A 72,089-nucleotide genomic window follows, 5' to 3' on the forward strand; every position below is an offset into this window, starting at 1 on the left:
TTGCCTCCTCGAGGTTCCTGTCGGACAGCAAGCATAGGGTAGCTTTCCTGCATCACTCTTTCATCCCATTATTCTAGTTTTCGTCGTGGCGCTTCCAGACAAGAAGACAACCGAGACAGGTACGCACCAGCCAACATTAAACCTTGTCAGATTGAGATGTCTGTCACCCAATCCCTACCACATGGAAGCTATCCAGCAACTTCGTGATGAACTCAGAGTGCCGCACCAAGAAGTAGCCTCCTTCAAACAAGCAAACCAAGCATTAAAAGAAACCATAGTCCAGAATACTGTGACCTATTTACTGAAAGGGCCATAGCGCATTGAGGACCGTTGAAATATGATGGCAATCCTGGTACTATAACCGAGTTTTGTAACCATTGTAGCATACAGTTCTTGTTTCGCCCCATTCTTTTTTCGAATGACCGAGCCAAGATCGAATATATTTTGAATAACCTGGTAGGAAACGCTTTCGCCTGGGCAACACCCTACATCTCTGTTAGGAGTCCTATATTGGACAATTTTGCTGACTTGGAAAAAAGGCCTTTTCTGAGTTTTCTTTATCCCCTAACACTGGTAAAAAGCCCAGAATCGACTCCTGGATATTAAACAAGGCTCACAAGACATTGTATTATATACAAGTTGATTCCATCAATTAGCCAGTGAATCCAGATGGCCAGAGGAAACACAAAAAATGTTGTTTGGATGTGGATTAAGGGAAGAGTTTAAGGATGAATTAGTCCATGTTCCAGAACCAGAAACCATACAAGCATTGATGGATTTAGTGGTCAGGATTCACCATCGGCTTAAGGAAAGAAGTTCTGAGAAACAATGTTAAGATCCTATCCAGTTTGCCCAATCTTCTGCTCATACTTCATGGGTTCCAACCCCTATAGGGGAGTGTGAGGCAGAACCTATGCAGCTGGCTGCAGTTCAGGGTCTGTCATTGGAAGCTGAAAAGAGAAGACGTTGGACCAATAAATTGTGTTTGTATTGCGGTAATAGCACACATTTCTTGTCTAACTAGCCCATTCAACCAGTGAAGACTGGGGGAAACTAGTAGGCTCATTGTCAGACAGGGAGGAAACATTGCACCCAGTTCATTCACCTCCCCTTCCTAAAAATGTGATCAAGCAATGCCACCCGATGCTTTATTCGTCTTACAAGGTGGTCAAATCCTGGAATGGAAGAACCAGTCATTACGTGTATTGGTGCTAGTGGATTCAGGAGCTTCGGGAAACTACATAGACGTCCAGTTCTGTGAAAAGAATGTCATCCCCATCTGGCAAAATAAGCAAAATGCTCTAGTGGAAGGAATCAACGGTACCCTGTTGGCTTCAGGTCCCATAACCCAGGAAACAGAATCCCTTACCTTTTCTATCAATCAACATCAAGAGAACCTAGAATTTTATATTGTTCAGTCTCCCTCCTATCCTCTCGTGTTGGGACTACTGTGGTTGATTTTTCACAACCCGTTCATCAACTGGGCTACACAAACCTTGATCTTTGGATCCGACAGGTGTACCACTGAGTGTTCTGTTTCATCTAGTCCATCCATTGTGCTGTTCATTATTTTCTGGGACAGATTCCATTCAACAAACATGTTGTTGTCATACTCGTCCTTCTATATGTGCTTCCTTTGACAAAGTATTGTCAGCTCCTGAGGATATACCACTCCCTCCACAGAGGCCCTTTGATTGGGAAATCATGTTACGACCGGATCAGCCCATTCCTCATGGGAAAGTGTATTACCTCACCAATCAGGAACGTGGAGTTACGGAAATACATCCAGGATTGCCTTGCTAAAGGATACATTCAACCATCCAAAACACTGGTGGGGCACTGTTATATTTCGTTCCTAAGAAGAAGGCACATTGAGACCCTGTGTGGACTATCGACTAATCAATGAGAAAACTATCAAGGACAGATATCCCAGGCTTCTTATTCGTGATATCTTGTAATCATTGCATGATGCTCAAGTGTTTACAAAGATTGATCCACGCTGGGCCTACCATTTGGTGCATATCAAGGCAGGAGATGAGTGGAAGACCACTTTTAAATCACCTCAGGGGCATTACAAATATATGGTCATGCCTTTCGGGCTATGTAATGCCCCAGCAGTCTTCCAACGATTCATGGATTCAATCTTTTAAGACCTATTGGGAATCAACTCATGGATATATCTGGATGAAATCTTAATATTTTCAACATCTTTGGAGGAAAATGTAGCTCATGTCTCCAAAGTCCTCAGGCGTTTCCTTAAAAATCATCTGTACGCTCAAGAGACAAAATGCAAATTCCACAAAGAAAGGATTGAGTTCCTAGGCTATGTCATTAGCCCTTAAGGCATTCATATGGATCCTAGTAAAATCAGGGCCATACAAGAATGGTGTAGTCCACATGACATAAACACAGTTCAACCCTTGTTAGGTTTATCAAATTTTTGTTGTCGGTTTAACACCAACTTTGCCCGACACACCGATGAATCACACAACTTCTACACAAAGGCCAGTCCTTTCTTTGGACTGCTCAAGCCAAAAAGGCTTTTGTCGACATCAAGAACGAATTCCTGAAAGCACAGATAGTGCAACACCCTATTGAAGACCATCCTTTCATTGTGGAAGCCGATGCCTCGCTTTTGCTGTCAGTTTGGTGCTGCTGCAACACAATCCAACTACCGGTCATGAACATCCCGTTGCCTAATTCTCCAGACAACTCACTCCTAGTGAGCAGAATTATGCTGTCATCGACAAGGAACTACTAGCTATCAGAGACAGTTTTCTCGAATGGAGACATCATTTAGTGGGGGGCCGGTTTCCTGTGGAAGTTCATATGGATCATAGAAATCTGCAATTTCATCGCACTTTGGCATGCACCAACAATCGTCAAGCTCGATGGGCACTGTTCTTTTCTCAATTAAGCTTTTAAATCACAAACATACCAGGAACTCGGAACATCAAAGCCGATGCCTTGCCACGTTTTATGGATGGCGGCTCCTTTTGTACCACTACACAGTCCTTGCTACATCCCTCTGAACATTTCCTGTTAACTACTCAATCATTCCTTGAGATGGTCCAGGAAGCACAATCCACTGACCCTTCCATGGCTATGTTCCGAAGAAGCAATAATTTCAGCATACATGAAGGTCTTGGTTTCCCTGGTGGTAAGCTATATCTACCCACGACCAGCCCACGGAAACTCATCCTGCAGGGATTTCAAGATTAACATTCAGCAGGGCACTGAGGTCAGTCATCCACTCTTAACTTAATCTCTCGGCACTTTTGGTGGCCAAATGTGAAATGCAGGGTGTCTTCTTAAACTTCTACTTGCCCTACTTGCAAATATGCAGAAACCAACTCATCACAACCCTGAGGGTCTTCTCCATTCCTTGGACATACCTCCATATCCATGGCATACAATAGCTATGGATTTTGTAGTTGGCCAAAATGTTTCCAGAAGGTACACCTGTATTGTGGTAGTCGTTGACTGCTTTAGCAAGTTGTCCCACTTTATCCCATTCGTGAGTCTTCCCACAGCTTCTCAAACATCAGCAGAATTTGTTCATGAGATATACCGACTTCATGGTCTTCCAGAGAAAATCATTACTGATCATGGCCAACAGTTTGTGTCTCATTTCTGGCCAGTCATACACCAGGTTCTGGGGATTCACAAAGCCCTTAGCTCAGGATATCACCCACAAACCAATGGGAAAACTGAAAGAAATAAACAAGCGCTAAAGACCTATATACACTGTTTTACCAGAGCCATTCAAAATGACTAGCTGACTACCTGGACACTGTGGAAGTAGCATTTAATAAGGCCAAACATTCAGACACCACACCTCATTCTCAGGTTGCCAGGCAACCTGCTATCAACAGCCTTGTTTCTGTTTCCTGGGGATGAAGCCCAGAATACACTTCGCTCTCTGCCTCTCAACGTTCTTGTTGCTTCGCCCCGGAGCACTGCTGTTTCATCTGTTCTTCGTTCACCTACTCTGAGTGATTATGTTTTTCTCCTTTGTTCTGAGTCCTTGTTCCTTTTGTAACCTAGCTCGCGGCCTCTCTATTGCCTTGCTCTCTCTTGCTCTTGGTTTCTCATGACTTTTACCAGCGACTAGCTATTGGTGGTGCCCCAGTACAGTGCCTTGCACTGTCCTTGTACCATGTTAATCCTGGGTGCCAGTCCATGATACAGGGAGAACTGCCCTAGTTTTTGCCTCCTTGAGTTTCCTATTCAATGGCAAGCATAGGATAGATTTCCTGTATTACTCTTTCATCCCATTATCCTGGTTCTCGCTGTGGCATTTCCAGACAAGGAGACCACCAGGACAGGTACGCGCAAGCGCTCATTGATCCTTGACACTTCAGGTACGGGAAAATAGATTTATGAGTTAGAGAGAATGACATCAGGAATCGTGTTAGCAATAGGTGACATAAAAGGCCTGTTGGCAGCCATTCTAGGGCAGCGAGCTGATGACATTTGGAACTGAGCAGGGTATGCAGGTTTGACTGCACAAAACAGGACACACGATGGAGCGCCATTTAATAATTGCAGAGAATATGCATGGCGGGTGTTCAGAGTACAATATCCCGATACATCAAATGGGTGTGATTATGTCTAGGAAAATGGGTGAGGATGAAGATCCTGTTGCCTTTATTCAAGATATTCAAGAGCAATGGTGTCTCGAGATGAGAGAACGTGGGATAAAACGTAGCATTATTTTACCACATTTTATGTCAGGGACTGCCTGACCAAGTGCAACAGCAGGTGAAAAAACAGTTAGGGATGGAAGCAAAGCCATGGCCAGAAATACAGCTGACTATCGTACATCATTGTCGACTGTTATAGAAGAAGAATAGTAAGAAAACCGAGAGTAGAAAGAAGGAGGAAGCAAAGTTATCTCTGGAACAAATTGTCAAAATTAGCCGAAGAGGGAGCAGTATTGACAAGTGGTGAAGGTGAGATGACACAAGAGATATGACCAGTGCAGCAAAGCAATATAGTGTACCTTATAGATCAGAGTGGGTACTGTTTGTGTCCACGAGGGAGAGGGAACGGACCTAGAGGAAGACAAGATGGAATTCAAAACCATCAGAGGAGGATTTAATGGCGGACAGCGCAACAATGTTGGAATTGTGGGAGAACGGGGCATATCCCCAGACCATGTAGAAGTAGAGGGGGAATGCAGCGAAATTGGCAGATCCAAGAAGGGGGCTGGGATAGGTTCTATAATACAATACAGAACCACAGGAGTATTATGCCCAAGATCAAATGCAGAATTAGACACGTGCTCCACAAACACAGCAAACACAGCAAGCGCCATTACAAATGCAACCGCCACAAGGTCAACCACAGCAAGTGCCTATGCCAACACAACAGATACAAACAAAGCAAGCGCAGACACAACAGGCCCTGGTACCACAATGGAATAATTCCCGCAAGAACCCACACCTAGAATAGGGAGTGTGACCATGGTAGAAGGAAATCCTTTCACATGTACATGGATGCATTCATTTTCACAATAGGACAACCCACGGAATTACCTGATGTGTTCAGTACCATCAGTGGCACCGGACCCCCAAGAGGAGCCAAAGGTCAAGGTAACATAGGAGGCAAGATATTTTTGTTTCTGGTAGCCACTGGGGCAACTTGTTCCTGTGTCTGTGAGGGAAAATACCCAATGTCAGGCATTGCCATGAATGTGCAGGGATTCTCTGGGGCAATGCACTTAGTTCCTTTACAGATGAATTACCAATCTCTATAGGAGAACACGGCATGTATATGCCATTATTGCCATTATTATATTCTCGGCAGACACCCGTTAACATATTAGGGTGTGACTTGATGAGAACACTTAACATTACAATATCTTTTACTGATGAATGATAGTGTGCTCTACTCCAGGGATACATTATATGAATGCAAAAGAGTTTATATTAGCCTTTTCAGACCAGACGGCATTACGAGGAGTCCCTTTAGATCCAGAAGTATTTTTGTATGAAGTGACTGTTTTATTAACATGGTTACCCAGGTTGGTAGGTAAAATATTGATAATAACTGGAGAGTTTCTGTTTAGACCAGAAATACCTATGAAAGATGAAGGAGGACAGGTTATCCTTTTAGAGCTGGAAGTAGTAGTCATCAGAGAAGAAAGGGTGGCTGTCCATGGGACAGATGATGAGGGAAGAGGATGGAGAGCAGTGATAGCCCTCGGAGAAGGAGATAGGTTGACAGACGAGGAGCTTTTCAGGGATGATTACTCAGATGATGAATTATTATTTTTCATGAGTCTCACTTATTGGATTAAAGTGGAGAATAGAGAAATAACGCAGAGAATGGCAATGCAATGGTAACAAAGAAACCCTCATTTTTACAGGAAAATTTAGAAAAGGTTGCAAGATTTGATGGACTAACACTCCATATGATGTGGGTCTATTGAAAGGAGTAAGAGCCGTTAATATCAAGCTTAAACCAGGAGCAATATTGCCATGAGCAAAGCAATATCCTATGTCCAGTGAAGCGGATGAAGGCATATTTGAGATCATTTCTGCTTTGATGAAGCAGGGAATGTTGGTGCCATCTGAGTCCCCATGTAACACGGCTGTGTACCCAGTGAAGAAATGAACTGTGGGGTCCTGGAGATTTATTGAGGATATCATTCCTTAAACAATAGTGTTGAAGCAGAGTTTCCTTTAGTTCCAAATCCAGCTACAATATTATGCAACACCCCATGTAAGGCCAAATATTTTACAGTTATAGATTTGAAAAAATGTGTTCTTCTCAATTCCCCTTCATGAGGACTCACAAGATTTGACTTCATTTTCATACAGAAATACGTGCCTGAAACACTACTGTACTGTGAGTCCCCCTCAATCTTTAACAGGGTCCTCCAGTTGGACCAAGATAATGTACAGTTTGAGGGTGCAATAATTCAGTACGTAGATGACATATTAGTATGCAATAAAACAGAAGAAGGATGCATAGAAAACTGAGTTCGACTCATGACCACAATAGCAAGGTAGACAAGGAGAAGCTACAATATTGTCTGGAAGAGATCCTGTATATAGGACAGATGATCTCTCAAGAAAGGAGAAAAGTGACACCCGAAAGAGCAGAAGCAGTTATGAAGACTTCAGAACCTAAGATGTGAGGCAAATTAAACCATTTTTAGGCCTGTGTAACTACTGCAGAGACTGGGTTTTCGATTACAGTACATATATTTGACCACTTTTAAAAGGACTTAAGGAAGCACAGGTAGTCAAAAGTAAGAAAACCTGGACTGATGAAATGACTGAAGGATTTGAAGAATGAAAAATGGCAATCAGTGCAGCCCTGTGCTAGGAATTCTAGACTATAACGGTAATGGTAATGTTTATTTATAAAGCGCCTATACACAGGCAAGTGTTTCAAAGCACTCAATGAGGGTCGGAACATGGGGAAATACAAACTGTCGTTCAGAGCCCTTGAAATTCAGAGACAAGAGTAGTCTGCACAGGCAGAGTAAGTGCATATAGTACATTTAACAGTTGAGACACAGCAAATAGCCCTAAACAGTAATTCTGCAGTTTTACCAAGTGCATTTTGGGGTGAAGATAAGGGAGAACAGACACAACGATATTCAGGCGCAGTGCATTCGGATCGTGCACAGACGGTCACAGGGAGGGAGGTCCAAGTGCACCCAGTCGGTGGAGACTGGGTAAGTGGAGAGAGAGCCTCTCTCTAGGGTAATTTCTCAAGTGCAGTAAGTGTGGGTGGGGCGTAGGGCCCTGAGGCAAGTGTGAGAGAGGACTGCCGAGGTGCCCAGGACCTGTGAGACTCTGAGGTACACCAGGCAGCCAGGCAGCAAGCTGTAGCAAAAAGGACAGAGAGTGGAGAAGAGCAGGGAGCTCGGTTAGCAGGGTAGCAGGAGAGAGAAGGAAGAGGATAAGAGGAAGATCTTGAGGAGTTTCTGGAACTTAAGAAGATCAGGCTCAAGACAGAGGGTGGTAGGGAGGATGTTCCAGACAGAGGCACCTGCTCAGGATAAGGATCTCTCTCCAAATCTCTGCTTGGAGAACCGGCTCACTCACAGAAGGTCGGAGGTAGATTAGTGGAGGGCTCCTGAGGGACAGTATTTAGGGAGGCAGTGTTGCAGGTCCCAGGCCCCAGAAAGCCTTGTGGACAATGCAGAGGGTCTTGAACTTGATCCTTGCAGCCACAGTGAGCCAGTAGAGGGATTTCAGTGCCGCAGAGATGTCCCTGGGCTTGAGGCCATGGATAGGTCTTGTGGTTCTGTTCTGGATGAGTTGCAGAGGAAGCATGGTAGAACCAGGGAGGTTGAGGAAGAGGCTGTTGCAGTAGTTCAGGCTTGAGAGAACCACCAGCGCTCTGGAGACAGTGAGCCGCTGGGGGGAGGTGAGAAAAGGTAGAGTACCTCTGAGGAGGTGTAGCTGATAGTTAGACTTTTTCGAGATGTCTGAAATGTGAGAGGAGAAGGAGAGAGTGAAGTTGAAGATGACCCTAAGGTTTTTAGCCTCGCAGGTGGGTGCAGGTGCAGGGCCAAGGGAGGCCAGCCAGAGTGAGAGTGGCAAAGCAGGAGCAGCGATCCCAAAGCAAATGATTTCAGTCTTACTGGCATTGAGGCAGAGGTTGTTTGCAGCACACCATGACTGAATAGTGGACAGTCAGAAATGTGCGTGGAGGAGGAGACGGCTGAGGGCAGCCTGAAAGATAGTTGCGTGTCATCCACATAGCACTGGAGGTTAGAGGTGAAAGTTGCAATCACACGTGCCAAGGCAGCCATATAGACATTGAAGAACCAGGGGGATAGGTTAGATCCCTGGGGAACGGCACAATTTGAGAGAGCGATAGTCGAGAGAAAGGCTCAGAGTTCCATTTGGGATGGGCGGTCAGAGAGAAAGAAGGTTTACCATGTCAAAGATATCCAGGGTGTCACGGACACGTGCAATCATGATGTTGTGGTTAACCATGAAGAATTGTACCTATTTTCCCATTCAAATGGAAAGGTTATGACAGCAGTTCTCACACAGAAAATGACATTAGGACATGGACATAAACCAATAGTTTCCTATAGTGGGATTTTAGATTGATTCAGTAATGTAAAGGGAACAACCCTTGCAAACAAGTATAAGCTACTGCTGTGCTGTATTTGCTACTGAGCTTCAAGTATTACAATGGGGTTTTCAGTGACATTATTTGTTGAGCACGCATGATTTACTATTGTAGAGAAACCAAAAAGTACATTAACTGCACAAAGAAAATCATGATATGAGGTAATGATTTTGAACCCTGTGATTAAAATGGTTTAATGCAGAATAGTCAACCCAGCAACATTTATAGCAGAGCTAATAGGAAAGGATGATTATGTGCATGATTCTACAACGTATAATGAGTTTTATGACATTCCCCGTGTTAGAGAAAATGCTCTTGGAGGGGGGAAATTCTCTTAATTGGCGGTTCTTCAAAAATTAACCAAATAACTGTTGAAAGGCATACTGGATCAGCAGTGGTAAAGCTGAAGCCTGAGGGTAAATTTGAAGTAGTGACAAGTGCAAGACTGCCTTTGCATTGCTCAGCACATGCTGCAGAATTAGTGTCACTTATTGCCGCACTCCACAGGTATGAAGATGAGGAGGTGACACTGTACTCTGACTCTGCCTATGTGACGTCAACTGGACACGCAGGTTTGTCACTCTAGAAAAGGAGGGGCTTCCTCCGCACAGACGGCACACCAGTGCAACATGCATCCCTATTGGGTAAGCTTATTGAGGCACTTTGACTCCCATTGGTTATCGCAGTCGTGAAATGTCCAGCCCACACTAAAAGAACAGACATGATTTCTCACAGTAACCAAGCTGCAGATTTAGAAGCCAAAAGGGCAGCATATTTCCCAAACATTTCTGGTTTTGAAGAAGAAAGTGTTAAACAGGTGTCAGAATGGTGTATGATGGTAAAGGAGGGTTTCAGTATGTTGTCTATTGTTCAGTTAATTGAGTTGCAAGGTCGAGCCCCATAACAGGAGTAAGATTTGTAGAGAAAGCGGGGTGTTCTTTATCCCCCACTGAGGCAATATGGAGACAAGGCAGTACTGAAAAGTCAGTTATGCCTCTAGCATTACTGTGGGTAGCGCTGTAGCAGCTTCACTATCCCATGCATGTGACTCAAGAGAGTCTTGCTGCTATAATTGTAGAAAGATGGTTTTCACCAAATTTCTTAGAACATGTGGCACAGTTTATTATACACAGCATTGTGTGCCAGAAATTTACAGCAGGGCACATTTTTTCCGAAAAGTGAGAGGAGCATTTCCTAGACCCAATGGCCTGTATCAGCATCTACATATTGATTATGTGACTATGTTGCAGACATGCATTGGCCCTAGGTACATGCTGGTAGTAGTATGTCCCTTTTACAGATGGATTGAGGCAGGTCCATATACACACCCCAATGCCACATGTGCTGCCAAGTTCCTTGTGCGTGAGGTGTTTCCAAGATGGGGCGTGTGTGAAGCCTTATGGTCTGATAATGAACCTCATTTTGTAATTGAATTATTTGACCAGGTTACCCTTTTATTAGGTATAAAGCATATGTTTTATTCTGCCTATCACCCACAGGCGAATGGAGTTTGTGAACGTTTAAATGGACTCCTTAACGAGAGGGTAGCTAAAATTAACATTACTTTAAGAAGAGGTGGGTACATTGCCTACCCCTTGCATTAGAGGCACTGTGAAATCATCATGGCTCAGATTACCACCTAACTCTCCATGAGCTGGGGACTGGACACCATATAAGAATACCTCTTTCTGCTCCTGCTAGGTTAGGAACTGATGCCCACAGTGTAGCAAAGACATTAGGTGGTAAGATGCATGATTATTTGGCAACTATGGCCGCTAGGGTCTCTTTTATTTCTCAACAGTCAGGAACCTGAGGGAGGGGTCAAAGAGGATTGACGAAGACAGCCAACCAATTGATCCCAACTGTTTATTGAAGCAACCTAGTTAATATACAGGGGACCAGGTGCTGGTACAAAAGCTTGTTCACACTTGGAATAAACTCTTTTTTGAGGGACCATGCGAAGTTACTCTCACAGCTAGCAAGTTACAAGGAAGACGAGCCACACTGCACCTCTACAACATCAAACCGTATAAAGGAAAGACCTTCACCCTTCCTGCATCTGCTGACAGTGAAGCAAGAGAAGACGTTCCGCGCATGCAGACCAGATCGGATAGCAACTTGCAACTATACTAGAACTATTTTAGATAGGAACATGAAACATTGTATTGACATACTGGATCCACAGAAAAGGAGCACACTGCATCTTTTATGCTGCCAATCACAATAACATTGCACACATACTTGTATGCTGTTTTAACTATATATTGCAGCCTTACCCATCCCTGATAAGATGACACATTGACATTGTGAAACATTTTGGCAATCCTGAAAACAGTCATATTATTTTCAGAATCATTATTGCTATTATCCTGCAGTTTCTGATATAAAAGTGTGATTTACAAAAAATAACAAATTACATATTGAATGAAAACAAAATGGGAAGGTTCAAAAATATAAGAGGCTCACTACCATCAGGAAAATCAATGTTTTTTAAAAAAAATAGTAATTGTGATTTCATTCTGCCTTATGATTTGTCTTTTCTTCCTTATTATTATGGTATTTAGACACATAATGGGCCTTATTACATGTGTGCCGGTCCTGACACAACGGTGCTGGTAAGCCTACCGGCACCGTTGTTTCTGGACCGGCACACTACAGGTTTTCCTGCCAGAGCTGCTGTGCCCGACAGGGCAGACCCTGCCTGACACAGTGGCCACAGTAAGCAATCCATAACGAAAGCACCAACACCATTATTAACGGTTCGCGGTGCTTCAGTGTTCCCCTTTCCCATTGAGTCCTGTAGGTCTCCAGGGTAAGGGGGAATTCCAATTTACCGGCGCCTGACTTTCCAGAACGCCAGGGTTGTCATCCCTGGTGTTACCAGAAAGCCAGGCGGCAGTAAGTCTTACAAGTCCGGCAGCAAACCACCGGTAGCACCGGCAGGGTTACCACCAGACTTGTAATGAGGCCCACTGATTAGAAATGCAGGCACCTTGGTTGACAATGAAACATTTCTTATGACCCCTAACAAAAGCACAAGTAGCATCTTCCCTGATTTTACTAAACAAGTTGTTCGACTTAAAAGGGATGCTGGTGTAGATGATGAAAATATAAATACATATCTTGATAATTCGGCCCATTGAAATAATAACATGGTATCAGCACATGAAGGAGGTGGGTGAGTGAATGATAGATGAAAGGTGCTATGTATGTTCTCTCATCCCCTATGCCATGAAGGCAGCCAAAACATGTATTGCAAAAGAAATACCTGCACACGATGCGAGTGCCTCAGCCATCTAGTAGTGTGCACAACCAGAGGACAATTCGAAGAAAGATGTGTAGAAAAGATGGAAAAAGAGATAGGCGGGATGAGCAAGATGCTTATATATTCATCCCTGGTTGGAGAACAATTAAAGGTTGTTGAAATTAAGAGGCTGGGATGTTCAGGCATACTAGAAAAATCATGAGTACCATGATGCTGGGAGAGACCACAGGTATTTGTGTATGGACGAGTTGCCACCATTACAGGATCGGAAGATTGGAATGTGATCTTGCACTGCACACTTATTGAAGAAGGAACCACTAAGCATAGTGCAAATAGTAAATAACATATGCCTAAAATCATGGGCCAAGTATTTTAAGGTACTAATGTAGAGGAGGTGCTAGACCCCCACCCCCTCAAACTGAATGCAGATAACTTGTCAGGATGATCAATAGTTCCAGTATTGAGAAAATCAGAATTGTGGTGCTTTTTTAGCCAAAAAGCACATTTTAGGGCAACATATATTTTTTAGGGTCAGTGCAGTTGAGGGTATCTCAGGTATTACACATATATCATGAATATCAAAAATCTAGTCTATAAACTGAACAGGAAAAAAGTTATGCATAAAAGTAGAAATAATAAACTCATCATTTGGTAGCTGCAGAGAGTATTCAGGCCAAGGCTCAATTTTTTTTTTTAAATGGATGCCGTAAAACAAGATGGTGGCCAAAACCCCTAGTCATGCAGTATGATGAGTAATTATTTGGTAGCAGTTCAGCTCAGTTCACGGCAGCTGATATATATATTTACACTTTCTTGACAGGAAAGCACGGTATAGCCTGCCAAAAAGACTCCGGGGATCTGCCAAGGGATGCTCTATTCCAGACAGTTTTCAGTTGAGTCTCACGCAAGCTATCAGATTGAGTGTCCATCAAACCATGTGAGCCAAAATATGTCACGTCAACTTGGTGAGTGGCAGTCAAAACAGCCAAGCCAAGCACAAGTCGGGTGGGGGGTTGTTTTTAGTTGTAGGAACCAATCAGAATGTATTGTGCAATAAAATGTAATGTTGCACCAGCCGTAAAAAAGCATAAAAGTCAGTGATTTCGGGAGCTCATTGCTGTTGGTTGCCTGGTGTCCTGTGATGCATTAAATATGATTTTGAAGCACAGTCCGGGTCGTCCGTCTCCCTGTGGCTGGTCTCCAGTACCTCAGTTCACTAATGCCAAAGGTTATGGAGGATGCAGCGCCTCCTCTTCACTAACATGGGTTGACACTGAAGCAGGGCCGGTGTCCATAATACCAATAAATAATGCAACAACATGCTTGAGGAACAAATACCTGGTTCTAGTTGGAGAAAATAAAGGATGCAAGCAGATGCTCAAAGTACCAGGAATGAATGGAGCAACTGCCATGCTGATGGAATAATAGTGGACTTGTGGATCCAGAGTTAATATGCAGTTGCCCCATTATTGGGGAGGAATATGTTCTTTCGTGGTCATACATGTTCCTGCATTAGTGATTCCCCAAAGTGACCTTCATATTGAGAGTTCCCAAAAATGTATGAATACCAGAGAAAGACGAGGTCGCTCAACCTCTGTCAGCTCATGAGGGAGAACTATTTCTCATCAAAATCAATAGACGCCTATGATGATATTCCAGTGGAGCATAAATTATTCAGCAAGACAGCAATTATATTTACATCTATATTTATGCCAGGACTTCAGACTGCAGTGAATGCCAAGTAGTTACAAATCACCGGATGGGAGCTGTTACAAACAATTAACGTGACAATAAAATGATCTAATGCTATCAAGGAAGAACTGACGGCAATCAGGCTCATGACCCTCCAGAACAGTGATGTCCTGAACTTAATTATAGCAATTGAAAAAGGCGTGGACGCTAAGATTGGGCCTTCTTGCTGTACATTCCACCTGCACAAGATGGAGAAAATGGAACCCTGACAGAAGCAATATATATGCAGACGATTCTGCATACGAAGATGGAGGACAAAGCTGATGGGATGGATGGAATTTTTTTTCACTGTTTTCATGGATTACAACTTGGCTGGCAAATGCGTTCAAGCTACATGGAATAATACTAGAGTTGGTATTGCTAGGAATCTATCTTATAAGGATCATTATAGGACAATGCAAGAAGACAGTTAAGAAAGCCATTGGGATGAAGATAATGATTGTTATAGATGCTGAAACTGCTGAGCACATGCAAAATGAAAGCAGCACCCATGTGAATATAAAAGGAAGTCCCCTGCCATCCCCAGGAACAAAGTTCTATTACCCTAAGGATCACAAGAAATATGTAGAGCATTGGGTATGTTGTCCACCATCTGGAGAGTGTTGCTATATGACTTGTGTGTGGATCAACATATAAAGAATGCAGGTCACCTAAGAGGGATGACAAAGATATGGATCCCAAAGAAGCCACATTGTGAAGAAACAATAAAGAGGATTGAAGAGGATGAGGTGGTCGAGGACTCAACTAGAGGGGGAATGTATAGGAGCGGGTGGACACGTCATCCCTAGCTCCCACCCCTCATCCCCATCATATTGGAAGAGCAGGAGAAGAGACCTATGTGGGACACCAGGTATTGTCCCAATACCGCATTGAGTGTATGAGAGACGATATGCACTCAGACAACTGTATTGAATATGCCCTTCCACTAAAAAGGATAGAAGGATGTCTGCACACACGGCTGGACATCGAAGAGCTATGAGTGAAAGTGAACAAGGGCAGAGTGACATCCTGAAGGAAAGACATGAGGATGCACTGAAAAAATATGCAAATACTTAAGGGATAAAGATGTCACTGGAGTGATAAGAGAAACATATAATCACGTACAAAGACATCATGTGTGCCAAAGAAATTAGTGAGTAGAGATGAAGTGAATATACATTTGCAGAAACTCAAAGTAGTTGAGACATATAGAAGCTTGCTGCAGAAGAAAACATACCGTGGATAAGGCAGCCATGAGAATAATATGGACGCTGGGCTCATGTTTATTACCAATCAAGCTACCTAAGAGACAGACCAGGGCTGTAGGGACGGGAGATGCTGGAAAAACAGCTTTGTGTGAGAAATAAATAGGAGTTTATTGGCCTGGGATCAAGGAAACAACATCACAGAATAATTGCAGGGCACAAAGGGAATCAGAGGATAAGCTATGTACATAAGACATATTTCTCTTAGATTTATTAAGTAAAGAAGAAAACATCTCCATTTGCCAAGTATTGGACAAAGATGTGAAAAGCTTCTGTGAGGAAGAGCAACCAAGTCTTCAGAGTCAAGAGGAGTAATGTTACCCAGCTTAATTGAATCAAATCGCATTAAATAAAAGATTGATATTGACGACATTGGGGTCTCCTCACAAGCGATTCAGAAGTCAAAAACAAGGACTATTCATTAAGCTCCAAACAAAGATAAAGATGTACCTACACTCCCATGAAAGTCCCAGATTGACTATTTGGGCAAGTGTTTAGTATTCTGACGTTCCTCTCTGGCCCCGAGTTCTGTTTTGCTTACGTGCTGCTAACAAGCTCAAAGTGCAAGGATGGGAGAGAATGCCAATCAATCAGGTCTATGTAGCAACATGCTATCCAATGTTGCACAGGCTAATCTGCTTCTGTTATTCTGCTGTATTATACGTATTTAGAAGTGTTCTAGGCATGCCCACTAGATAAGGAGAATCCAGTGATATTACTAATACTTATATGATATGTAGGTACATAGGCTCCCTTAAACAATCCCTCCCTCGCATAGGTTTTACAGTTTGCCACGTAGGATGGTGACATAGATGACGCATGTCGAGGTATAATGCCTTTGTATAATCGAAACCTACGGGTGAGTGTGTGCATTGTGTGCATGTTGTTTGCCAGGTTGCCCTACTTTATTCTGAGCTGATTCTCAAGTTATTCTTTGAGTCTGTCCAGTTATTTGGGTCTGAGATCATTATTGGTAATTCCATTGAGCACATGAGACACTTCAAGGTGCTAGAGCACAAACATATAAGCAACGCTGAGGAAATGAGCAGCAGACTCTCGCCCAACAAAAAGGAAAAACAAGGAAAATTGAAACTCAGTGTATCAAAGTATTTCTTTATTAAATCAATATATAAATAAATATTGTTAAATATAAAAACTGCAGGTCCTAGTTGTAACAAAAGCAGCCTCTCACACTAGAAAGGCTGCATAAATAGGTCACATTTGATCAGGTATTATACATGTCACAGCTTACGCTGCAAAAAAACAAGTCAGAATTTCCTAAGTGGTTCGAAAATATTAAACAAATGACACTATAGAAAGAGAAAAATAAATAAGGCACTCTGGTAGCAGGCAGAAGACTCGATGAATATAATAATGCTACTTGTAAACTGAACGTTTTTTGCTGATCGCTGGGGATCAGGATGGCTGAACCCCAATTCGCCAAGTGAGGATTTGTGTGCAATCAGAGAAATGCACAGGGCAGATATTGTACATTGTAGGCGAAACGTTGTTTTCCCTCTGAAAAAAACAAGAGGAGGCCGCGGGCACAGCGGGCACAGCCTCAACGTGGTCTCACAAAACCGAAGTCGTGGGTCACTTATTTCTAATTTCTGGTCTGATGGTTCCCTGCTGATCAACTTCAGAACTGCCTTCTCGAAGAAGTGCTCAGGCTGGTGAGAGAGCAGACAGGTGCATTTAAAGTCAAACAGAAATGGATAACATCAGCACATGGAAACCAATAGAACTTGCAACCCAGGAAGGTATATGGTCAGTGCAAATGCGTACTTCAGTTGGAAATTGTTTGATATTTCTGAAGATCAATATCGGTCCAGGTCTAACACCAGACCTTGGGCAATATTTCGTATCACTCTTACTCTGACGCCACCATGCTATGTCTATATATGCCTGGTTCCCTGTGTTCACCGAGTGTAAATGTACTTCATAAGATTGCATCACCAGAGTCTTGGAATGTAATTGTAATGGGTTATTTAGAATGCGCTTAATACCCAGAGGTACCTAAGTGCGGACCAGGGGATCGAACCTGTGTTGCTCAGCGTCGTCTTGCTTACAAGACGAGCACGTTGCCCCTAAGCTATCCTCCCTTATGCTTCAGAGCATTAAGCCAACGGCATCATCCTCCGTGACTCATGGTATAGAATAATGATCTATTATCAAGGTATATGTGATGGCAGGTTGCATGCTGCTTTTCCAATCGTCGCTACCTACAAGACTGCAGAGAGGATCATCATTCCTACCAGAGAGGAAGCCTCCGAACCTTATAACCTTCACAAGGAATTGCGTGAAGGCTTAGCCCTGCTGATCACTTTCTCATAGACTTTTCACATGACTGTGTCTTCAACGAATCATGACACTAACGCCTTCCCCACCTCCACATTCAATATTTTTCACACTTTAGATAACACTTTTCCTCAGCTTTCGAGATCTCCCACAGCTCTGCGAGCCAGATGAGCATCCACTTGGCCTCCCCCTGGTGCCTGCTCTTATGTGAATCTTGGTGGTGTCTGAACTGTGGCGAAGTGGGGCTTCAATGTCCTTATACTGTGCCACTTTGGGCCTGAGTGTTGCATTCATTAGCCTAGTTGAAGACCCAGCTTCTAAGTGCTCTGTAGGTACATACGTGCTAGTGAGAGCGCATTTAGCATCACTGCTTTGGCTAGTTCGGGAAATACGCCTTACTTTAGACACACATCCGTTGTGCAAATCTCCATAGAGATATGTGGTTTTTGTTCCACTAGGCACAACGAGTGCTTGCTTCAGCTGGTGCTCTATTTCCTTCTGAACGAGATTGGAACGTCTAGAACGTCTTGCTCCACATCTCTTCTTGGATGGAGGCAATTGCTCTTCTTAAGCCGGGCCGGCCCACGGGCAATGTGCCTCCTTGGATGGGAGATTCCATTTTACCATCAACGATGTTTATGATATTTCTAGTTTTGCCGCCGTGATGTTGGATGGCCTCGGTACAGGTCTTCCATGGGGGTGGGAGGTAATCCCCATTGCCTGCACTAGAACTATCCAACGTGGCGGGTGTGGCCCTGTCCACAGCCCTCAGACAGAAGTCCTTTGCACATGGCTGATGGTAACTCGGCGGGCCCGTCCCTCGTTATCGGTCCACAAACTGCAAGTTGATTTCCTTTTCAGGCACCAAGAGTGTCCTCGTCATGGGCTTTACGATGCTGTCTTCCTGTTCAGGTTTGACTTCAAAATGCATGAGAATCTGAAACAAAGCATGAGATTTGGTTGTGAATTCTGACAGAAAGAATGAGGCACATTCAATGTTGAGTTCCAAGATTTACAAAGTTGCTCTTGTTATTTTGTGACCCTTTACATGAAACATCAAGGTCCACATGAACCCTTCACAGTCCCGGTCCTCACCGACCCACAACAGTAATTGGCCAACAGGCTTTACAGGTGACTTCCATCATTTTGACCAGAGCTATATCAAGAAACGGACAATGGAGTTGCAGTTGCTCTCCAGATTGCATAACCAGCAGGGTATAATAGGTTCAGTTATCAAAACTGGCACACCAGGCAGTTTGTCAAAAAGGAGTGCAAATATAAAAAGGGGAAAGGAGGTGATTTTGTTTTTATATTTGCGATTGCTTGAGAAATGCACAGGTCACCTTGTTCTCAAAGGGGAGTTGCACATTTCAAGGGGGCTGTGCAGCAGTGCAAATGATGTCCTGGCCAGTCCCCTTGTACACATTAGTGGTGGAAGCACACTCCTGACACTAATGTATGACTCACTCCCATCTGCCACGTGGACGATAGGAACACATCTTACAGTGACAACGCCCTCAGGGAAGCAGCCACTGTTAAACACACATGGCAACACATGCGTTCAGATCCCTGCTTGAGGGATATATATGCCAGAGGGACAGTTCATGCAGGATGCGCTTTGATATCCTCAGAAATGGCAACTCAATTGCACAAATGAACAAATAGGGCAAAAGAGCATTTAAAAGTGCACATCAATGAGGTGCGCATTCAAATGGCCCCTGTCAATGGAGCGCATCTTTTTGGCGAAAATGATGAGATGCACAAGTGAGTCTCATCACATGTGCCCCAAAAAGGTTTTGACAACTTGGCCCATCTTGATTTATGTTGAATTTTGCTCCCCGGCAAGATGTGCCTGGATCAGAGATGACAAGGAGCAGGAACCAGGCTCACCTAGGTAAGTACAAACAGATAGCATGCTTTATTCACTTAGTTACATAGATGCAGTTCATAAAGGTGGGAGAGAAGGTTTACAGCATCTGCCCTGGTCCCTATCCATACTCCAAGTCCCCAACCGTCACTTTCAGAACCCCCAAGCCTTCCAGCACTCCAGATTCCACATAACATTCTATGAGGCTCAGCTTGCACACACACAGTCATTCTGATTCATACAAGATACAACAATTTACCCACTGACTTCTTTGAGGTGTTACGCAAATGCCACCTTCGGCACTCGTATGCGACATCAGCCTCACTCATGCTCACTCCAATAACGTAGTGTTTACCTCATAGGTCTGTAGTAAATCATTTGTGTCTACAATAGCACCCCAATATTTAAATAAGGTATCCAATACATGTTACCAAAGCACCTACACTCTAGATCTCATGTGGCCTACATGTGTAATGTTCAGGCTATCATTTACCTTAATTGTAATTTGCAATTGTAATTGGTTATTTATAAAGCACTTAATACCCACAGGTTTCTACGTGCGTACCCGGGGATCAAACCAGTGTTGTTCTGTGTCGTCTTGCTTCCAAGTCGAGCGCGTTGCCCCTGAGCTATCCTACCGGCCATAGGCACCACATATTTTGCATTCGATTTTTCCAAAGAATTGCCATATTCTCCATCTCCTTCATCGACATTTCGTACCCTACATCTTTTCCCCAGGCTTTACATCTCTGTTGCCTGCTACCTCTCATTCTCTAAATCTCCTCTCCTTTGTACTTCCCTTATTCAGCATCTCACTTCCCTTATGCTTACTATATTCGACAACCCATTTCATGTAGACATCCACAATCCAACACGAAATGCTCCTTACATCGTTTCCGACATTTTGTTTCCTCTACACTTCCAACGTCTACCCCTAATGTCCCTTTGACATCCCATATTCTGGACATCATGTTTGCCACCATTTCCCCCACACGTCCTCTCCTTTCCAAACAAACTTCCGATTTTGCAGGGCATTTGCCCTGGCGTTCACATGTTCTGCACCTCATTCCCTCAGGCATCGCCTAATGGGCCTCTCACTCTGGTTATCCTCCCCGTATCCTGCACCTCATTCCCCTCATACTACCAAGTTCTGCATTTCATTTGCCTTGGCCTTCTTGTCTGGTGTTCCATTTCACCTCCACGTCCCATGTTGGGTGTGAATAAGATGCTCTTTGCAGAGGATGGCCTTCATGTATTGTCCGATTACCAATGAAGGTTGGGGGGCCTGATTTTGATCCAAGTCTTGGGGCGTAGATTGAAAAATCTTGTTTCCCGGCTCTTCTTTGTCTTTCTGCTGCTCTATTCTGGCTACTTCTGGGTGATGCCCCTACTGCCAGAGATGGTGACTTTTGTCTTCTAGGTGGGGGGGGGGGTCTGTGCACCGTGACAGCTTTGTGTACGATGGCGCAGGCTTTGAGGGTGATGTGTGCATGCAGGGTAGCCAGTGATGAGTGTGGGAATTATGCGGTCGTATTTACTTCTGGCTACTTCTGGGTGATGCCCTGACTGCCAGAGATGGTGACTTTTGTCTTCTAGGTGGGGGGGGGGGTCTGTGCACCGTGACAGCTTTGTGTACGATGGCGCAGGCTTTGAGGGTGATGTGTGCATGTTGGGTAGCCAGTGATGAGTGTGGGAATTATGCGGTCGTATTTGGGGAACATTTGATGAGGCGAGCAGCGACGTGCAAATATGTCTCACAACTTGTATTCATTAGATCTCTGACACATTGATGATAATAATAATGTATGTAAATATGTGCCATGTAAAGCACTTTGGATCAAAGCGCTATATAAATATCGAATTATTATTAAATTATTCCTAGTTAACCCAGCATTCCATATCTGCTATTTACCTCAGATTTTACCTCATGTATGTCCGCATTCAATACCACGCACCACACTTTATTCATCTAAATGGCTCTAAATGCGCTTTCAACTACACCACAGCCTACTGATATCACCCGCAAGCACACTTGGCCAACGTCCAAGGCCTTGCCTAGAAATCCTGCTAATTTAACCTACACCCAATTCATCTTTCAAATGCTGCTGTTGGCCCAACCTGAAACTCACCACCTCAGCCTGTTCTGATGCGTCCGCTTCACTGACGGTCCCACCCAATATGTTATCATATGCCTCATGTATTCCTCTGTCCTCCACTCTGACTGTCCTATGGTTTCAGTCAAATAACATGTCCTTTGATTGTGCAGCTGCTTAGACTGAAGCCTTGACGTTGGCATTGCGGCTCACAAATCATATCTTTGTGCCAAATCAACCTTTGTAATATGTTGTCGATTTCCCAGCAAATGCATTTCAGATTTCCATGTCAAACTGATAGAATAAAATTCATTCTGTCCCATGCAATTCCCTGTAATTCTGATAAACTGGCCCAGGACCATAGCAGTCACTGAGCCTCATCACGAGGTGGGCGGTATCTTGGCTGTAATACTTCTCAACTGTAATAGCGTTAGCGCCAACCGGTCCGGCGGTATTACAGCAGGATCACGGGTTGGGCGTTAACAGTAAATCCCCATTCCACATTGGCTTATGGGGAATTTTTGGCACTAACACTGCGCGCTAATACAGCCGGTGGTAATAGCGCCGGAAAAAGGGTCCTAAATGGGATTTTCACCTCCAGAGGTAAAACAACTCATTTAGCACCAGCCCTTAAATGTGGCGGCAATACCGTAATCGCTGCATTTAAGGGCTACAGCCCAACTCGTGATGAGGCTCAATGTGTTAGGACTGGAACTCTTGAAATGGCAACTTTTAGGTTTAAAACCTGCACTTTGTACACCTAACTGGAATTTTGAAAGGCTACATTTTGGAATGATCACTTTTTGATGATTTAACATGCTGAGTGTTCCATTCTTTTGGGAGTTAAACCCCTCCCCCTCTCCTGCATGCCGGTTCTTCTTAGTTTCCAGGTGCTCGGCCAGCCTGAGCCAGCAGGGTAAATGCCATTGATTAATGCAGAGATGGCTTCCTTTGCATTTTCTGCAAATATATTGGAGCTCTTTTAAATATTCAACATCATTTTATTTCAAACTCCCCTATCGACAATTTTCTCTGCAGCTCTGCTTAAAGCCTTTTTGTTGGCGTTGAAGCCCACAAATCATACATCTGTTATGCCTATTCAAACTTTATAATCTATTTTCGGGTTAAAAAAGTTATGGGCCACCCACACACCAACAGTGCACTCTTTTCATATATGTATGGCTCACTGATCAGATCCGAAGCAACATGAGCATCGATGAAGAAATTCCCTTTTACATCAGCAGCCACACAGACATTCATGGAGTCGCCTCCAAAACTACAGACGTGTCCCCCAAGACTAGCTCAATAGTCTCAGGAATTCAAACCGTGGTATTGAGCCCTGTATTATTCATATTGCTCATCTCAGGACACCCCTTTTTTTGCAAAATTCACGATTTCATTGTGAACAGAGGGTAGCACAGGGGCCACGCTGGTCTTGGAAGCAAGACCACGCAGAGCAACAGAGGTTTGAATCCCGGATCTGCGCTTAGAAACCAAACTCAGGTACGGCATTAGGCTCGTTAGAAAAAAAATTAAATAAATAAAATAAAAAGACTGATGTCAAAGGCTTCACTGAAGGCTCTACTTCATTAAAGCCATTTATCCCATTCAGTACAATTGTGACCTAGTTCTCCACAACAATAGAGAAATAGATGTTACTGCATGGAGTTCCGGTCAAAGTCCTAAACCTAGGAGTCCCTTACCTTACAAGTAAACTGAGGACAACCCTTGCGGACAAATCATCACGGCTCATTTGTTAACCTTAGTGCTTATTGAAATACGTGGTCTACTTATAAGTCAATAGCGCTTCCTTATCACACTACTATTCAGTGCAATCGCCCTTGGTGTCCCATTCTGATTGCAACACCCAGCTGTAGCATTTGAATTAGTATCATCAACTTGGTCCCTTTGTCCTTCAAAGGAAGACTGTGCTCCCACGTGGGCCGCTTTGGTCACAGCACAGGTATTGCTTGCTGGCTCTGCCATCTGCAGCGAGCATCTATGAGAGTTCCAGAGCTGCACTCACCCTAGACAGAGCCAGGTAGACCTCCAGCTCTGCAATCCGCTTCCCGATGCAGCTCCTCTTGCCAAAGCCAAAGGGGATAGAGGCGTAGGGGTGAAAGGAGGCATCCTTTTCCATCCAGCGCTCTGGCTGGAACTGGTTGGGGTTCTGGAAGGTCTTCTCGTCCCGGGAGGTGGCGTAGTGACACAGTGTGATCAGCGTCTATGAAGAAGAGCACTTTGTGAGATAACAGGCCTGTATAACAACACAATAGCATGCATGATGCGTGTGTCTGGGTGTGTGTGTGCGCGCGGGCTGGTATTATTATACTTTTAAGGACCTTCCTTTTAACACTCAGAGTTGGGTGCTGCAAAGTGACTGCGCTCACAGTGTGGAGCTTTACAAAACAACAATAAGTAGATACATGTGTAAATAAATAATAGTAAAAACATTCTCCAGAAGCCCCTGTGTTTGGGTACATATCAATTATTAGTGACATGTGTTCGTGTAAATCCTCAGAATTCATGCCGCAAATAGCAGAGCACAGTGGGTTAGACTGCATCATGATGCACACACATGCTGTGTTTTCTTCAGTGAAGAGCTACTTTGGGTCCTCACTAGTAGGTTGGGTATCAGCCAGGTCCCCACAGGTATAGTAAAGGAATGAACACGTCTTTGCTTTGCACTTTGGGTCCTCACTAGTAGGTTGGGTATCGGCCAGGTCCCCACAGGTATAGGAAAGGAATGAACACGTCTTTGCTTTGCACTTTGGGTCCTCACTAGTAGGTTGGGTATCGGCCAGGTCCCCACAGGTATAGGAAAGGAATGAACACGTCTTTGCTTTGCACTTTGGGTCCTCACTAGTAGGTTGGGTATCGGCCAGGTCCCCACAGGTATAGGAAAGGAATGAACACGTCTTTGCTTTGCACTTTGGGTCCTCACTAGTAGGTTGGGTATCGGCCAGGTCCCCACAGGTATAGTAAAGGAATGAACACGTCTTTGCTTTGCACTTTGGGTCCTCACTAGTAGGTTGGGTATCGGCCAGGTCCCCACAGGTATAGGAAAGGAATGAACACGTCTTTGCTTTGCACTTTGGGTCCTCACTAGTAGGTTGGGTATCGGCCAGGTCCCCACAGGTATAGTAAAGGAATGAACACGTCTTTGCTTTGCACTTTGGGTCCTCACTAGTAGGTTGGGTATCGGCCAGGTCCCCACAGGTATAGTAAAGGAATGAACACGTCTTTGCTTTGCACTTTGGGTCCTCACTAGTAGGTTGGGTATCAGCCAGGTCCCCACAGGTATAGTAAAGGAATTAACGCGTCTTTGCTTTGCACTTTGGGTCCTCACTAGTAGGTTGGGTATCAGCCAGGTCCCCACAGGTATAGTAAAGGAATGAACACGTCTTTGGTTTGCACTTTGGGTCCTCACTAGTAGGTTGGGTATCAGCCAGGTCCCCACAGGTATAGTAAAGGAATGAACGCGTCTTTGCTTTGCACTTTGGGTCCTCACTAGTAGGTTGGGTATCAGCCAGGTCCCCACAGGTATAGGAAAGGAATGAACGCGTCTTTGCTTTGCACTTTGGGTCCTCACTAGTAGGTTGGGTATCAGCCAGGTCCCCACAGGTATAGTAAAGGAATGAACACGTCTTTGCTTTGCACTTTGGGTCCTCACTAGTAGGTTGGGTATCAGCCAGGTCCCCACAGGTATAGTAAAGGAATGAACGCGTCTTTGCTTTGCACTTTGGGTCCTCACTAGTAGGTTGGGTATCAGCCAGGTCCCCACAGGTATAGGAAAGGAATGAACACGTCTTTGCTTTGCACTTTGGGTCCTCACTAGTAGGTTGGGTATCAGCCAGGTCCCCACAGGCATAGTAAAGGAATGAACACGTCTTTGCTTTGCACTTTGGGTCCTCACTAGTAGGTTGGGTATCAGCCAGGTCCCCACAGGTATAGGAAAGGAATGAACACGTCTTTGCTTTGCACTTTGGATCCTCAGTTGTAAAACAGGTCTTCACTAGTATCCTTGTGATGTGATGGCAAGTGCACGTGTGCTCATGCGTGGGCAGTGGTGGGCCTCTACCCCGCGTGCCTCAGTTGTGTGGGTATCCTGGTTTTCTGCTCCTCTTACCCTCTCTTAGTCACCAAACTCCTTTCCTTCTTTCTTGGGCAGAGAACTCCCAAGCCCTGCGTAGTGGGGTTGGGCTTTTTAGCACAGTGTAATCCGGGGCCATTTTGAAAACTATTTCCATGGCCACGTTTGGTTCCGAGTCCACCCCTGTGCCTAGGTTTGTGAATGCATACACAAATTCCATTCCTTCTTCTGTACGTGCATACGAAGGTACCGGACGTGTCGGTGCTTGATCTTTGAAGGCCCTGTAATGGCCCCTCCAACAGGCGGCACATGAAGGCCTCTGAGTCACACTATATGACTCTCCATCCTCATTCCCTCCCACTAGACCCCCAGTCTCACCACTCCTGCCTCAGGCTCTTCATCGTGTATGTGAATGGTGAGCCCTGCAGAGTAGGGGGGATAGTGTCCTGTATTTTTAGTTTGTTAAGCACTTGAACAACCTGGGACCTTACTGTGTACTTATTTATTGGGTGGTGTGTGTGGCACAAAGTACAAGTACTGACGCTTCGTAGTGTCTCTACCGCAAGGGTAAAGAGAAACGGGTCTATCACAGGGTTTTCAGACCAGTGACATGCATGGGGCCCACAGCGGGCAAGTGCAGCTCATACAGACACATGTTGGCAAGAGAAGTGCAAAGGAAAGAGAACACGTGCAATACCGGATACACGTAGAGCAAAGTAAGGTAAGGGGCAGGGCAGAGGATAGGGGCAATGGCGCAAATCAATGATCCAATGACAGCACATTAGGTGCAGGTAGGACTAGCACATTAAAGCTGATCAACAAAGATTGCAATACAGAGGTCAGAAGAGCGATCAATCTCCTAAGGAACAGTATTGCTTAGAAAGGAAAGGTTTCAATTTTTTACCGGAAATGAAGGTGGTTCTTGACAGATCTAACGCCTTGGGGGAGGCCTTTCCAGAGAGAGGCCCCTGGAGTGTCTAGGGCTCTGACGCCTCATTTAATTATCTTGCAGATGAAACCGGTGATAGTCTAAGAACTTGTGGATCTCCGAATCCTTAGAGGGGCATATTTCTTGATCTTTTGCCAGAGGCGCATAGGGACAGTGCGCGAGAGGGCCTTATCAGTGAGGCCGAGGGCTCTGAAATCAATGTGTGCGCCATTGGACAGCCTGTGATGAGCGAGCAGGGCAGGAGTGATGGGACCATGTGGATTCATGCCAAGAATTAGTCTGGCTGCTTTGCTTTGGAGGACTCACTGTGTGTGATAACCGCTTTTTAGGGTGTAAGAGACTTTAACAAGAGTCAAGCAGGGAGAGCACTGCAGAGGAGGTTACTTATTAACATAAAGGAGGAGGAGAAAAAGAATTCTGTGCAATCTTCTACAAATCTCTGACCCTCCTGTAGCCCTATGACTTCCCCTAACGCTGTCCCATTGTGATGAACCACCAAAATGACATCTTATGCTACGTTTGTTGCACCATAATGGTGTTTCCGTGCAGAGGGGACCTGGCCTTGCAGTTCGGACAGGGCTGCTCCCATTGGTGGCAGTAAGTGACTGATTTGCATATGGCTGCACCCCTTTTTCAATTGGCGCAGACGGGCAATGAATCGGTGGTGTGGAAGGTTGCCCAGAGCGGTGCCAGATTCAGATTCATTCAAAAGCTTCCACCCACCACTTATTTGGTTATAGTGCCATAGTGGTGATGCCGTGTTGAAGCGTACATACCTTTTTTGGGATCACGTACTCTCCCACTTGGATGTCTCTGTCAGAAACCACTCGAGCATTGCCAGGGATTACTGGATACAACCTGAGGAGAGCAAGTAGCCACCATTGTCATTCCTGGGTTCAATTACACTTGTGCCATACAAACGCAAAGAGTGACAAACACACTAGCTAGAATTTCAGAGGAGAATGAAAAGGAATGGACGTGCTTGCAATGGCCGAAGATGGGTTTTGTAGCGTAGATTAAAAGTAGTGCAGAAATCGATAACGATAGGGAGAGCTTTGCAATTAATTTAATGCAACGCCCTGTGTTGGATTCCCAACTTAGGCCCTTACCCATGCAGGCTGTGCACCGATCTGCAGCAGTGGTGAAAGCACACTGGTCTTCCTGCAAGCAACGTCTTACTATTGATGTGACCCAAAGGCTAACAGGAGTTTTGGCCGCAACCAGATTCCATCCAAGTAGATTCCATTGAATTTATTTAATTAAATGAATTATTCCGTAAATACATGTGGGGGGTGGGTTTAGGCTAATAATTAATTAATTCATGCAGCCGTGTTAAGAGGGAGCTGCAGGGGGTCTCCCCCACATACCGCAGCATATATTTGCAGCAAAATCAACCAGTAAAAAAGAAATTCAACGAAATGTACTTCGATGAAATCTGTTGGCCAAATCACATAGAACCACCCCAAAGATCATTTTCATCTTCTTTCTATAGGGGACAACAATGTTCTTCAGTAAAGCAGTGCTTTGATACTCATGATCCTCTTGTGCACATCTGTCCCTATGTCACTCAAGCAGTGACAGCCCCCTCATTGCATCCAAGACATATTTTACAAAATGGCAACTGCCTGTTGACTGCAGGCTGGTTCCTTCATGTTTGATACACTACTAATCATCACAATCTCCAGCTGATCTCTGAGCACAGAAGGGGCAAGGTCCCTACCTTAAGACTTCCTTCACAACAGCTTTCATCAATGGCATCGCAGCGACATCTGCAGCAGAAGGGATTGGTCGTCCTTGGAGGACATCCCTGACTTCATGGTATAGTGCTGTCTGGACTTCGGGGTGCCGCGACAGTTCATAGAGACTCCAGGATAAAGTGCTTGAAATCTGCAAGAGGCACAAAAAATGGAATGTTGGCGAGGGAGCATTGGGGGTAATGCCAGGGAGGTGAACATTCCACAGCGATTATTCATTTCATTGGTGCTGGTGTTATTTTTTTAATATATCCGTCTGTTCACTCCACTTTGTGAAGAGTGGTCATACGGTCATACGGTTTGTTGCTATGACCCGACTTTGAAACTGGTTGGGCCTATTCACGCTCTTTGTCCCTCTACAATCCACAGCTCCTGGGATGTCTGCGGGAAGTGATGGTTCTGAGACACAAGTCTTTTCTTAGACCACTCTATCAGCCACCCACTGTTAAAGAAGCAGACTGGTTCCTGGAGCGATGCAGAAGTCTCCCGGGTACTGTAGACATACGAGGGATGCTTCTGCAAATATTTTCCCATCTTGATATCGACATCTCAATTGTGAACGGCTCAACCATTTGTCTAAGAGCTGAGTATTCCATTCTTGTGTTCCCCTCAAAAGCTTGTCTACAGGCAAAGCCTTGTGCTCTTGTTCACCCAGGCAACTGAAATAACCACTTACGACATCCTCGGACTCAATGGTATAGCAGACTTAAAGGACCTGGATTTCCCATGAATGCAGTCTCGGAGGTCAAATTTAGATCAATGATTGTGGAAGGGGAGCCACGACCCACCATGGAACTGGCTGCCAATCTGGCAAGCCCTTCCCAGATACCCCCTCAGCCAAAAAAACGACTTGTTCTTGATCTTAATAGAGGGATTTAGCCAAATTGATGCATTACTCGCAAGCAGTGCTTTCATTTTTAGCAATTTAGATACCTCTCGCCAACTCTAACGCAAAAATCAAGTTGCCTGATGACCACTGCCAACTTGGACCTCTGATGCCTTCTCCTTTGCTTGTTTTATATTGTTTTGTTCTGTCTGAGTGCTCTGAGGCCTGTGGGTTAGTTGGCGCTATATAAAAAAATTAGAATAGAATAGAATGCCTCTCCTCTTGTCATTTTTAGAAGTCAACAAGGCAAATGGTTCTAATGGACGCATCACACTTGCCTCCGCCACCGTCCACTCATCAAAAGTAACATTGGTTGGAGAGCACAGCAAGTCAAGATTCTAAAGCGGGCTTTCTGGACACCTGAACAGATGTTCAAGTAAGGCCTAAGTATATCGGAGACCTGGTGGGGCTGCAAAGAAACAACACATTCTTTGGAACATATGCTATGGGACTGTTGTAAGGTGAGCTCACTTTGGAGTGAAATCTTAGACATCATGATTGCAGTTCTTGGTGTGGATAAGGAATATGACTTTATGACTTTGATTTTGGGAGACAATCCCAATTTGGGTGACCTATCCTACTCACAGGTGTCCTGGCTCTTCAGGGCCATGATGGTGGCCAAAAATATTATACTACGCAATTGGAAATCAACTGTCTTCCCTACCAAAAATATGTGGCTTCGGGAAATGTGCTCCCTTTCGAATATTCAAAGAGTTGTCCTGTGGAACCAGAAGAAGAGCAATGCATTTGAGGCTATATGGAGCAGATTTGAGTTGGAATTGAGGTGCCTCATTAAGTACCTACAGAGGAGATTCAGATTTGGTGTTTTTTTTGTTTTTTTTCTCACGTTTCTCTTTCATCTTGTCTAATTATGCTACTATGTAATATTGATATATGATATTGGTGGGTGAAGACTAAACATCAACATGAAAAATAAATAAATAAATAAGCACTGTATCTGGAATAAGTACCATCAATGAATAATTCAGTGTGGCTGCTGACTCACACAGCAAAGTCAGGCACTTCATTGAACCCCCTCTGAGAAAGGTCATCCCCCGCTACATGCTCAGACAGTTGCATCCGGAGTTCACCAGGCCACTCTCCTCCACTATTGTGGGTGTGCTCCCACTTAAGGTACAGGAAGACATCACAGTGGCCCAATGGCTGAGTGCTGGTGGCCAGCCCCAAATGCTACAGCCCAGCCCTCACAACCAGCCCTCACAAACACTCAGGGAATGAACTAGGGCCCCAGCGCTTATGCCAGACCCACTGGGGTGAGCAGCTGGTACTCCCATTTACATAAGCCTGTTTCCTGTGTCAATCTTTCAGATATAGCTGTCTCTGTGCTAATGTTTGCTGCTTGTCGGAGGGGGGGGCGGGTGATATTCTTTTTAGCAGTGAAGCTACTGAGAGGAAGGTGTTGCTATAGCATGGCCCACATGGGAGAGAATGGCTGCCCCGGTTTCGGCCCTGCAGGAGTGGAAGAGACTTACTGTGTCGACACCAGCCAACAGAAGTTCTGTGACATTTCCATAGATCGTCTTCATGGAGAGCTTCTCCTGGGCCAGGTAAAAGGTGAGGTATTTGCCTTCAACAGTTTCACCCCGAGACACCTTCTCTGCCACGTCTGCCATTCTTTTGTCAATGTGTCCCTTGGCTGCAAAACAGACATGACATTCCATAAGAAGAATGCAGGGATCCGGGTTTCCTTATCCCAGAGAATATATTGCTCACGGACAGAGCTATCACAAGACAACACAAGCCCCTGGCCCCATGCTCATGGCAGGGTTCATGTGGATCATGAGTTCAGGAATGACAAATGAGGAGTGTCTGAAACGTACATATTGTGGCTTTGTAATCATCATGGCGGCGCGTAAATGCAGTCTGATTACTGAGTTCCGAGTATTGCAGAGAGAAGAGTTGGCCTTGAGTTCAAGGAACTGAGTATTATGTATTGCGGTTTTGGGCACCACGTCTGACATCTCTAGAAGGAATGTAATTGCTGTAATGTAATCTTAAAGCATCTCTCTGCCATTTTGGTGGCTTGCTGCACTTGGAGAAGCCAAAGGGATGCAGAACGCACACGAGGGGAATTGGTGAAATTGTGGCGGGAAATAGAAAGTGTAAAGCAAGTAAAGATTCCAGTGCATTTCTGGGATATGTGGGCGTGAGCACTGGAATTGCAGGACGCGACGGAGGAGGGGTGGGAGAAAAGGTCTGGCTAAAGATGTACATTGTCGAAGTCACTGGTGGTGAGTCACAAAGCTGTATTGGGTCGCACCGCCAGAGTAAGGAGGTGTGGGGGGTAAACGTCTGGCTGGAGATGCATCACGGATATACTGACTTCAAGCACCAGAACAGCCGTGGTGGGGAGGGGTGTAAGGCTAAGTTCTGGGAGCAAGCTATCCTATGTTGCAGGAATGAATAGAAGACCATACTCTTGAAAGCATAGGTTCTCCATCGCTGACCACCCGCAATGCCCTCTTCTGCTCCTCCTCCCTGGCGGATTTACCTGACTCCTCCCCAGGGGTGTTGCTAGGCATGGAAAAGATCAGGGGCTAAGCTAATGTCGGGACTGGCGGGATTCGGGGCTAGCTATATCCTTTTGGTTGTAGCCCCTGAGCTTATATCCGGGGCTACAACCAAAAGACCCGGGGCTATAGCACCCTTAGCCCCCCCCTAGCAACGCCTCTGCTCTTCCCATTCTGCCCCGCCTCCTCCCCTTCACTCTATTGACTGCTCCCATCTGTTCAGCAGCTTAATAAACAATGTTTGCTTTGGCTCCTTTGTGTACAGTGCCCCATTCTTTTTCAGCTACAGTAGGTTCACACTACCTACATCCCCTATAAATATACATATACAGTATTAATGACTGGAGTAGCTGCCAGTGACTGTCAGATAACAGATGCATTGCCAAAGATGCCCTGATAGTCTTGCTGGGAATGGTATGGGTGGGGATAAAGGTGCATATTATAAACAGATTGCATTGCCCTTCAGAGCAAGACACCAGAGGTGCAGAGAAGGGGAGATATAGGTGCATTCCTGCATGTGCTATCATTTTCAGACTGATTCTTGGAGGAGGAACATAGAAGGTGCATTGGAGATCTTATAATAGATATACGACAACGATGTGTGCAGTAGCGTCTGGTCCCTAAAAGCAGGGCAAAGAGTTGCCTGAAGGTTTAGGGTTCGAACAACAGGATGTTTCAGGGCCAGGGGATATATCGGAAGAGCCATGCAGAATGGCTTGGATAGGAGAGGGATATGCCAACCAGAACTGTGGTGTAAGAACAGAGTTTTGGGGGTGGGGGTCCACCTTTCCACACAATCCGCCTTGACTTTATTGATGCCTACAAATGGCGATTCCAATAAGAAGACATCCGATTGACGGCAATTATTTCAGCCTGACTTACTCACCAAATGCAAACATGTAGTCCCACGACTCGCAGAACTTCTGCCACGGCCTCGGGAAGATCTTGTGCAGGAACTTGGGCATCGCCATAGTGAGCAGCGTCATCACAAACATGGTGTTGATCGACTGGATAAACTTCTCCGTCTCTGGCGGCACGGCCAGGTCAAGGCAGCCAATCCGAGACTCAAAGAGCACAGAAGAGATGCCTGGGGATGGACAACAACACCACCTGATGTCAACACAGTGGTTGGGGAAGCAGCACATGCAAGTGGCTCAACAATAGAGAGGAGGTGCCAGATGGGATAACAGCGAGGAGCGGCTTCAGCAGTACGAGGTAGCCGCAATAGGACAGAACGTTTAAGATTAACATTCACGCTGTGGTGTTGGTCAATTGGGGACACAGTTGATAGACCCACCATAGCAACCAAACCAAAAGGCTCTAGAATTACAGGGCTAGAATGGGGACCTGAGCACTGGCCAGAGGAAAGTTGAAAGCAAATATGACCCTGCTACTCACAGTGCAGAGCATTGTTACAAGCATTGCCCCAACACAGGGATGGGGTTGGCTCCAGTCAGGGCCTTGATGCAAAGCCTTAAACTCAGGGAGCAGAGCCCTCAACACACTTTACCTTGTTGCGTTATGCATCCGACGGTTCCACATGTTTTCGGCGCGGCCAGTTTCCCAGTTAGCACTTTAACCGTGGAGTTTTCACCCCAGTTTTTTGCCAGAATGTTTGTTTTCAACGGGGGACCCCCACCAACTCCACCTTTAACTCAGCCCCACCACCTCACCTTGCCACTCTCTACCCCCAATCCCATACCTCCAACACACAACACATATATATTTTAAAAAAGAATCGGTCCAAAACGACCACGGTGAAAACTGCACGTTTAAAGTGCAAATGCGGAAACTGGCGGTGGCGAAAACATTGCATATAGCATCAGACACGTGGTTCACTAGGTTTGGGTGTGTTTGGGCGAATTTTTTTTGATCGCAGCAAACTGACCGCAATTAATTTGCTCGGAGCCCAATTTAAGCGCACATTTTTTTTCCGCCTCCAATTTTAAGGAAACAGGGGGCAAAATATCAAACATGGGGAGCGGGGGACAACGCCACAACCCCTGCTTTCTAGGGTTGGTAGTTTGCAATATATGCAACCAAATTGCCCCGAAGTCCAACTCGCCCATGCAAAATTCGATCAAATTGGCCACTCACATGTTTTTATAAGTGTTTTCTTTGCTTTTAAGACTCTTTATATTTCCCTAAATAATGATTGCTTTAAATTGTTTCGATATTCACGATAACTTACTAAGGTGGTCTCCTTTCTGCAACAACCCCGACTCGCACTGGTGCAGAGGGGCAAGGCCTGTGCCCACATTGCCAGCCCGCGGGTTGTGCGGGCTCCAGAGTGGGCAGGAAGAAGCTCAAAGTTTAAACAAGAACCTCCTTCGCTTTCAGGCGAGGAGGGTGGCGGGGGGTGGGGGGGCAGGCGATACAGGTGGATGGAAACTCGAGGCTCTGAGGCAAGCTAGGTGAAGGTTCTCTCAAGAGGGGTGCACGCAATATTTCGTAGCAAGAATGCAAACATGCAAATCCAGGCAGAGAACCATGGCCTTACATCTCGCCGCTGCGGGTTGCGGTCGGTTGCCTTCAGGGAAACTGACACTGTGTGGACTCGAGTGACTGTGTACATTCAGTAGTGCTCAAGGGCCGAGGGCACATGTTGTAAAGAACACAAACACGAACAAGGGGTTTCCCAAAGACTCTGGCCCGGCCAAGAGGGGGCCATTGCAATCTTTACACACAGGAAGGTGTGGGTGAGTCCATTGGCCACATTACTGTCTGGGGAAGCTGGACACCAGAAATGTAAGCCCAGCTCCCTCCCACATTTGCGCACACTCTGTGATCCTGAGCACTTTATGCAGCACCCTCTGCTTTATTTCCCTTGTCCAATTAGAAGCACGTCGAAAAGGGCTACTATTAAGGAATATGCGATTAAAAAAAATGAAGATTATATACAGAGATATCATTATTTTTTGTGCTTTATAGAACACTTCAAGGCAGACTCGTGTAGCTTCTAAGCACTCGACGAGGACCAAACTCATGTTGCATGCCATTGCCCTCTTTCCAAGGCCGGGTATTGCCCTTAAGCCGCCCTCCCCAGTAGGTTTGCCTCTCCGGGTCGACTCGTTGTGAAGGCGGGAAGCCTGCACACCATGGCAAACGACTTTGCATGTGTACTGCATTCCCTTCCCAGGCATGCCGCGGGTGCCATTGCGCAGGTAGCACAGAACGCTTCATGAGTATGGCAAACAATGGTAGCCCCCAAGCCCTTTCCACCCAGGCACTGCTGCAGCAAGTGCTTTAAGTGGGCCGGGCTGTGCCCGGCAGACACCTAAAAGTGGGGTTGAAACAGGGCACTGTCGGCCACCCCCGTCCCACCACAACATTGGGGGGATGCATTATCCTGTCGCGGCCGCAGCCACAACGGGAGATGCGCCCACCATTAGGTCAGGTTAGCTGACAGAAGTGTCAGCCAGCCACAGCGTCGCCGTAGTCAGTCAATGTAACATCCTCTGGTGCCCCTCGCGTGAGGGGTCACCAGAGGAAGCAACTGTTCTTTTGTTTCCTCAGGTCTCGGAGTCGCGGAGGTGTCTTTAACCCTCAGCGAACCTGGGGACTCCTCGACATATTTCGAGGTTTATAAAAGAGGGCTTGAAAAGTGCACAATTCAAGGCATCTTTTATAAAGCTTTGACCTGGCTTTGTCCGTCGGGAAAGCTTTATACAAGATGGATTGAATTGTGCACTTTTCAAGACATCTCTTATAAACATAGAAATGGTTAACAAAGATGGCTTGGAAAGTACACAAACCATAAGGTATGCACACAAATATATCAATGCTATATATCTGTGTGCGTACCTTACTATGGTTTATGTACTTTTCAAGCCATCTTGAAGTACACAGACCAAAGAAATTCACGTAAACAAATATGAAAATGTAAGCATTTACATATTTATCTGGGTACCTTACTATGGTTTATGTAGTATGCAAGCCATCTTTTATAAACATAGAAATAAGTTACATATTTCTATGTTTATAAAAGATGGCTTACATACTATATAAACCATAGTAAGGTACCCATACAAATATATAAAATGTTTGCGTACCTTACTATGATTTGTGTACGTTTTTAAGGCCACGCCCATCCCACAAGCCACGCCCCCAAATGAGCCCCCCACCCTCGATTTTTTTACCCCACTTAAAGCCCTGGCTGCAGCCATCCATCCGGCTCACCTTCCAATCCGAACTTGTAGAACTCGCTGGAGATGTCCTTGACCACGTTGTGGGGGCTTTTGCGGCGCTGGTGCTGCAGCTTCTCGACCAGGTCGCCCACCACGTCGTTCAGGACGCCGCTGTAGGACTCTACCTCCTTGGGCTTCAGCATGTGCTTTCCCAGCAGGCTGCGCAGCTTCTGCCACTCTTCCCCCTCCCTAGGACAGTGAACGAAGAACACTGCACATCAGACATGCACTTACCAACGCTTCATCCCATGATTGACACTTGGATGCTGTCTCTCAATGCTGGAGGACACATGTCAAGTTGCAACCTACTAGCCAGCCATAAAGAGTCACTTGCCACCTCATTCCACACATACTGCACGCCATTTCATACTCGCCAAGAGTCAGTTATCACTAACCAATGGCTAGTGCACATTTTGCGCAATGTAAATGTTATGTGCATTGCCCTCGTTCTACGTATCCTTTACATTTCTGGACTTCGACGCCATCATATCCGGCTACTTGTAGCACGGGATGTAGCCTGCAATGGCAGAGTACCGGTGAGACCTGACGTCACCGCGCCTGCTGCCTCAGCCCCCTCAAAGCCTGGCAAGCATCTCCTTGACAAAAAGAGCAGCTCATCTTTTAACACAACGGAGGCCTGGCGTGTCCAAGTCCTTCCATTGGCAGTTTCTCTGACAGGGCCCAGCCAGACCTGCTGCTGCATGAACGCCATGGCAATATTCAAGGTTTGACACCATGCAATTATTAGCCACCACCAAAGACCCTTGCCCTTAGCTATCCTCTCTGTATCTGGCGCTAGAGCAGTGGTCTTCAAACTGTGGGGAAGTACCCGAGGGGAGCTCAAAGGATGGCCGGGGGTGGCGCGAGGCTGTTCAAATATGGAGTATGGTGACTGCTTTAAGCAGAAAATATATGCAGGTATGGAATCTGGGGGGCCTGGCAAGATGGGGCTCCCAACAATATTTTTACCCATGGGGGTGGGGGAGCTCAGCATAAAAAAGTTGGAATACCACTGCCCTAACGCAAGGGGGGGGGGGGCAGGAGGGAAATGGAGGGCCGGGATCTAGACAAAAAAGAGGCAATAATGCAGCCTGCTGCACGCTGGGGGTCACTCCAAGCCAAGGAGACAGTCACTACCACTCGTCCCCAGTAATTATTTCCAGAGCCTCTTTTAGTTCCCAGTCCACTACTGCTCCCCTAGGACCAGCACCAGTGGGATTTCCACAAACTCCGCTCATGGGAGGCAGACTCGCCGCGCCCTTCCCTTCTAGACTAGTTCTTTGCTATTATAGAAAAAACAGAAGTGTGTGGACTCCTCACAAGGAAGACGGGACACCTCGACATCAGTGTGCCCCCGTTCCTTTCCTGTGCCCTGAATTACTCACATCCTTATTGTCTCGTCCATTGACGGAACGGGCAGGCACACCCATCAGCTGAGTCATGTGTTGCACGACTTCCCTTTGCAGCGGCTTTCTTTGTCAGGGCAAGTCTCGACACGGGTGTTTCCCCTATACCAGACCTGCTATGCGAGAGACAGACAGCACACTGGCAGCATGGACCGGAAGGGGAGTGTCCGGAAGTGGTGTCAGTGACGTCCTGTAGCCCCACACTCAACACCTGACGTTTGACAGGTACAGTGCGCACCCGCTGTGTGTTCGACGGATGGAGTTTATGCTGACCAGGCATGACCTCCTGGAAGTGAATCATTATTAACACCCGGAACGCCCCGGTCTCGCAAATGACTTCACATCAAGTGTTTTTTTTTCTTCATTTACATTACTGGGCGTTGCGCTATTTTTTCCCTCTCATGTTAGATGTTTTGTAGCCACGTGTGATACTTCCCTTTGTTATCGCACTTGCACAGCAATAATCTATTATCTTATTGTTAGACTGAGATATTTTCCAATAGACTTGAATGGAGAGAGCTCCAATTTTATAATAGAAAGTTCATTGTCTCTAACAATTAGGTCAGGCTTACCTTTTGAACAGCGAGCCCACGGTAGCCTGCACTTTGCAGAGATAAGTTATCATGTACAGGGTCTATTCAGAAAATACAACATGCATACCCTTTTCCTCTATTGCTATGTAAAATAACTTCTAGACAGCTGCCTTTGGGGGTGCCGGGTCAAGATTCATGACCCGGCACCCCCTCCACCTCTAGCAGAGGAAACCTAAACAAGCACCGGCAAAGCCAACAGTTTGGGCTTTGTATAGGAATGGGATAGGCAATGGCCAGGTGCGGCCATTATAGTACTACCTGGGCTTAAAATGGCAATGGCTGGAAAATGGTTCAAGTGCCTGGACCTGTGATGTCAGTGCCGGAGCCAGTGCCTAATGCCTATGCCAAAACTGTTGGCTTTTCTAATTCTTGTTTTAACTAACAGTCCACCAGGGCAAAGAACAAATGTGAGGACACACATATTGCTCATGGATTAAGTGCTTTTGTAAAGAATACCCTAATTGCACTCGATGGGGGTGCTCTTTGGGAAAACCCTTGCAACCCAGACAGCCAAGCATCTGCAAATGAAAATAAGTCCGATATTCAGTGCAATACATTATTGTCATAGAAAGCAGCGAGCTTGAACCTTGACCAGCCTGAACTGGGCCTTGCAATGTATTTAGATAAAGGTCACTGTTGGGTCGGCTAAGGTTGGGGGTTTTGCGTGGGGGTCCTTTACAGGATCCTGGAATAACATGGGCAATGGAGAACGCCCCCCCCCTGTGTGGGGCAGAGAATGAAAGCGCACATCACTTTTTCCTGGCAGGTTCTGTGACCATTCCCTGAGAAGATGCTATTTAAGGCTAATTATTAGAACTGCTGGGGTCCTGCAAGCAATGCTCTCCTTGATAACTTCTGTGTACGGTGCATCAATTAAGTGATTTTCTCAGGCAATGATGTATAGAACTCTATTTCTATTTATGTGTTGTCTAGTTTTTAGCGAGGTGAAAAGATTCATGCATTTTTCATACGTCTATATATTTGATTTCACTGTGTTGGAATTGTAATGACAAGTTCTTGCTCTGGTTTTACTCTCTGTGCGTGAAGCTTGCATAACGAATACATGTTGTTTTGATGGATTGAATCAAGTGGTTGAAGGCTCACACTTGGTTAACACTTGTATTACACTGGGAGCTCCTTTTACAGCGGCAATTAAGCCATTCCCTCGCAGAAGACTGCTTAGAAATAACACTGGCAGTACTGTGGAAACCACTTGGATTTCTTGTGCTCCTGTGCAGAGGAGACGTGACCTATCACTTCAGCTGGTGCTGCTCCCATTTGGAGGCAGCATTAGGAATTACCTCCACATGGTTGGTCGCATCCGGTAATGCGGCAGCTATGCTGAAATGGATGGGAGGCTGAGAATGTTCAGGTCAAGCACGTCCATCCATCCTTTCAGTTGCCTCAGTGAGTATCTATAAAGGCGGGAGGTTTCGAAGCTCACTGATGAGGCTCAGGTTGTTCATTGTGTTCCCATGCACTGGGAGTGTGGCCTTGAAGTTTGGCCCGACTGCTCCTTGTAGGAGGCTGGCTGAAGACAGATTTGCATACGACTTTTCTCCCACCTTATAGATACAGCGAGATAACTAGGGATAGAGTGGAATCCTATCCAGGGGAAATTCCAGCCATTAACAAGCATTAGTTCCTGCATTTTATAACCATGACTATTTGATTTTCACAAGATAAGGAGTGGGCTGCATCTCTCGGATGCATGTATGCCCCCTTTGGGTCTTGCTTAGAATGCATGCGCTGTGGTGACATGTACGGTATGTTAATTGTGCATGATGCCATCTGCACAAGTGGCCTCATGGTGGCTGGTGTATGATGGAGTGTGCAGGAGTACTCACGCAGTGAGGAGTCCATAAGCATGCCCTCGGCACAGCCGGTAGTCCTTCCAGGAAGAGAGGTCCGAACGGATCGGGTGCTTGCCTTCTTGCCTCAAAACCTGTTCAATCAAGACCGGATCGGCAACATGGACGGTCAGGATGGGTCCAAAGCTGGCCTTCCACACAGGACCAAACTTTGCTTTCCCCTCCAGCTGCAAAGAAGGGAGCAGAGAATTGTGTTACAAATCACAATCACAATCCTGGAGATCGCTTTTCTGCCTCGTCACACAGCCTTACTTGACCTGCCAACTAATAGGTTCCTTCCTCTACTGCATTCACCTGGTCATTATCTGATGCTGTAATCTTGGCCCACCGAACTCCCTCATCCGATACAAACTGAAATATTGACTGCATGCCCAAAAGAGAATCGAGAAGAGCATGTACGCTGTGCCCCACTCCAGCTGAAAGCACCTGGGGAAGGGCACTGCAGACTCCCTCGCCCTCAGACAGGCATCATTCTGGTTCTTCGTCTCCTTCTTGGCCCCCTTAACTCTAACAGAAAGAAAAACTCATCTCGTTGCACTGGCTCTTTGCTGTACCCAGGACATTATCCTTTCCTCCTGGCCCCTTTTGGCCCCAGCTCCAGGGGCGTGTCCAGGGAGTGTCCTGAAGTGGCGCGTGCTACTCCAAGAATCTGATTGGACACGCCAGGTGCCACCCCATTATCCTAAACTAGGTTCATTTTGTGTGTGTCCGCTCGTACTTCATGCCACCCCTGTATAAATCAGTGCCCCACTTGGGCCAGCCCAGTCAAAAGAGTTTGGACGTGCCACTGCCAGAGTCTATTTGACAGGAGGGGATGCCGCCTTCCAGCCCCAAACATCCCTCCTGTCAAATCGAACATAGAGTAGGGCCGGGAGCAGGGTTCAACAGGAAGGTGCAGGAACCCTCTTTCCTCTTGGCTGCCTCCCCTGACCTCACTACACTAAACTTGCCAAAATGCAATCTGGATTTTCTGTGCTAACTGCACCTTTTGCACTGGGCCTTACTGTGCATTTAAGCCGCTGTGTAATCTGCCCTTCCTGTACAATCTGGGCATACTGAAATGTAACCTTACTGTGTTTAGTGGGCATACTGGAATTTACCCGCACTTTTCTAACTGGACATAGTGGAATCTGCCCTATCTTTGAAAACTGGGCATACTGGAATCAGCCTTAGGGCATAATGATCCTTCCCTAGTACTTGCAAAGGGATATACTAGAATATGCCCTTGCTGTGCAAACTGGGCATACTGTAATCTCCCCTTACTGCCCTAACTAGCCATGGTGACATCTGGCGTACAGGCATCTGACCTAAATGTAGTAGCTGGGCCTTTGGAATCTGCCATCACTGGGCTAACTATGGAATCTGGCCAGTCTTACGGTGCTACCTTCCCATGCTGGAATCTGCTGTTACTTTGATAAATGGACATAATGGAATCACTCTGTACTGGGCATAATGGAATCCGGCCTGCCTCTGCTCACTGGGCACCCTGGAGTCTGCCCTTGCTATGATATTTAGACGCATGGAATGAGAATGTACTGTGCTAACCAGGAATACTACAATCTGGCCTTATTCTGATGACTGGGTATTCTGTAATCGGGCCGTATAATGCTAACTGGGGAAAATGGGTTCTGGCCCCAATGTACTTTTTTATTTTTGCATTGCGTATTTGGTTAATAACAAACTATGCACACATTCAGTACAAAAGAGTGAAGAGCAATTATATGCATCAAGACGTTCAATGGACCTTTGTGCTAACTGGGAATAATGGAATCTGGCACTGATGTGATAACTATGTATAATGAAAACTGCCCCTTCTATGCTAACTGGGCCTATTGAATCTGTCATCACTGTACTAACGTGGATATGGGCTTACTGCTCTAACGGTGCTTACAGAATGTGTATTACTGTGCCAATTGCCAATAAAGTTATCTTGCCCAATCCTGGTAACTGGAATGGAATCCAACACTGCTCTGCTAGGAGGCCACAATAGTATCTGCCCTTATCGTCCTAGCTGGGCATACCAGAACCTGGCAGTGATGTGTCACATCTGGCACTGCTTTCTGAACTGTGCTAAATAGTATTTGGCCTTACATTGCCTAAGGTGCGCACTGGAAACGCATATGGCTACCCTAAAAATGCAAAATGGATTCTGGCACTACTGTGCTAACTGGCCATAGGAATGACACATGCGCAATGATGCAAGTTCCTGGGATTCATAACTTGTTTGCAGTGATAGTGATAAGAAAACCTGGACATGTTGTGAGTACCTAGGCTTTTGACAAAGCATCCTGGCAATGGTGTGAGTAGGATGCCAGAGAACTTCAGCCAAGTGTTCTAGTTTGCAGAATGTTGACTGCATGCATCAAAGGTTTCCTACGTGTGGGTGCTACTAGCTCATTCAATCTGTAGTTTTGCTGTCACCAGGGCAAAAGCAGAACTACAAGTTCCAAAATACTAAGAAAAAAAAAACATGAGGGGACCAGCCACCACTTGCTCCCATTTGGCAAGTGAGAACCATGCAAGCAGGTCATGTGAGAGAGTGAAACGAGAAAGAGAGGGCAGAAAGACACAGAACAAGAGAAGCACTTTTTATATTGTGTTGCCCAACGTTGAGATCCTCAACTCTCTTTGTTTTTACCCACATTGTACATTGATGACGCTAGATCAGAGGTGGACAGGCCCCCCAGAAAACTCTGGAGATTCCCCTGTGGGCCTGTGCACCACGGGCCTCTTTTTTCTGGTTACCCTGATTGTCTGCTCCTCTTACCCTCACTCTCATCGCTCTCCCATGCAGCCCAGTCCTTACATCTCCTCCTCCCTTTAAAGAAGTGAGACGGACAGGCCCCAGGGAACTCTGGAGATGTCACTGTGGGCCTCTTCACCCGTGGATCTCTTTGTTCTGGTTACCCTGATTTTCTGCTCCTCTTACCCTCACTCTCATCGCTCTCCCATGCAGCCCAGTCCTTACATCTCCTCCTCCCTTTAAAGAAGTGAGACGGACAGGCCCTAGGGAACTCTGGAGATGTCACTGTGGGCCTCTTCACCCGTGGATCTCTTTGTTCTGGTTACCCTGATTGTCTGCTCCTCTTGCCCTCCTTCTCATCCCTCTCCCATGCACCCTACCCCAGTGCTTCCATCTCTCCCCACCCCCCACATCCCTTAGAAGTAAAGGATTTGGTATAAAGCTTCCAAGCGTGTTATTCCTCACAATTAACAATAGTTATTCTTAGAATTTTGTTTTGTTGAACTATCTCTTAACTCCTTTTTCAGAGCAACTGTGCTTTAAAATTCCTTATTTAGAGCAATTATTTCCACATTTTCGTGTGGATAAAACGGACTTGCCTGCCCGCTTTGATGCAGGGCCACTTTGAAGACCATTTCTAGAGCCACGCTTGGTTTGCAATTCACCCTCCCCTAGATCCCTGTTCTATGCAGTGTTGCTGGCTCAGAGGTCTGCCTGCCCCCTGGTGTCATTCGTGAGAAATATATATATATATATATATATATATATATATATATATATATATATATATATATATATATATATATATATATATATATATATATATATATATATATATATATATATATATTAGGGTCGACGCCACTTTTGTTTCATATTCGGTGAATTTAAAGTTCATAGAAAGGAGGACTGCTCGTAGCCTGTTTCATATTAAGACTTTCCAGGGCTCACTGTATGAGTTGCATCTGGTTACGCAATGTGATCTCTTCTTTATGAAACAGGTGACAGCCATCTCAAAACACTCTCTGTCCCACTTCAGAACTGTTGCGATCTGATTGACCAGAATGAAAGGAATGTAGTTCCATGAATGTTTGTTGCTAGAAACTTCCAGAACCAACAGTTCAATGGGCTGCGTGTTGGGGGTATTCAGAATGAACTTGAAGACAATCCATCACTAGGCCAGGGCATTTGTTTTGGGGGAAACAATTTGGGAATGGGTTTAAGGCTGGACACATCGTATTTTCCAGACTGCACACCAGCGACAAGTTTTGCACCAGATTCTGAGTTGTGAATCACTCTATGCATGTGTTCCACTTCAGGACCAAAATATGTGTTGTGCGTGGGCACGCACGCGTGTGTGTGTGTGTCCTTGTGTACCCTCAAGGTCTATGTATATCTTTTTTGGCAAATTGTTGGGCGCAGTACAGTCTATCACATGTGGAGTGAAATTATCGCATAACTGTCTGTTTTGATGGGGAGTGTTGCTCTTCCGCCCCCCTATGTCAATTGTGTGGGTTTGAGGGGTGCAATGATGACCATTGCTACTTATTGCAAATGGCAACAGAGGCTATTTGCCAGTCTTCCTCGCGGTGCTCTGCGGTTGTTTTTGTACAGCTGAGACATCACTGCACGTTATGCCGCTTACTGAAGAGAGTACAGTGTTGGCTGTATCTGTGTCGCGGTTAAGAGAAGTGTGTATGTTGTTAGTAATACATCACTCATCTGACCAGTTTCTAAGAATTCCTCCTCAGGAGTTGGCGGCCAGGTAATGATGTCAGCAGACTGCTGTCCTTTCGAACACACCGGGCAGACCAGCTGCTCTCTGAGTGGCGTGTTTATAAATTCCGCCTGGCCTGAAAGAAGAAATGACACGCATGCATTGTTTGGTCATTGCGCCGGCGTCCACTTTCTCGATATGTTAAAGAAGGCAGAGCTCTGCTTGGCAGAAACACGCGGTGATGCTCTTCGAGAGGGCACCCACTGCCAAGCAGGAGTTTTCATCATGAAAAACGATGCCTTTGGGAAATCGGAGGTCACGCAGCTAAGAGCGCTTATGATATCCTTAACATAAAGTAATTTGCAATGCGCACCTGGTACCCGAAGGCTGATGGGCGCAGACCAACAAACACAAAACAGGCCACAAAAACAGCTAAACTATTGTCTATCCATTGTCCCACTGGGCGGGTTTAGGCAAAAAGCAATGTTTTCAGTTTCTTTTTAAAAAAGTTCTGTTGAAACGTACTTCCTGGGGTGCGTTCATCTGTGCAATACCAACCTGAAAAGGGCTTTCTCCTGTTTAGGTAGTGCCTAGCATTGGTACATTTGTTAACCTTTGGTAAATACTGTCTTTCGATTTGGGAAAGTGAACTTGCCAGTGGGGTAATAATACTGCTGAGTGCTTTTGCGTGTGTGTTTCGCTTCCAGACGGAGAGTTAATGATGTCACGCCTGAAGTCTTATAAAGAAATGATGGTGCTCTCATGTTTGAACTAACCCTTTCAAAACGAAAACCCGTCATTGTCAATCTATGCATTATGAGTTGTGACTGCTCAAAAGATGTGTTTATTTGTAAAGTGAATGAATGCAAGTGAATGTATTAAGTGCGCACCAAAGGGGATGAAATACAACGCCGTGCCCCCTGGCATCTCCTGCGCCGGCACTGCTGTTCAGATGCCATGCCTGGCGTTACTACGGATCACGCAAGGGTGACAATGCCTGCGATGTAGAGGAGGGCGCTTGGGGGCGGGGTCAGCCTTCCTCTACGCTGGGCGGCAAAAGCCTAGTGTCAAATCTTGTCAAGTCTTCATGGCACCTAGTGTAACCGTGTAAGCATCCTCTTCCCTGCCCATGAGGCATATCGTTCCAAATGCCAGCAGCGTACCCGAGGGCACTGCCACATCTTCCCGATGCAGGCCAGTGCGGCCGTCTATTACACAGCGCTAAAATCGTTGCTGGGAATCAAAGCGCCGAAAGATACAGCGCCAATGCTTACACACACATGGATTCTGATGGCCCTGCGCTATTTCATCCGAAGCTCACAATCTGCACATCACAGTCCAAACAGTTACCTAGTGGCCCTGTGGAGACTGCTGCGAGCCAGAGAATGAAAAGCTAATTTCTTTGGACTTCGTTTCGTAAAGGAAGGCAAGTTGCTGAATCAAAAGGTGTACCTACATGAGAGGCACAGAATTCGCGGTTACCGTGTTTTAATCGCGGTTATTTTCCTCGCGGCTATTTTCTCCGTGGTGTTTTCGCCCCCGTCCTTTTTGGCAGTGGACTAACTTTGCTGAAAATGTTGGGGGGCGGGGGGACATGACATCTGAAGAAAAGGTGGCCCAGCCAAATGAATGGGGGCAAAATGGTGAGCCATGAAAGTTGGGGGGGGCAAACACCCCCGCCCCCTAAAATTACGCCCATGCTTTTTGGGGATGTTTGTTAAAAATACATATATAAATATGAGTGTGCTGGGTGTTTATGTAGGGATTTTGGAGTGGTTGGAAGGTTAGATGGGCGGGGAGATCAAGAGGCAGAACCGCCCACCCCTCCACCCCCAAATTGCCCAAGACGGATGGGGTGAAAACACCATGGTTAAAATATCTGCACCGAAATTTGCCACGATTAAAACACGTGCAGCCAAGAATCCGCTACTGCGAGTTGATTGTATTGCAGGGCACTGAGGCTAACCAGTGACCAATGGGGCTATTTGCCACAAGCACCCCACTCTCGCACCATCCCGGTACCCTTTCAGAAATGAATGCCCGCTGTGCTGTTTAATAGAAAGAGGTCTGCCTTTTAATGTGGACGTGTATCACACACATATTTACCGAGGTCACTTGTGTGAGGTATTTCATTGTTTTGTGGTGTGACGCTTGCTCCTGCAAGTGACTTCACAGCGCTTCAATCTTTCTGCCTGTGGTGCTATTAGGGACATCAAGTTGCTTCATTGTATCGCCATCAGAAGGATGGGAGGCGGAGATGGGATGCCTATGCCTGGACCTGAACACACAGTGAAGGGTGTCAAGTTCAGCGCTGGTTCTTTCTTTGCATTATAAGAGATATCTTTTTGATTTTGCTATAAGAAAAGCGCTGCAAGGGCCGGAAAACAAAGAAAGAGTGCGTGGATCCCCTACGCCTGACATGTTGCATTGCCCACATGAGATCTCTAAACCGCAGCAGGTGCATTGACCCACCCTAGGCAGGCAACTTGCCACCTTTGTGGAAGCGCCGTGTCTTACCTGCAGCTCGTGCAGCCTGGACAGACCCCTCCTGCAGAAGAGGTCTGTGATGAAGCTAAGGGTGCTGGGTCCTGGCACATCGGCCAGGGACTTGTGCCTCCTGGCGACCTTCTCCGTGCCACTGAAGAAGGACTCGGCCAGGAGCTCCGGGAAGCACCTGAGGAAGACGGACGCCTTGAGGGACTGAGCCATGCTCCTTGCCAGCTGTGGTGACAGGTGAAGCTTGCTAGCAACATCTTTGCCATCTCCTCGCTCCCTATTTATATTGAAAATGCTTCTCGCAACACGCGCCCTTGCCGTACCGCTTTCTGGAGAGGGAACGCCTTTTAAATCCTTGGCCAATCAGCTGCGCGTGCTTGTTTCCTTCGCTCTCGGGCCAGAGGCATGATGGAGGTTGGGCTGCGTGGCACCAATCAGAAGGCGGGTGGGCGGGGCCGGCGCGCTGGTGGCGGAAGCGTGCACAGGGAGCTGCGCTCCACGTGGGCAGAGGCGGCTCGGGCCGTGGCGGGGGCAAGGGGAGACCCCGCCTGGGCAGGCGCTCGTCGGGACAGTCAGCGTTTAGCGGGATAAATAGTATTTGCTTCCCTTCTTAGCTTCCTTGCAGCGGGTAGGGGCAGACTTTGGGCTGGGAGGCGCGCGGGTGGGTCCTGCTTTTCTATGCGGAGTCGTTGGGGAATGAAAGCAGTAGAGTTCCTTAGCTTTTTAAATGGTTACTTGTGCGCAGTCTATCGGGAATGTATCATGACTCATCTTTATTTAGTGGGGTAATTGCTCGGCTTTTTTGGAACTATATAGTTGTTGATCCTATTTTGGGGGCAATTAGTGCTTATCGAGTTGGAGAGGTTGGGGTGGGGAGTGTGGAGGTTGTTGGTCGTCCTTTATTTTTTAGAGCAGAGCCCCCCCTTCGGGTATTATGGTTTCTCCGTCAGCTTTTTAAAAAGTATTATTGTTCTGTGTTAGTCTCTAGGGCAACGATTGCTACACTTTTTAGGTGGCTACCATTATCTGCCTTTGTGGGTAAGACATCATCGATCTCCATTTATTTTGGGGTGTGTCATTGCTCAGTCTTTTCGTAGAGCTATCGCTGCATTTATTTGGTGTGTTACCCTCAATGCTCATCTGTTTTTAGAGGGGAGTTATCAGTACACAGTTTTGGTTTTCAGTGGTGGGCTATAAGGCTCTGATTTTTTCAGCGGGTATTGCTACTGTGCACTTTGGGGGTGCAATTGTTCAACTTCTTTTGGGGTTACCATTGCTCAGCTTCAGTGCCGGCGCCCTGTGCGAAATGTGTGCGACCGCCCACTGCCGACCATAAATGCATTCTTGTAAAGTACGTTTGTAGGCACTATGTACATGAGCACGTTGCCTCCAGCTCAGTGTCATGTACATAGTGCCTACAATAGAGCTGTTTACATGACACTGAGCTGGAGGCAACAGACCCTTTATTTACCCCGCAGTGGAGGCACGCTTGTGCGGTCGCACCCTCTGAGCGCACTTTGAGCCAGCACTGCTAAGCTTGTATAGGTCTGTGTCAGGGGGTTAATGCTGGGCTTTTTTGGGTAGCTATAATTTACCATTTTATTTGATGGGTTATCATTAAAGAGCTTGTTTTCCGGGTATCACTGTTTGACTATTTTGAGGGGTTTACCATCATACACTCTTTAAGGGGAGGTGTGGTTTCTCATTTTTGGGGGGACGATTGAATTGTTCATCCTATTTCGTGGGTTACTGTTGCGCTGCTAATATTGGAGTAGTTATTATTGCTCAACTTTTTGCTGGCACACTTATTGCTCAGCCTCTGGAAGCTTATGCAAGTACAACATTTGGGGGCTTCACTGTGTCTACCTTTTGGGGTCTTACTATGATTCGCCCATTCTGGGAGCACTGTGATTTAGCTACTTAGAATGTATCTATGGGGGGAAGTGCTTATCATAGCTTGGCTATTGAAGACTGTGGGCTTATCTTGCAATGTAATATGGCATTTGTATAGTGCCTATTCCCATTGGTACGGCCTCAGCGCTCTAGGTGAACACCTTCGGGGGACCAAAGTCTAACCTTTTGTAGGGGGTATTGAAGGCTCGCTTTTTTTGGAAAGAGGTATTTCTAAGTCATTATTGTGAGAGTGTCACGTTTAATCTTTTGCAGATCCATGCCCAGGGCCGTCATGAGGAGGGTGGATGTTTGAGGGGCAAGTGTCCCAGGCCTCGTGCTTTGAAGGGGATCTTGCAGACAATGGGAAGTGGGTATTCATATTTTAATTTGTTTTTGCGCCCGGGAACTGAATCTGACAGGTCACCTGGAGATGCTGTGCTTTCTCCCTGCTGCCTCCAATGCATTTGCTGATTTTTTTTAATGCTTTCAGGACCAAGAGTCAGGCCTTCCTGCAGGGCAATTCTGACCTCAAGGACATCAGACTGGGAGGCAACATTCAGCGGAATTAAGTTGGAAGTGCCATCAGTTGGCTGCGGCCCCATCACATTGCAGTATTGATTTGCATGAGTGGTTTCCCTTTCTTTTAAAAGTGTAGCAGCCACCTCTACTGAAATCCGGAAGTTTGTATTGTTTCACTAAGTTTGTCAACTTCTCAAATCTGAATTCTCAGCAAGTGTCCAGGGATGGTGTCAAGGGCCTTTCAACTGCCTCAGTTATAGCACGGAAAAAGGCATCTTTAATATCGGACATTACACGTGTGCAGTGACACGTTACAGGCTGACTTTGCTGGCGCTGTCTGGCCGTCACCTATCTCTTGCGGTTTGTAGGAATGTTCATACCAACTTGTTAGCACCCTGCTGTCAAAGAACGATTACAAGCTATTCAACAGGCATTCAGCGTTTCAGCTTCCTGCTGGCTGGCTGGCTGTCTTCTGATAATCAGTCATAATAAATATTTGGGGTATGCCTGGCAAAAAATCATGAAGTGCAGATCTACTTTATGTTTTTCTGCCCGGCGTACTCCATTATTAGAGCAAGAACGCTGACCCCAACATTAAGAAAGTCAGGGTTTACCCAATGCCGCCCAGCTTTGGTGTTCTTATTATGGGCAGACAAGCGAAGGACTAGTTGGTGCTTTGGTGCTTACTGTCATATTTGAGACAAGCTTTGACTAGAAAGAAATTCGTACTGGCAATTTACGAAATTGTATTTACTGACAAGCAATGCTTTAGTACAAAAAAGAAGAAACGTGTAAATTCATTTTAGGGCATTGTGGTGAACCAGAAGTAAGTCTCAGACCTGGCGACTTGTTTAACATTAAACTTTTATATTAAATGAATGAAAATATCTTACTAGCCCTATTGCTAGCAACTAAAACTAAGGTGCTCGTCAGGATGTCAAATAACTCAAAATAGTCCTCCATCCTAACCTGTACAACCAACTGGCCCTGCCACTACATTAAAAACATTTTTTTTTAGAGAAAGTGTTTTCGTCCTAAATGACCCCCTCTCCTGCAGACAATCTTCCAATCCAGTGTTTACCCTTGACACAGGGTTCTATGTCCCTTTACTCACAGGAGTTTTTTGATGTAATTATCAACATACATTGTACATTGAAAAACTCATAGAATTATTTTTATTATATTTGGGAGGGGTTCGCCACAAGCCACCCTTCCCTATATGTGTATCCCTGCCCCAGATCCCTCTCTACCCCTTTTTTATCCTGTTAACCCACCCCTATATTTTTCAATATAATTTATTCATTAATATTTGCATCGAAAAAACTCCTGTCAGCAAACCGACTCTATACCGGACACAGTTCCTGTCCCGGGTCACTACAGTAGCTTTCAAACGATGAAATCAAAGGTTCCAAATCAACATCTGTCTCAGTTCCTCTGGTTATAAAGTCACTCAAGTTAATAAGGGTTTTCAAGAGTTCAACAAAAGGATAACTCAACTCAATTCAACAAAGGTTTCAATACATGTGGCCAATAGGGTACTTAACCTAGCCCCTTCCAATAATGCAGTATCCTGAGACGCAACCGTACACAGCAAAATGAGTAAACACGCTTCCATAAGGAAGAAACAGGAATAGAACCACCCTGACTAGAGGTGACCAGAAGTACATGCTCTGGGGCAATCAGCAATCACTTTCAACCAGAAGACGCAAATACGGATGTCGACAAATAATGAAGTACTCAAGACTCTTTAACAAGAACCAAAGGAGATGAAATGTATGCATCGATCACTTTTGGCCGGACTCTATTAAGAACCAATCAGTAATGCATATTATGAGTGTATCTCTGCATTAGCGTCTCACCTTGGGAAAGCCCGGCTGGGCGAAACTCATGGCCATGCAGTCAGCTTGTTTGTAGAATTGTGTGTTGCAAACACAATACTAGCTTGTTTATGGACCGATATGTTAGAGACATGTTCAAAGTAATTGTCACACTACTGGATAAGCGCGATGATGTGTGTGAGCATTGTAGCTGAACAGGATTTGTGATTCAACAGAGACCATATTTTACCTGAGGACCATGAAAGTATCCCTGTGAAGCTATTTTCGGGTCATAATTGTGGCCTTAAGAATTTTCAATTTACATCCAGTAAAAAGCAAACAGAGATAACTGAACACATTTGTCATTCAAAGTTTTTTGTAAGCGCAATTGCGCTGGATCTACTCTCATATATTGCCAGTTTCACTTATGTGCCCCGGTTCTTTTCACAGAGAAGTAAACCAAATGATAGGTGACACCATTTGGTGTGGGAAGGAGATTCCTGGGGTGGGTCTCTGAAAGACAACACACAATGATGGAACATGTGTTGCATCCTGTCCTCGGGCTAAACAATCCAAGACATGGAACTCTTTTCTTCCCATTGCACAATACAGATGTCGGTAGGAGGCTTGGAAAGTTTGCCTGGTATCACAATTCCTATTTTATGGGATTTCGATGTATGCATGGGATATTTGTGTCAAACTGTTGAAGGCGTAGGTGTAACAGTTGGAAACAGGGAACCTGTACTCCCCACATTACAAAAAATGGTATGACCTTTGGCAAATCACCTTTGCTTTCTGTGCCTCGATTCATTGAAGTGCCATCTTGTGACATCTATTTATTTAGTCTTCATTTGGAAGGTGCCCACTGTGGAAAATATTCTTTGTGGCACCCAAAGGAAAGAAAAAGGGGGTGGAGCACGAAGGCAGGGGTACAGCAGCACAGGGCTGACAGATGCTGTTATAACAGCTAATTATTCAAAGTCCTTGCAGCATTCCAGATCAGGAAAGAGCTTCAGAGTGATGGAGGGCGAAGAAACGCACAGAGGGCATCCAGGGCCCACAACGTGTTATTTTATAGGGAGAGAAGTTATGACATTTCATATATCATGACACATATCATGACATGGCATATATCATCACATATTCCTTCACTTGGTATGAGCATGATATATCATATTTGACATACCATGACAAGACATTAATATTATGATATATCACGATATACCATTTTATGAAATGACCTGTCATGATAGCTCTCATGAGATGGGATAGCATGGCAGATCATGGGATGAAATATATGAAATATATCAAGAAATGTCATTTCATGACATGTCATTCCATGACAACATCATGACATATTATGGCATGACATGTTACGTCATGTAATAATAAGATAGCATGACATATAACACAGCATATCACTATATGGCACATTGTACCATTACATGATGCATGTTATATCAACATTTGACTCAACGTGACAAGACATGGCATACATTATGGCATGCATTGTGGCATAACATTTACCATGACATTATTATGATATATCACATGACATATGTCCCTTCCTCTCACTTTTTCCCTTTTCCCTTCCTCTACAGACAGAAGTCTGGTTACCTCCACTGCCACAATATGCCATTTTATAGACATGTCTATCGTCGTTAGGGCACTAAAACAGTGATGGGTGAGTATAATACCTTCCTAACATAGCACAACATATCTTGACGCAACACACAGCATGACATATCCTGAAATGACATAGAATGTGAAATGTGTCATGGCATAAAATATTACATGTCATGGCATATGTCATAACACGTCAAATCAATAGCATTACCTATTACATTATGGCATGATCTATATTTCATGATATGACATATGACATGTAACATGAAATACAGCATATGATATTTTGGTGTGACATTATCACATGATATATAGTGACACGATTTAACATATATCATGGCATATCATGACATTACATAGCAAAACATATATGATGTGCCATGCCATATCATGACATGACATATAACATATCACAACATGACATTATTAGATGACATACAACTTGAATAATGGAATTCTTTCATAGAACCTCTGAGTTGCTAGTTGTAAAGCCAGCATAATTGCCAGATGTATGCTGATCTTAGCAATGGACCAATACAAGGATTTTCATGAGTTTTAAGGCCAGTGGATTGACTACATATGCACTGGTTGTCACTGTGCAGCGCCATGAAAATACATACTACTTCATTGTGCTGAAGATACCATTAGGATTGCAAGTGCAGTGATCCAGCATATTTTATCTCAGTGCTAGTGGAGAGATAGCAACTGTGCAAGTGCTCCAACAGTGCAAATCCTGGATATTAATTCAAGCAAAACGGAGCCATTTTTTGTGATTTCACTGGTACTACACCCAGTGAAAATCCACTGCTCTGGCACTAAAACCAGTGCAAAGTAGATCACTACGGCAATTAGCGTACAGGCACCGTAAAGAAGTACCCCTGGGCAGTGCTGTGGGAAGCCCCACCCACACCTGTCTGCTTGCAGGCTGAGCCTGGGCATTCAGCTCACCCCATCCACCCTGGAACCCGCCCTGCCTGGGAGGCGGGCTCTTTGCGACTTTCTCTGCCACCGTGTCGGCCTTGCTGCCCGTGAAGGTCCTGGGCCCCTCTGGGGGACACCGGCCCCACCATGCTTGGCAAAGGCAATAGCAGGTAAGAGCTGCGGGGAGAGAGTCGCTAAGGGCCTGCAGCGAACTTAAGTGAACGAAACAGGCCCCGGTGTGGATCATAGCGAACAGTGGTCATTCTGTGCAAAGTGGACATCATCTAAACGGGCCCTGATGTGTTAACTGGGTATGCTGGAAAGCGGCTATGATGTTGCAACTGAGTCTAACGGAAACTGGCAGGTATCTGGCAAGTGGGCAGCATGGGATCATTTGACAAATGAGCATAATATCCACTGAGGGTGTGTTAAGCGGGTTTGCTGTACAACTGCAGTGAAGAGCTAGCTAAACTGGTAATGAAGTGCTTGTCAGGCTCCTAAGTCCATTTATAGAAACACTGACGAAAAATATTCATCAAATGATTTGATGCTATATGGTGGCATTGCCACTTTCAGTGATGATGCCAAAAATGTGTTTTCCTGGAGTCCCGTCAAATGAGTAATTGTGGCCTTTCTGTTTGGGCTTATGCCATATTGCATTTTTAATTGTGCTGGTAATTCTTTTTCACCTATGCAAATATTTCAGGTTCCCATCTCCTTTTTCTCGCAAACCCCTACTGTGGCCAGTCACAATTGCCAGGCCTGCAATGCCTCATGTGCTCCTTAGGCTCATCCTAAGGCTCCCTGCAGCTCATAATGTTGTTGCTTGAGCTGCTGCACACAGCTTCCCGTGTCCCCTCACATGGCATCTTATGTCCCACCACATTTCCCACATATACGCATCTCTGGATTTCTTGCGCTCATTACATGTTCACATGAACCACTTGTTTTTTTTTCTTAACCCCCATTGACAGTCTTCATTGTGTCTATCCCATGTTCTGCTATCCATGCCTCTCCTGTGCTTTAGTACTTTGTCCTTTTTCCTCCAATTGTCTTTCTTCGTGATGAGGTTTCTAATCCTACAAACCAACCTGAATTTGCAGTGGATGGAACCCGCATCATTGTTTGGAAGTGGATTGTATACACACCCTCTCATCCATCTCCGGCAGAACATTGACTTGTATCTGCCTGGAACATTCAAAGTATGACTGTGTCATGAGGATTTGACCAACCATCACAGGCGGTGGCAGGTGGGATATTTCAAAATAAGGAAGAATAAACGCTGCGCATCTTTTATTGTTTAAACCGTAGATACTTGGGAAGTTCAGCCATGCGGGGAAACCGTGGTGGCACCCGCAATAAGACTGAAAGGGGAATGAGAGTAACAAATACACCCGAAAATCATACATCTACGCAATACACCTTATGTGATATGTTATGTTAGCTACATTAATATAGCGCACGTTCACTCAAGGGCATCTTGGCGCTAGGCGACACATTGCCAGAGTGGGGCATAACAATAGCCTAAAGCCAATGTGCAGATGGTGCTTTAAATACTCAATTGACCCTCAAAGATATGAGGATTGAAACGAAAATGAGGAAAACATGCCCTAAAAGGTGGCAACGCTAAAAAGCGGGCTTTCCGCAGTGGACATGTGCAAGGCAACCGCTTGCAAGTGCACCTTGATTCTGGGGCGAAGCTCTTGCATAAAGCGCTTCAGTGGGGTGGGGTGAACATTGTGCCAGTGGGTTGTATCTTTTCTCTCCAGTTAAGGTTATGCCGGAGGCCCTTTCACAGACACAATGTTTAGCTGATTCGTACCTTTGCCCAATGGCGGCCAATCCATGGGCCACTCAGTTTGAAATAGGGCATTTTGGGAAGCCAAGAGGGCATCACGTGTGTACGTTAAGATGGAAGCCAGAGAATGCGCTTTGCTGTTCAGAGAACCATATGACCTTTATACCTAGTGCATAGAATCTACTCAGCCACACTTGACCAAGTTTGGGAGGCAGTTAGAGTTTACCCTAAACTAGCGCTTTTTTTTCCAGTCAGTGGAGTTTCGCCATGCCCTTTTATGAATGTCCCTCAACAGCAAAAGGCGTCCTGGATAAAGATAAAGTGTTCTCCCACTCCTCGGAGCCCCAACATGATATGCGTACTTCCTGGATCCATTCAAATATTGAGATGTGGTGTCTAATTTGCTGAAGTCAGCTGAAAAAGGGAATGGCTCTCTCTTGCATTATCCTGGTTCCTGGACTTCATTGTGAACCTTTGGACTAGAATCCAGGAGCATTTGTAGCAAAACACAAGAAATCCTACATAATAATAATAATAATTTATTTCTTATATAGCGCTTCACACCCTTAGGTCTCACAGATGACATTATCCCACAGAGTGGTACTCATTTTATCAACCCCGGAAGGATGAAAGGCGGAGTAGACCCTGCTGCTGGAGATTCTGCTGAGCAGAGGCCTGCCGGTGGATAGTTTGCTGAGCAGAGGCCTGCCGCTGGAGAGTTTGCTGAGCAGAGGCCTTCTGCTGGAGAGTTTGCTGAGCAGAGGCCTGCCGCTGGAGAGTTTGCTGAGCAGAGGCCTGCCGCTGGAGAGTCTGCTGAACAGAGGCCTGCCGCTGGAGAGTTTGCTGAGCAGAGGCCTGCCGCTGGAGAGACTGCTGAGCAGAGGCCTGCCGCTGGAGAGTTTGCTGAGCAGAGGCTAGCCGCTGGAGAGACTGCTGAGCAGAGGCCTGCCGCTGGAGAGTTTGCTGAGCAGAGGCCTGCCGCTGGAGAGTCTGCTGAGCAGAGGCCTGCAGCTGGAGAGTTTGCTGAGCAGAGGCCTGCCGCTGGAGAGTCTGCTGAGCAGAGGCCTGCCGCTGGAGAGTTTGCTGAGCAGAGGCTTGCCGCTGGAGAGTCTGCTGAGCAGAGGCCTGGCCTGCCGCTGGAGAGTCTGCTGAGCAGAGGCCTGCCGCTGGAGAGTTTGCTGAGCAGAGGCTTGCCGCTGGAGAGTCTGCTGAGCAGAGGCCTGGAGAGTCTGCTGAGCAGAGGCCTGGAGAGTTTGTCTCATCGGTCTTCTGAGCAGAGAGACCGTAGTGCTCCAGTACTTAGTCCCTGGATGAGTGTTCTGGCTGCACACAGTGCCTTCAAGACCTTTTGAACTTGATTCCATGGTCTACTGGAAATATGTCTCGAGTCCACCGACATGAGTCATCGGCCTGTGACACTTAGGCCCACAGTCTTCACCACCTACACACCTACAGCGAAAATTGTAAACCATTTTTTAATATTAAGGGAAAACCTCATACCTGGCATTGATGACATTAGTCACTGTTTATCATGTTTAATGCAACGTGTGTTGTCATGTGGAGGCATGAACTGCCCATCGGGTGAACCAGAGTTACGGAGCCGCTTTATCTGTCACTTTGTTCAGCATTTAAGGATTTGCACTATAACCTTAACACCCCCTCAACGTAAGTGTTTTCTAGGTTTAGTAATAATACAGAGCAATACTTCTAGTAAACATATGACCATTGACTGGCATTGAGAGAGTTGAATGGATGAATGAGTCGACAGAGACAAAATGCAGGAAACAATCGCCCTGATATTGTAACATTCTGGAAAGTGTGTTCCCTTCATGTCTGTCACTGCACATCATTTTTATGTTTGCGTAGGCAATCCTTCCGCAGCTTGTCTGGATGCCTTCTTTGGTAGAGTTTGTTAGATATAGATAGAATTGAGAGTTAGAGTTTAGTAGAGTACTCTCTCTCACCCTAATCCACGCATGCCTGGCTTAAACATTCCATACAGAGCTTCATCGTCTGCAGCATGTACATGGATGATGAGTATTGTTATTATTATTATTATTATTATTATTATTATTATTATTATTATTATTATTATTATTCTTGGGGTATTTATTGAGCGTGGACCTAACTTTGGGTAGCACTGCAGTGCTTTAAAATCATACAGGAAGAACAAGGTTAGGGAGCAGAGAAACAATGGAGCAACAATCTAACAACAAGGGAGGGAGGGCAATTGTCCGCTAAGTATCAACAAGTGACCTGGGGAGGAAACCGATCACCCAATCACATGTAAGGTGGGGAGTGAGCAGAGCATGGACCTAGGTGTTAGGGAGGAGCCATTGCTTGAAGAGGATGGTCTTGAACTCCTTCCTGAACTTTAGGCGAGGGGGTGAATTTGATGTGGATGGGGAAGAGGTTCCAGATTCTTCGGCTGTAGACAGAGAAGGCCTGTCTTCTGTTTTTCCCTTCCTCCACCGGCCGAGTTCAAGTCTGCACATGTCCTTACTTCTAGTGGATCATAGGCCTCTGGAGAGGCTTAGTTTCTCAGTGAGGTCACTTGGACACTTCAGGGGGACAGCCTTGTATATGATGCAGCAAGATTTAAAGATGATACAAGCTTGTAGCAGGAGCCAGGGTGGGAGTGATGTGGTCGAAAATGAAAAGTCCTTTGACAAGTCATACTGCAGCACGCAGAACGCATCTCAGGGAAGCCAGGGTAGTCACTGGAAGGTCTTCCAAAAGGGCATTGGCACCATTCAGGGGACAGAGGGCCAAAGTTTGGTCAGCAGCTCTAGAGCTGTGTTCTGAGATGAAGGGCTTGATTTTCCACAGGAGAGAAAGTCGAGGACCATGCTCTTTGTGTCGTCCTTGTTGTGTGCTGTTTGAAGGAGAGATGTCTGTCGATGGGACTTGGTGCAGGTGGCCAGCTGGGGTTTGAAGGCCTCAAGTTGCATAGCAGAGATCGAGGTCTAGATAGTCTGGTGTTTGGTGTTGTTAGGCAGCAGTAGGAATTCAGTCTTTGAGGAGTTCAGCTTCGGGTAAGCACTGGACATCCACAACTGGCTCAATGAGAGGCAGGCCTTGAGCCTGTGGATGTCTTCGATGGAGGTTATATTGAGGTATATGGATTTCCACATTCCTTCAAAGAAAAGGGTTGACACCACTTTGATAAATAGCCAGGGAAATAGAATTAGATGGAAACAAACCAATATTGGATAAAATTAATCGGCATTTATCTGAGCAATTTGATAGTGTAGCAGTTATTTAAGGTTTAAATTCATCCAAACATTTCCGTGAATGGATCTGTAGCCTCACTGATATGTTTGGACCACCCAGTTCAAGGAAGATCGACTACAGTCAAGCATCTGGGTGAGCCAGGGTCTATGATGCTGAAGTAGCTTGGCATGAGTGAGAACTTAGGAATTCCATAGTTAAATACAGGAAAGATCCTTTTGAATGTTGCTCAGTAACATGCAGCTGTAACGAGAGCCAAGACCAAATTTAGAATTTGGCTGAAGATGTATACATTTTCTATTACAAATGTAAAATGGCAAATAATGTTGAACATCTCGGCTGAAAAGGATTGAAAGATGTTCTAGTACATAATTAAGAAACACCTTAATCGATCAGATGAAAATCAACTAAATGGGATCGCTGAACTGACTGGCGCAAATTTCTCACCAAGCCGTTTTGCAATAATTGCAATGAAAAGATATGATATTAGTCCCCATATCAAAATGTTTATATGACACATTACAGTCCCTGCAGCTTATAGCGATTTTGCGATCCTGCAAAATGCCGCGAAAAACGGCAGTTTTTGCAAAAAAGCACTAAAACAGCCGTTTTTGCAAAAACACCCACAAAAATATCAATTTTTGAACTTTTTTTAAAAACATGTTTTTAAACTCAAGGGACCATGGGGCTCAACTCTTATTTTTTGGACTCGAGAAATGAAATGCGCAAGCACATTTCATCACTTGAGCAAAAAAAAATAAAAAGAGCAGTCGATCCACAAAGGACATCTGAATGGACGCTTCTTATATACACCCATTCAGATGTCCTTTTTCACCCCTTTGCGCAAATCAGGGGCATTTCAGGGCATTTAAAAGTGCATCCCAAATTGACAAGCAAGATGCGCTTTTAAATGTGCAGAAATTGTAGGCCACTCTATGCCCACTTTAAATACATGCAAGAGGGGTGCCACTGCTTTACAGGGTCTTTACTGACCCTACTGACTCATGCAATGCTTAAAAAAAAACATTTTTAAGTGTGACAGCTGCTGTCTCACTTGCATTTCTGTTCCCCAAATGGGGTAGAAATGTGTTTTTTTTGGGTTGCATTTTACAGTGGCAGGAACCTTAAGGGCCAGTTACGGTGAAATGCACGGGGAGCCTGTAGACCATTGTCGGGAGAGCGTTTTTAACACAAACGTATTCAAGGTGGCTGGCCAGCGCATCATTTGCACTACAGTTCTGCCCGTGGAAATGCACAGGTCACCTTTGAGATTAAGGTGGCCTGCTCATTTCCAAAAATGGGTTATCTAAAAACAGCACATCTTCTGCTCTGTTTTTAGGTGCCCCATTTGTTTAGAACAAAATCTACAGTTTTCTACAAATATTGAAAAATGGTCACAATATCTAAGAGAAAGGAGTGAGAAAGGAGTGAGAGGGGAGTGATGGGTGAGCTGTGGCGTGGTAGGCAACAAAGCAAAGGGAGATCAGAGGGAGAGCAGTGGGTCAGAGGGGAAGCAGTGGGCAAGAGAGCATAGCGGAAGCCGTGGGGTGGTGGGCCAGAAATCAGAGAGAGCGGAGGTACAGAAAGTGGAGGGAACGTGGCTCAGGGGTAGTAGTGGGCTGCAGATTGGGAGAAAGTATGAGGGAAGAGTGTGATAGAATGGGAGAAAGGATGAAAGATGCAGAAGTAGCATGCAAGAATGAAGGACTGTATACTGCAGGAGGAATTGGGGAGCGTATGGTGTGAGTTGGGAGTATGAATTGGAGTTTGGCAGGGACTAGAAAGCGCAAATTGTAACTTGGCAGTGTGACAGAGCATGTGAGTATGTGTATGACGGAGCGTGAGGTTCAGAAATACAAGTTGTGATGGGGAATTGGTGAGACGTGTGAGGTGTGTTGGGTGAGAGAGGTGTGTGGCTGTTTGCGGGATTAGGGAACATAGAAGGGGAATATTTTCAGCATTACAACTGATAATGATTAATAATGTTAATAATATTAAATAGGAATGCACATTAAACCAAAACATGTAGGCAAAACAAACACTGTTCTGCCAAGCCAAAGACATCTAGGACTCTTCCTATTTGATATAAAAGATACATATAATGACACCTTGGCTCTCTTGTAGCCTTGCACACAGTCTCTTTCCTGCAATGTACCAATCTTGCACCCTCCAGTCAATAAAAACTCTGTTGCAAAAATTCTGCCATAAATAAAGTTTTGTGCCGCAAAATTTGCCATTTCATGCCGCAAAATTTGCCATTTCATGCCGCAAAATCCTGGAGGGTCTTGTAGACCACTGATTATATCAATATCCTTATAATGCGGATACAAAACTTTCATGCACTAGGACCTGATGGTTTTGCCAATAAAGTTATTAGGACAGATCCTCTTTTGTGGGCTGAGTTCCTACATAATTATTTCATAAAAATTGTAAAACACAATTGGGTCTCGGTATCCTAGAAACAATCCTTATTAGTACCTGTACACAAGAAAGGCAGTAGAGGAAATCTGGCAAATTTTAGATTACTCGCTATGCTAGATGAGCCTAGGAAAATGTTCAAAAGCATTTTGCATACCAAACTATATAATTGGACTGAGAATGACGAACTCTTTAGCCTGCTACAGACTGAGTTCCGTAAGGGATGCTCATCCATTTATTCTTAAATTACTTACAGTGGCGAACGCCCTCCTTTGTGGTGTATATATTTATCATAGTGCCACATTTAAGTCTATAGACAGGAATTTGCTTTGGTCCAAATGGCATCGATGGGGTATTCAATCAGGCCTATTTAATATTATTCACCAACTTTCCATGGATACTTCAGCTCGAATCCGACTTGATTGTACAGGTTGATTGTCTCGGGAAATAAACGCAAATATCGTATCTAAACAATATTGTGACTTAGGGCCACTGCTTTTTAATCTATGTATATAGGCGATATGCCTGCAGTCCTGGATAAAGTTAGGACATTTTCGCCAAAGATCACAAATAAGCATATACCTTGGACGAGATATGCTGCTGGTAATATTATTATACTTGATCGAACACCTCCAAGGCTGAAAAGATCTTTGAATGACATACATGGAGATCTACGTTCTTAGATGGCAATCGTTTTTTTCGCCGAGATTTTACCTGAAAATGTTGTGCCGAGAAAATGGATTGAATTAAAAAATATATATATATATATATTTCAGGGGTCCCCCCGCAAGGCCCACTACTAATTTTGGAAGGCAAAATCAATTAGCCAAGGCATTAGTTAAAAGTTTCACTAGGAATCATGGAGGGAATCGTTTTAAGGTTCATGAAAATATATTCCCAAAGTATCTTTCCTTTAATTATTTATGGCTTACAAGCATGCTTATCAAATGAAGTGATTGTCTTTGTCGAGGTCGAAGCCAAAATGTGGTAGCGGGTGCTTGGGTGGCTTACAAGTCCAAAGCATAAGTTTGCAATTATGAATAGTCTCATTGGGCACTACAGCACTTTAAAAAATATCTTTGTTGCTGATCAAAATTATTAAATCTGTTGAGATGCCAATGGACACTTTTCTTGCAGACGCCATAAAGGAAAAGAGGTGTCCTGATTGTATTAAACAGCTGGAAGCGCTGCTTTAAATTGATTGATTAACTGGAATCATGAGCATGAGCTAATCAAAAAGCAATTAACAATGACAATTATAAAAATGAGCAATGGAAATATTGTGAGTGTTTTGATAGGGTGAAAAGTACTTAAGAACTAATAATTAATGTACTTAGGTTTATTCAGAACCCCAATGTTATATCATCAAATAGCCTTCCCATAGCATATGCGTTTTCTCATATTGTTTCGTTTAAATCAACTTCTTGTTTGGCAGTGGTTGGGTCTAGGTGTCGTATTCCACCCGACGATTGCTTCTGTGAATTTTGTAGGAAACCCATAATGAGGCTAGCTATTCGCCATCTGACCACACAATGTGATCAGCTACTGCAAACTCATATTAGGTTTCTAGGAAAATGTGTACATGATACAGAAGTTATCAAATCGGATGCATTTTGGATATCCTGTCTTTGAGGAAGCCACCTCTCCTTGCTTGTAGCATTAATGACATTGTGGACTGATTTTGTTTTTAAGCAGAGATTATTATATCTAAAGGTATTCACTATTGTATTTATTTAATTACTATTATTTTTATATGTATGTGTGTAATGTTTATTTTAAACTGTAGCACCCTTTTAAAGAATAAAACAAGTTAATTTGTTACCTTTATTCATGGTAGTAGCAACGGTACTCTTAAAGAGGTGTTCTGACTTGTCGGGGTGGCGCCCAAATTGAATTCTTCACACCCGAAGACAAGGAAAGAATTCCTCCTTTTCTCTAAAGAGCTGCATTAATAGGAGTCTAAGAGATAGACACATGGAAAGGAGTGAACCGTGCCAATTACAGGACATCTATATACTGGTATTACTGAGGACAAAGTCATTACATGGCAGCAATCTTTAAATTTAGCATTTGCCCAAATAAAACAATGAACTGAAACCTTCAACATGGCACCAAAATCTATTTCTTGCAAGCTGTTGGGACCAAAATTACCATTTCCTGAAGCTTTAATGAAGCACTGAAATGTGGTATCTGAATAGGCTCTCCTACCTTGCGACTTTTAGTGGGAAGTCACATGTGCACTCCCGTTACGGTGTGGAGTAAAGCTCAACCACACACCCAACCACTCCTAGCAAACCTCATGTAAGACATGTGCAAAGCAAGGCCTAGCCATTTCAGTTTATGTTGTGCCCAACAAAAATGTATCAATGTCTGCAGCATAGCTTATGCCCCATTAAAAACTGGGCAGGAACAGGCCCACTGAGCTGAGGGGCAGGGCCCCAATCAGATAACAGTCCACCGGTCTCCCCTCTTCTGACCTCGACTAGTCCATCACCCGATCAGACAATCAGGGCACCAATCACCTGGGGTCTGATCTTCGGCCATGACGCCATCCACAAAGCATACATGTACTAGTTAGCAGCAGTTGCAGGGTGACATATCCAACCCTGCACTGTGCCCAGATGAATAAATAATACACTTAAACCCCCTCCCCCCCAAACATGCTCAGCTCAAGATCTCACCCATGACAGTACTTTCAGCCATGCTCTGAGCAAAGTGACTCTGCCTTTTGTGACTGCTGGACAATGCGACAGGACACCTCAGGAGCAGTCATCCTACCAGCATTGTGCTTAAGCTGTGCCCCGGGCGCACTGTGCTTTTCAGCAGTGCTCCCTCGTTGTTGCCACTCTGCATGCTTCGGGTACAGTGACCCTACCTGGAGTACCGTCTGGGCATAACTGTGTCCGCAACTTCATTTAACAATGTCTTCAAGCAAATGTGTGTGTTTGAAATTATATACTCTACCAATATGTGTCCATGACCAGCGATCACTGTGCCCGGGACCCATTGGCGGTTCCTACCTTGCGCCATGCTTATTGGCCACTGCTTCCAGTGCATGCTAGTGTTTGTTTAATGCCGAGGACACACTAACCCTGCCTGTTGTGCGTCATAGGTGTGCCCTGCGACCATGCCCAGTGGTCACTATGCCACAGGCAAACTGACCCACCCTGAAGGGCCTTCTGCGCATGACACTGTACTCGGGAATGGTCTTTGGTCATGCCCAGTACAGTGTGTATAACTGGGGGGGTGGTAACCGCCGAAAAATTCAAACCATTCTCAAATTGTAGAATGTTATGTTGTATACAGGGAACTATAGTGGTGTTGAAAATAATCACCCTATTCCCAACATGCAAGTATTTGAAATGATACTCACATTTTCAGAAAACAACAGAAGATATTAGAATCAATCATAACAACTGTTATAAACCCCTTAATTTAGGGGACATGTGTTTATTTACATGTATTATCAATGAAAATCAAATAAACATCATATCTACACAGGAAAAAATCATTGTCATTGTAAAATCAAATAAACATCATATATACACAAGAAAAAATCATTATCATTGTATGTAATCAAGGAAAGTAGACAATTTTTAGAACCAGGTTTACCCACATCTGAGACAAAACATAGGTTCTGAAATAAGAATGAAAGACAATATTAAATTTACTAGGAGATTGCTTTCTGCATGGAAATCTTTCTGAAAAACAATTGGTCCTTAGTATTTAAACCGAAGACGAAAGGTGAGCATAAGCGATTTTTACTGATGCTGTAGTCTTAGAACAGAACTTGACTGGTTTGTAATACGACCAGTGTTAGCACAACGGAATGTAATACAATCAAACCAAACAAAAATTGTAAACAAGATTCAATGCATTTTGTTCTGTAAATGCCGTTTGGTAACTGTAAACAAAATCATTGTGGTTAGGCAAAAGAACATCTCAAATGCTTTAAAGAGTACAAGGCCTAACTCTTTTGATTTAATTAGTAAAGCAAAGTTCTGTTGTTTGTGGTGAAATCTTGCACATTAGTGGGGTGATGGCCAATCCTTGGTCTATGTCGGGAAATAGAATTCCCTGATGTTTGACTGGTGGCAGGATGAAACCTGCTGCAGTGACTTTTCGGCTTTTGGAATGAACAGCCTTCTTCTGGGCCAGAAGGATTGTGATAGCCTAAAATAATGTGCAAGAAGAGAAAACAGAAATGGCCTGTTTTAGATAGATAACATGCTCATATTTTTGCATACACTGCAAGTAACGCTGGGTCAACAGTTAAAAGAGAGGACACAGAAACACGTATAGATGTGTATTCTGGTATGGGGGGGATTAAAATCAAACTGACCTTGGATGTGTCCGGGCTGGGAGGGGAAGGGTAGGAATCAAACTTGGACTGGAACGTAGTAGTTGGGATCCAGTAGCAGTATGCCAATGGCTATGCCCAGAAGACACTGTAATTGGGGCATGGCGCCTAGCCATGCCAATGACAGTAACCCATTTTCAGTGTTGGCTGGCCATCTGCTGTTGGGAATAAGCACTCTTACCCTTACCACCGGGCCTGACCTACAGCCTTTCTCAGTGGTCACTATGACCTGGGCATGGCCTTTATCTATGGCAATCATTGACCCAGAGAGTGGGTCATGCCTCAAGCATACCGACCCGCCCTTCTTATCCTTCCTTGATGTCAATCCACCTACTGTTTTTTAGGCCACACTTCAGTAAAATGTCCCAATGTCAATTTAAATGGGAAATGTTTTCTTTTGACCTCCACCATAAAACCTCCGACCCAAACGATGCCACTTCTGCAAACTTTCCAGCAGTATTCCAAATTGGCTATATATATTGTGGAAAGTTTCAAGCGGTGGCGTCCACTGAAGCTAAAGTCATAAACTCTAAAAAATACTTAGTTCTATGTTTGTAAGGGCATGAAAAATATACACAATCCTGGACTGGATCCATGGTTCTCCTGGGTCCGTTGCACCCAGCAGCCAAATCTTCCTTTTTTCTGGAAAGAGGCATATTGCTTCCTACTGGGGCATGCCTTTACCATTCTCAGGGGAATGCACCTTGGAGATGATTGTGGCCCCCTTGAAAGGATTTTATAGCACAGGTATGCAAATCTGACTGCTGGGTGTGTCTACTCTTTGGCCAAATGTGGTTGTTGTTTCTTGAAAAGGGAGTATTCCACCCATCTGGGACATGTCCTTTCTCGCCTCAGGGGGAGGACATTCGCCAGCGGCTGCTTTTACAGCAGAGGATCCAGAGGTCAGGATCCGGGGGTCCAAGATGGCAGCTGGACAATCCCATTCCTGGATTCAGAATTAAATTTGGGGTCAGTGCCCCAATGAACAGGTTTCTCTTTTGTTTTTTGGAGCCCCACTTGTTGGGACTTCTTTAAAAAAAAAGAAAGATAAAGCTGAACAGGTTTTGAGCAAACTGAATCTGTTGGTTATCTCCATGACCATCAGTCTGGCTTCAGAGCTGCCAGAAGCAGGGTAACTGCTCTCCTGAACATTCGTGAAGACCTGCTCTCCAACCTTGATGCCAACACACACACAGTGTCCTCATCTTACTTGATCTCTCTTCTGCCTTTGACACCGTCAAACATGCCATCCTGTTCAACCATCTCCTTGATAACCTGGGTATCACCGATCAGGCCCTGGTGTGGCTGACTTCTTTCCTCTCCGATTGACTCTGCCATGTCCAACTTGGGTCCTTCCTCTCCTCTATCTCTACCTCTGGTGTTCCCCAGGGGTCTAACCTCCCTCCCTGGCTGTTCAACCAATACCTAGCACTTCTTGCCCACCGCATTGCCGCTCTCTGCCCCAACTTTCAGTGCGATGCAGATGACACGCAGCTCATTTTCAGGCTCCCTTCAGCCACCCCTTCTCCTCCTCTCATCTCTGACTGTCTGTCTGCTATCCAGGAGTGGTGTGCCACCAATGATCTCTGCCTTAATGCCAGCAAGACTGAGATTCTCCTCACCGAAACACCCGCTCCCTCCTTTCCGGTCACTCTCTGGCCAGCCTCTCTTGACCCTCTTCCTACTCCCACCTGTGAAGCTAAAAACCTTGGGGTCATCTTCGACTCCACACTCTCCTTCTCTCCTCACATCTCTGATGTCTCTAAGAAGTCACACTACCAGCTGCACCTCCTAAGAGGTATTCTTCCTTTCTTCTCCTTCCCCAGAAGCTCACTGTCTCCAGAGCTCTGGTTCTCTCTGGGCTGGACTACTGCAACAGCCTCTTTCTAAATCTTCCTGCCTCTACTCTCTGCCCTCTGCAACTCATCCAAAACAGGACTTGTCCTTGGCCTCAAGCCCAGTGATCGTATCTCTCCAGGACTGAAATCTCTGCACTGGCTCCCAGTGGCTGCGAGGATTGGGCCTGGAGCCTAAATACCTTTGATTCTCTCTTCCTAAATATCTTCCTTCTCCAGCTCTTCGCTCATCCGCCTCCGACTCCCTCAGGGTCAGTCGCTTCTTCAAGCAATGAGTTGCTGGTAGATATCTTTCTACGGCTGGGGCCTCCCTCTGGAACAGACTCCCTGCCTCTCTGAAACTTGAGGGGAAGCATTTCTGGTTCCGGAAGCACCTCAAGACCTTCCTCTTTGCTTCTGCTTTCTCTTCTCCTCTGCCCTGCGGAACTCCTGGCTGAAAATGAAACTGCACTGGTCACCTGGCTACCCTCTGTTCTCGGGCCCTGGTCCCCCCCCCTGCAAGTTGCACACCTGCCAGTTGCACAGCTTCGCTGCCTCCCGGCAACCCTTGCACTCTGGGGCTGTTTCTGTATTCCTACAGCCCCCTACCAGCACTCGACACCTGATGCCTGCACTTACCTTTGCACCTGTCACCAGCTGACTGCACTTCTTATTTATTGCTCTTATTTATTGTTTGTATTTATTTACTGTTGTCCTATGTGCTGCACTTCCCCTCTGCCTTCCCCCTTGCACTTTCCCCTTCCACCGCCTCCTCTGCAATTGTGCGATCTCAATGTCACCTGTCCTAGTAAGATCATTGCCTCTGTTTTCCCTCTGTTTCCTCTCCCTTGCCTCGTCGCGCCTTGAAACACTTGTGTATAGGCGCGTTATAAATGCCATATCATATCATATTATATCAAACCAGGTGAAATTTCTTTCTAAGGTGACCCAGGAGCCAACTTACCGACTATGCTTGTGGTTAACTCCCACCCCCACCCATCAGCAGTGTAGATGAGAACAAATATTTTGTAAAGGAGATTCAATTGTTTGTTGTTTTGTTTGGGAACCCTCTGTATCCCTCCCAGCCTAGTCACCCATCGAATGGATGTTCACAAAACATGTCCTTTGTGGAAGGAACCTAACAACAGAAGTGCTATGGCTACCTCTGTATTTATAGATATATGTGGGGTGGCATGTATTTCCTGCATGGCATATGCAGCACAAACCAGCGATGAGCTTGCTTGCGTGCAGGGTGTATGTGAGGATGTGGTCTTATCCTGCATCCTAATGGAATCTGGAGTGAGTGTCATGATTTATTCATCCACACCTTGATGTTAGAGTTTTTTTGCTAAAACACAGAACTCCACATTGGCGACGAGGATGCTGGCTGTGCTGGGGGGACAGCACAGAAGAAGAGACAAGCACCGCCCCCCAAACCATGGAAGACCCTCTCTCTCAGGTCGGAAGAGTGCTTAATGCTGTAGGCGCAGAAGGGCCCAGCGCAAAGGGCACAGGCGCAGAAAATAAGGAGATGCGCCAAAGCCAGGGGCCAGCTGGTCTGTCAGTAGTTAGACAGGTCAAGCACAGAGAAAGTCAAGAGACTTTGGCAGGGCTGAGGGCCCAAAGACTGTTTTAAGGGGTTGGTAACCCAAGCTGCGACATGGAGGGCTTAGTGCCCAAGGCAGTAGCGATTTGAAGAGGCCTGGGGGTCTAAGTTACGCCTGGATTATTAGGAAGCCATGCTGCACAGCTGGGGGCTTGGAGCCCAGAGCAGCAGCATCAGAAAAGGTTGTGAACCTAAGCTGCGCCAAGAAGTGACAGGGAAGTTGTTTGAAGGAGTTTGGGCTAAGGTGCAATGCGCCTGGAGCAGAGGAGGGTCCTGGGGGCCATTCCAGCGTTTGAGAGGGCTTGGAGCCCGTACCTGCACCTAAAGTCCCAGGAGGATTGCTCAGCGGCAACGTGTTTTCGTTGGAAGCAAGACAACACGAAGCAACACAGGTTCGATCCCAGGATCCGCCGCACTTAGAAACCTCTTGGTATTTAAGCACATTATAAATATGCAACGAAGACAAAAAAATAAACAATTACGCAACTATAAAAATAAAAAAAATAAAAACTATTCCTGTAACAGCACCTCGATGCCCACATACTGTGTGAGCACTTTAAAAATGCAAAATAAAAATAAAAATAAATAAGGGACTTGTAGCCCGTAAATACACTTGGGGGCTTGGAGCCCATGGCACAGTTGGAGGTATTCGAAGTCACAAATGTGCTTATGAAGGGGCTCGGAGCCAATATGCAGCAATACCATGAGGGAGTTAGAGTCCATTACAGCGCTGGAAGGCGCTCTTAATTCTGGCTTTGCTGAGGAGAAAAGGCTGCATATCAGGCTCTGGAACCGGCTGTTTTCAGGCGGAGTGACACACTTGCAAAATGTGTGCCAGCGAGAAGGGCAGGGAGCGGCCTGCGCTGTGTAGGAGGTTTCCTTGTGCAGAAGAGTGCAAAAAGGAGAAGTTGGAAGAGTCTGCGCTCTCAAGTCTGCACTCTCAATTAGGGATCGGATTATGGCATGCTGCTGTCGCATTGTTATGAAAGCAATATCACAAAGATGCAGAGCACTGCATCATTGAGCCGGAAGAGGGGCCATGTCCCCAAAGGTACTTTTAGTTTAAAGATGTGGACATGAGGAGGGGCCGTGTCCCTGAAGGTATTTTAGTTTAATTAAGTGAACATGAGGAAGGCCGTCTCCCCAAAGGTACTGTTTCTTTAAAGATGTGGACATGAGGAGCAAGGAACTGAGTTACTTGTTTTTCTTTGCTTTTGAGGATTTGTTTATTAGTGGAATAGCAGATTAAGTTTAGTTTGGTGATAAATGTCATGTGAGGCCTGTATAACATTTAAAGAGCGTGAGTGCGTGAGAGTGTGAGCTTGAAATTGATGCTTGTAGTTTCTTGTGGGATGTGTTGTCCAGATATTTGGGTGCTCCATCAAAGTGGTCGAATGCTGAGGAGCAGAGAACAAGGTTTACAATTTTTGTTTACTAATTTTGTTTTGAGTTTAGGTTTCAAAGGTGTTTGTGCTGAGTCAGCCAGGGGCGTGCGCGATTTAAATCCTGATGTAAGGGTCTTGAAGGAGGTTTAAAGTGACATTTTTGAAGGAAGTGATTGAAGCATGTAGTTCTAGTGATATTTTGAAATGTTACTCAATATTTGTGTTTTAAGAACATTTGTGACGGGGGCCTGTTGCACGTGGTGGTGCATGATATTGACTGGTGTGCACGGACGGAGTGTAAAAGTCGTGGCCTCTGTTAACGAATGCTTAGTCGTGGGATAGAGTGTTACTGGCATGTTTAACTAACACAAATTTCCTTCCACAGATGGACTTTTTTATTGAAGTATAGGTTGCCTAGTCAGTATTGCTAGAGTTTGGTATGTGGAAACTTGGGTTTGGTGTGTTGCTTGGGTGTATGAAGTGGGGTTCTCCCAAAAAGGAGCTTGATGTACTGAGGAATACTTTCAACATGGGCACAATTGGGGTAATGGAGTCACTGAGTAGTGAAGTAGATACCAGAGTATCGGGGATACTCAGCCTAGTTGGAGGTGGTATGTGTTGAGGCACATACCGGTTTGCGATTGAAGGGTGTGAGGGAGTTGTGTGTGTGTTCTGTTGGGGGATGTTGGAGTTCAGATTTGGATGAGAGGTATGGGTGCCTCTATGTTTGTAAAGTGTAGTAATGGTGTTCAGTAGTTGGATGCCTCTTCATCACTTAGTAGAAAGAGGAAGGGACATTGGTTGTAATTGTGTCACACAGCGGTGTGGATGTTCATGGAATATAGGAAGTGGTTAGCAGAATGTTCTTAGTTTGGCGAGATGATGCAGGTGCATCAACCTTGTGGGTGTTTGTGTGTGTGTGTGTGCTGTATATAGCTGTTATGCTTGAGTTAACTGGTTGTCTTTTTAATATCTCTAAGGAGGGGAGATATGTAAGGATCTGGTCTTATCCTACATCCTAATTGAATTTGGAGTGAGTGTCATGATTGACAATGGAATGTTACTGGTTAGAATGTTTATCTGTGACTGGTGTTCTCTTGAGGGAGTTGAGAGATGTAGCCTGAGAGAGAGGATGCCGGTGCTTGTCTATGAGATCTGGACTTTACCATCTGATGAATAATGACGCTAGAAACTGGATGTTATGCTTGGAAACTGATTAAAGAAGTTACTCATCCACACCTTGATGTCAGAGTCATTTTGCTAAAACACAGAACTCCACAGTGTACTTGTGGCTGCGGAACATATGGAGAGGCGCGGGAGGAAGTGACGCAAGGGAAGAGCTAGGAAGGCGACAGAAGGTAACAGCGGGATGGCATTATGGGTGGCCCACCGATAATGGGAGAGGACTGCCGATGGCAGCAGTGGGAGGTCCGGCAGAGCGCTTTTCTCCCCACCTTTCGTTGTGAAAGGGGGAATAGCGAGGGAACAGGTTTAGGGAGGCACAGTAAAGGCCTGCGCAATTGTATAGCGCGGGAAAGACATGGAACCATATGCAATGGTTTTTTAAGTTGCTTACCGCACAGTCCATTTTGTAAGAAATGTACTCTGAATCTGATATTATCATGAACACATTATCCCATTTCAGTGTGAAAAATCGGTGAACATTTCGGAGCACAAACACACGCTCTCATGTCCAACCATTTCTCCTCTCACCAGAAACATCTTACCAAATCCTTTGCAAGCATGTCTTTTATTTGTGCACTTCCTCACGTAGTCATATGATACATTTCCTTGCGTGGGGAAATAAGTTGGTGGAAATGAGCCTGC

General features: G+C 45.3%; 1 protein-coding gene across 1 annotated transcript; it reads right to left on the minus strand.

Moving 5' to 3' along the window:
• Positions 1–16,462: 16,462 nt before the first annotated feature.
• On the minus strand, positions 16,463–47,122 carry CYP27B1 (cytochrome P450 family 27 subfamily B member 1). The gene is made up of 9 exons (XM_069653355.1): positions 46,875–47,122; positions 39,874–40,064; positions 36,020–36,216; positions 32,727–32,927; positions 30,803–30,966; positions 28,390–28,556; positions 27,446–27,527; positions 23,654–23,851; positions 16,463–18,604 (listed from the first exon to the last, which is right to left on the minus strand). The coding sequence occupies exons 1-9, from the start codon at positions 47,064–47,066 to the stop codon at positions 18,491–18,493; spliced, it is 1,506 nt and encodes a 501-aa protein (XP_069509456.1). The 5' UTR covers positions 47,067–47,122; the 3' UTR covers positions 16,463–18,490.
• Between the last annotated feature and the right edge of the window lie 24,967 nt (positions 47,123–72,089).

The sequence above is a fragment of the Ambystoma mexicanum genome, chromosome 3q (genome assembly GCF_040938575.1).
Source record: "Ambystoma mexicanum isolate Mex_15411 chromosome 3q, UKY_AmexF1_1, whole genome shotgun sequence".
Classification (NCBI taxonomy): Eukaryota; Metazoa; Chordata; class Amphibia; order Caudata; family Ambystomatidae; genus Ambystoma; species Ambystoma mexicanum.

What these genes read in the sequence shown, in the direction of transcription:
- CYP27B1 (XM_069653355.1), bottom strand. Translation starts at nt 47,066, where the DNA reads ATGGCTCAGTCCCTCAAGGCGTCCGTCTTCCTCAGGTGCTTCCCGGAG. An exon ending in TGTTGGCTGGTGTCGACACA is followed by an intron (nt 28,557 to 30,802) that starts GTAAGTCTCTTC and finishes TGCCTCTTGCAG; the next exon opens with ATTTCAAGCACTTTATCCTG. An exon ending in AGTACGTGATCCCAAAAAAG is followed by an intron (nt 23,852 to 27,445) that starts GTATGTACGCTT and finishes TCTTCTTCATAG; the next exon opens with ACGCTGATCACACTGTGTCA.